Below are 70,411 nucleotides of genomic sequence, written 5' to 3' on the forward strand. Positions count from 1 at the left end.
GGTGAATACTTTCGCAAGCCACTGTACATGTACATATTACCTCAATTACCTCGATTAACATGTGCTCCCGCACATTGACTCTGTACCGTTACCCCCTGTATATAGCCTCGCTACTGTTATTTTACCACTGCTCTTTAATTATTTATTTATTTTAGATATTCAATTTTCCCTACATTTCCCCCCACGTGGGCCAGCCCCCTAGCAATTTGTGTTCCAGTCAATGAGATTCAGCCCCTCGCTACTTGAGTGACAGCTAGCAAGAATCACACAGAGAAGAGTGAGAGCAATGAGGTGGTGCACACATCTGCACATATGTGACATAGTATGCCATTTCCGGGGACAAATTTTGGCTTGTGAGCGCTACTTTCAGAATTACTGGCTAAAAAGTATACAAAAGTACCGGAATATCCCTTTAAACTATATGTACAGTGGCACCAAATGTTCCAATACAATAACATTCTAAATGTAGATACTTTCGGTGATTTTTAAAATACTAAATCTCAATCTAGGTTGCCAAACTCACACAGAAACGGAGACAAGCCTGGGCAGGATAACGAATAGCTTTAACACAGGAATAGTCTAAAACACAAAAACAAGTTGAATCTTACATCTAAATTGGTCTGGGTTTAGTTCAGCTGTCCTGTTGCACTTACCCAACATGACCACTAGAGGGTACCAAACATCCACAGGAGTGCCTGCTTTCACCACACACTGAATACAGAAAACACAATGTTTAGGTCTGAAAAATACAATTCTAACCCCCGGGGGGAGAACAGTTGGAAACACTTCGGGTTATGGTGAATATCGACATCTCTAAAGCACAGATATTGGGGCAGTCTGAAAGGAGATGCATGGCCTTAACATATACTGCTCAAAAAAATAAAGGGAACACTTAAACAACACAATGTAACTCCAAGTCAATCACACTTCTGTGAAATCAAACTGTCCACTTAGGAAGCAACACTGATTGACAATAAATTTCACATGCTGTTGTGCAAATGGAATAGACAACAGGTGGAAATTATAGGCAATTAGCAAGACACCCCCAATAAAGAAGTGGTTCTGCAGGTGGTGACCACATACCACTTCTCAAAGCCCTGCAAAATGACCTCCAGCAGGCCACAAATGTGCATGTGTCTGCTCAAACGGTCAGAAACAGACTCCATGAGGGTGGTATGAGGGCCCGACGTCCACAGGTGGGGGTTGTGCTTACAGCCCAACACCGTGCAGGACGTTTGGCATTTGCCAGAGAACACCAAGATTGGCAAATTCGCCACTAGCGCCCTGTGCTCTTCACAGATGAAAGCAGGTTCACACTGAGCACATGTGACAGACGTGACAGAGTCTGGAGACGCCGTGGAGAACGTTCTGCTGCCTGCAACATCCTCCAGCATGACCGGTTTGGCGGTGGGTCAGTCATGGTGTGGGGTGGCATTTCTTTGGGGGCCGCACAGCCCTCCATGTGCTCGCCAGAGGTAGCCTGACTGCCATTAGGTACCGAGATGAGATCCTCAGACCCCTTGTGAGACCATATGCTGGTGCGGTTGGCCCTGGGTTCCTCCTAATGCAAGACAATGCTAGACCTCATGTGGCTGGAGTGTGTCAGCAGTTCCTGCAAGAGGAAGGCATTGATGCTATTGACTGGCCCGCCCGTTCCCCAGACCTGAATCCAATTGAGCACATCTGGGACATCATGTCTCGCTCCATCCACCAACGCCACGTTGCATCACAGACTGTCCAGGAGTTGGCGGATGCTTTAGTCCAGGTCTGGGAGGAGATCCCTTAGGAGACCATCCGCCACCTCATCAGGAGCATGCCCAGGCGTTGTAGGGAGGTCATACAGGCACGTGGAGGCTACACACACTACTGAGCCTCATTTCGACTTGTTTTAAGGACATTACATCAAAGTTGGATCAGCCTGTAGTGTGGTTTTCCACTTTAATGTTGAGGGTGACTCCAAATCCAGACCTCCATGGGTTGATAAATTTGATTTCCATTGATAATTTTTGTGTGATTTTGTTGTCAGCACATTCAACTATGTAAAGAAAAAAGTATTTAATAAGATTATTTCATTCATTCAGATCTAGGATGTGTTGTTTAAGTGTTCCCTTTATTTTTTTGAGCAGTGTAGTTAACTTTGGCTTTTTCAACAGCAGTAGCTATAACTATAGCTATAATATATTCCAAAATCATGGGCATTAATATGGAGTTGGTCCCTCCCTTTGCTGCTATAACAGCCTCCATTCTTCTGGGAAGGCTTTCCACTAGATGTTGGAACATTGCTGCGGGGACTTGCTTCCATTCAGCCACAACAGCATTAGTGAGGTCAGGCACTGATGTTGGGCAATTAAGCCTGGCTCGCAGTTGGCGTTCCAATTCATCCAAAAGGTGTTCGATGGGGTTGAGGTCAGGGCTCTGTGCAGGCCAGTCAAGTTCTTCCACACAGATCTCAACAAATCATTTCTGTATGGACCTCGTTTGTGCACGGGGACATTGTCATGCTGAAACAGGAAAGGGCCTTCCCCAAACTGTTGCCGCAAAGTTGGAAGCACAGAATCGTCTAGAATGTCACTGGTCACTGCCAGACGGTGAAGTGTGATTCATCACTCCAGAGAACGTGTTTCCACTGCTCCAGAGTCCAATGGCGGCGAGCTTTACACCACTCCAGCGACGCTTGGCATTGCATATGATGATCTTGTGCTCCTGAGTGGCGCAGTGGTCTAAGACACTGCATCGCAGTGCTAACTGTGCCACTAGATCCTGGTTCGTATCCAGGCTCTGTCGCAGCCGGCCGCGACCGGGAGACTCATGGGCAGCGCACAATTGGCCCAGCGTCGTCCAGGGTAGGGTAGGGGAGGGTATGACCGGCAGGGATGTAGCTCAGTTGATAGAGCATGGCGTTTGCAACGCCAGGGTTGTGGGTTCGATTTCCATGGGGGGCCAGTATAAAAAAATGTATTCACTAACTGTAAGTCGCTCTGGATAAGAGCGTCTGCTAAATGACTAAAAAATCAAAAAAATCAAATCAAAAATCTTAGGCTTGTGTGTGGCTGCTCGGCCATGGAAACCCATTTCATTAAGCTCCCGACGAACAGTTCTTGTGCTGATGTTGCTTCCAGAGGCAGTTTGGAACTCGGTAGTAAGTGTTGCAACCGAAGACAGATGATCTCTACACGCTACGCACTTCAGCACCCTGCGATCCCGTTCTGTGAGGTTGTGTGGCCTACCACTTTGCGGCTGAGCCATTGCTGCTCCTAGACGTTTCCACTTCACAATAACAGCACTTACAGTTGACCATGGCCGCTCTAGCAGGGCAGAAATTTGACGAACTGACTTGTTGGAAAGGTGACATCCTATGAGCTCTTCAGTAAGGCCATTATACTGCCAATGTCTGTCTATGGAGATTGCATGCCTGTGTGCTCGATTTTATACACCTGTCAGCAACGGGTGTGGCTGAAATAGCCACACCCGTTGTTGCAGGGGTGTCCACGTACTTTTGTAGATATAGTGTATGTTTCTTGCTTTTGTTACAATGGGATGTCATGGGACGGATGATTGGCGGATTAATCTACGAAAAAGTACGAAAAAAGTACGAAAAAGTATACACTCATTACTGTAAGTCACTCTGGATAAGAGCGTCTTCTAAATAAGGGGGAGTTTTAACAGAGTAATTTTTTGACTTTTCTGACTCATCAACAGCTTTTACATTTGTAAATGTGGCATATAGGAAATTTCACATGAAAGTACAAAGTTTATTTTTTAGTGGTCTTGCAATTTGAGGTAAAACAATTAGCTGTTTTTTTTTGTTGCAAAAAAAGAGTGTTTTAACGTTTTGAGACTATGAAATGTGTTTCAAACATTTTCCTAAATCTCAATTGAGAGACGTAGCTAACACTTATTAACGGGCCGTTAACTGTGTATCTAATTCTATGGGTTCCGCGCACAGACATTAAAACCAGGTTCTGCAATTTTAAAAAAGACGACCTAAAGTGCCTTGAAACAAGAGGACCAATCGCAGCTTCATCCGAAAATCATGTGACACCGGTAGCTTTGATGACGTCATTTTCTTGCGACTGTTTCTGATAGCTCCATGTGAATGTCGCCTGCGTCTTCTACCACTAGCTATCGATCTTATTTATCAAGGTAAGAACAGTCCTTTAAAGATAGAAATTGCAGCTACATGTATTTATATCTCCATAAGACCCATCACAGGTGTAGTTGGTGAATGCAGAGAATGTTGCCAGTCTGTGAGTGTCATAATTGTAATAGCTAGCTAGAATGGCACATATTCTAGTCGGCAAGGTCAGAATAAGCTTGATGGCAGCTCAGCTTTTGAGACAGCAATATTGCTAGGAACGTTAATTCATTTCAGTCTACTATGAGTAGTTGCCACAACCATGTCTATTCATTGATTACCTGCAAAAGTTTTGCTTGTAGTAGTATAGGCTACACGATTGTTGACACAATTATGTTACACAACACACAATCACTGCGTTACTGTTGCTAATTGCTAAAGCATACAAGATAACTAGGCGAAACTTGTTGAAAGCAGCCCATAAACGGCAGATTACGGAGAATAAGAACATATCCTGATTATAAAGGCCTTATCATAAAGTTGCACATGAGGGGGTTGTTCGGGCATAGCAAAATGTGATTGTAGGTTCAGAAATCAAAAAAAGATGAGAACCACTGAGTGATATTCACTCTCTCTTGAATTCTCTCTCTCAGGTGTTAGCATGGTGACTCTGGCTGCTGTGTTGTGAATAGGTGTCTTGCTGCTCTCTGGTCTCGTGCTGCTCTCTATTCCTCCATGACCAGCCGTCTGCTGGGCCGATGTGCCCGTCTCCTCCCCAGGGCCTCCCCCCAGGCCTCAGCCACCGCCGCCCGCCTGCCTACCCCTGCAGCTGGACCAGCAGAGCCGCTGTGGGCCCAGGCCTGGTGGCAGCCTGTGGGAAGGGGGCTGTGTGAGGGCAGGAGTTTGGTCAAAGACGAGTACCCCATCGAGCCCAAACGCACCCAACTGGATGAGCTCTTAGAGAGGGCCCAGTCTCCACAGGATGTCCTGCAGGCGTGGGCGGCACAAGGAGGAAAAGCGAATCAGGCGGCTAAAACTCTGGTTCAGCTTGTCAGATTGGCTGGGAGAGAGAAAGGTGGGGCTAAAATGGATCAATTTGAGCTGCTGACTGATCCCAGACTGCTGGACATAATGGACACTGTTACTGCACAGGTAGGAGAGGGGGGTAGTAAGAAGGGGCAGGGGACAGGTAGGATGAGAAAAGGTGAGGGTAGATAAGGGGAGGGTAGGGAGGTTGAGAGGGGAGGAGGATGGAGATGGGTAAGGAGGGGAGAAAGCAAGAGACATGTGGCAGGTTACAGTAAGGGCAGAGGGCGGCTCAAAATATTCACAAAATCTTTCGGTGCTCTCTGAGAGTTTCTTTGAGTGTGTGTAAATTGACCGTGTGTGTGTATCTCTTCCCCCAGGTAGCGTCAGTGTGGAACGGTACGCTGGTCTCTCTGCTGCGCTCCCTCTCTGCTCTGGGTGTTCCTCCTACAGCTGCAGTACAACGCTCCATCCAGACAGAGGTGCTGTGGCGCGTACGCAGACTCTCCTACAAACAGCTGGCTTTCCTGGCAGATTGGGGAGCAGGGCGGAAGGGTCAGATGGAGGTGGCGCTGGTGAGCGCAGCGCTGAAACAGCTGGAGCTCCGCTGGACTGAGATCGCTGACGCCAGAACAGTCAGTATCCTGATGGCTAGGGCTGGACACCTCAGTCCTGGGCTGATGGACAGACTGGAGGATAAGGTAACAAGCAGCTATACTACTAACCCCACACTACACATACTAAGTTATCAAATAGACATACACTACCGTCCATATGTATTATGACAGTGAATAAAAATAAATAAAAATTGTCGCTATACTCCAGCATTTTAGATTTGAGACAGAATGTTTCATATTAAGAGACAGTATAGAATGTTAGCTTTTATTTGAGGGTATTTTCATACGTACAGTACCTAATCAAAAGTTTGGACACACTTACTCATTCAAGGGTTTTTCTTAATTTTTTATATTTTCTACATTGTAGAATAATAGCGAAGACATCAAAACTATGAAATAACACATATGGAATCATGTAGTAACCAAAAAAGTGTTAAACAAATCAAAATATATGTTATATTTAAGATTCTTCAAAGTAGCCACCCTTTGCCTTCATGACAGCTTTGCACACTCTTGGCATTCTCTCAACCAGCTTCATGAGGAATGCTTTTCCAACACTCTTGAAGGAGTTCCCACATATGCTGAGCACTTGTTGGCTGCTTTTCCTTCACTCTGCGGTCCAACTCATCCCAAACCATCTCAATTGGGTTGAGGTCGGGTGATTGTGGAGGCCAGGTCATCTGATGCAGCACTCCATCACTCTCCTTGGTCAAATAGCCCTTACACAGCCTGGAGGTGTGTTTTGGGTCATTGTCCTGTTGAAAAACAAATTATAGTCCCACTAAGCGCAAACCAGATGGGATGACGTATCGCTGCAGAATTCTGTGGTAGCCATGCTGGTTAAGCGTGCCTTGAATTTTAACTAAATCACAGATAGTGTCACCAGAAAAGCACCCCCACACCATCACAGCTTCCTCCATGTTTCACGGTGGGAACCACACATGCGGAGATCATCCATTCACCTACTCTGTGTCTCACAAAGACACAGCGGTTGGAACCAAAAATCTCAAATTTGGACTCATCAGACAAAAGGACAGATTTCCACCGGTCTAATGTCCATTGCTCGTGTTTCTTGGCCCAAGCAAGTCTCTTCTTCTTATTGGTGTCCTTTAGTAGTGGTTTCTTTGCAGCAATTTGACCATGAAGGCCTGATTCACGCAGTCTCCTCTGAACAGTTGATGTTGAGATGTGTCTGTTACTTGAACTCTGTGAATCATTTATTTGGGCTGCAATCTGAGGTGCAGTTAACTCTAATGAACTTATCATCTGCAGCAGAGGTAACTCTGGTTCTTCCTTTCCTGTGGCGGTCCTCATGAGAGCCAGTTTCATCACAGCACTTGATGTTTTTTGTGACTGCACTTGAAGAAACTTTCAAAGTTCTTGAAATGTTCTGTATTGACTGACCTTCATGTCTTAAAGTAATGATGGACTGTTGTTTGTCTTTGCTTATTTGAGCTGTTCTTGCCATAATATGGACTTAGTATTTTACCAAATAGGGCTATCTTCTGTATACCACCCCTACCTTGTCACAACACAACTGATTGGCTCAAACTCATTAAGAAGGAAATACATTTCACAAATTAACTTTTAAGGAGGCACACCTGTTAATTGAAATGCATTCCAGGTGCCTACCTCATGAAGCTGGTTGAGAGAATGTCAAGTGTGTGTTTAACTCTTCTTGGCTACAACATGATTCCATATGTGTTATTTCATAGTTTTGATGTCTTCACTATTCTACAATGTAAAAAAATTGAAAATAACCCTGGAATGAGTGGATGTGTCCAAACTTTTGACTGGTACTGTACTTGTTTGACTGTTTAGAAATGAAAGCACCTTATTTATCTAGTTCCTCCATTTGGAAAAGTCATAATTATTTGAACAAATGTACTTATAGTGTATTAAAGTAGTTAAGTTTAGTACTATTTGTCACCATATTCCTTGCACGCAATGATTATGGATGAGCATTTGACATTTTTTGACTGTTCGAATACTCAAATGAAAAAACAACAACATTTTTTTAGAACACAAGGCCCACACTGGAAAGAAATGTGCGCATTTATCTATAGGCCTATGCCAACAGCAGAGCATATGAGCGGAGTGGAGCGGTGAGAATCTCAGCTCCTCGCTCACGGAGCTGTTCACCCCTCCGCTCCCCCCGCTCAAAGCCACATCAGGCCAGTCCGCTCATTATCGCTCAGCGCTCAACGCAGTTTGCATCGCGCTCCACTCAAATCGCCCCCCGCTCACTCCAAAAAAGGAACAAAATCTGCATGTATTTCACTTTTAGCTTAAACCACAGCCTTACTTTATCTCCCGAATTTGTTGCATACAGACTCATCTCGGATTATCCATTCTGTCTTGAACGGGGATCTAACACTGACGCTAAAATGAGATGTTAATCAGTATAGTATATTCCATAGCGAATTGACACGTTGTTTGCCAATGTTTCTGCAAAAGCAGCGATGCCCATTGGAAGTGCAGCGTGAGTGTAATCGGTGAGCAGGGATTTGATTTCTGTGACAGCAGGGAGGATCATCCCCAGGTTCCCCAGCTCCTTCTGCATTTTGTCTGTGAGGTCTGTTAGTGGTGTCAGCACACTGACAAGGTGCGTCAGCTGCCGTACTTGATTCAGGGTGATGTTAGCAACATTAGACTTGAGTTTGTTTTACCATAACGGGTCTTTTTGGAACAACCGGATGAACGACTGAATCATCCGCAGCTGGCTGCTCCATCGAATGGCGCAGGCATTTGTGGGGCGGACACCTAATTGGTCGGTTTCCTCTGTGCTCTTGCGTACACTTTTCACCAGGTGCCCGACTTTCACTAACAGCCTATTAATGTTGTCGTGCTTGTTAACGGCGTTTTGATCGCCAGCTGAAGCATGTGAATGGGGCATCTCAGATGTAAATTTGACAAAGTAAAGTACTGATTTATCATAGTTTCTTGGGGGAGTGTAGCCGGTTGAGCTGCGCTGGCGAAGTGTTGCATCCCTTCGCGTTCTCCTTTACTCAGCGGTTCATAGTCCATGAAAATCATTTCAAAAATGCTACATCCAGCTCTCTTTTTCTCTCCCTTGTTATGGTTGGGCCTTTGCGTGCAGTGAATAAACTTTTGAATTCCTCAACCCTTTTCTCTTGTTGCTGCTGCTGCTCCTCTCGCTCTATAAAATACAAATTAGTGGACGACACAAATTAAATTAAACAGATGGATTCTGGGTCAGGCTTGAGCATGCTTCAGACTCGTGGTGTGAGCGAGCGAAATTGGAGCGGGACATAGGGCGACGCTCCGTCCTTTTAAAAATGCCGCTCTGCGCTCTGTTCAAAATCCGTCCGCTCACGCTCCACGCTCGCTCCCGCTCCACTCCGCTCATATGCTCTGGCCAGCAGTGCTCGACAATGCCACATTTATCATAACCATTACAGATAACAAATCCTAAATGCTAAATTGCCCCATATTCAGTCAATAAAAAAAGCAAATACCATTTAAGATGAATTTATTGAAACTTTAATATCAACTGGTTATATTGTGTCATGGAACATGATCTTCAAAAAGGCAGTAACCTCAGCAGTGGTGCTTGCTTGTAGAAGCATATGGCTGTGCAATGGCATAGGCTTCCTTTGTTAATTTAGCAGACAAGATGCTCTTATTTCCCGAGCCCTTATCACAGTCAAGACACCTATTTTATAGTTTAAAAAAACATGATGTAATATAACAGAATAAAATGGAACAGAATATTTTTCCAAATGAAAAAAGTTGCCACTGCGAGGTGATGCGCATCTTGGAACAGTTATTCTCAAAGCTTGATCATTTGAAGCAGGGCTCAATTTGGCAAGTTTAAATATTTGTTTCTAAATCTGTCTTTTCAATATACAGACGTTCTATTTAGTTTATTTTGCCTGTTCTTTGGAATTTTGTAATTGGATTAACAATTCCACATTGAACACTGCATGGTGATGATTTATGGCCACAACGTCTGTTTGGTGAGTAGGCCCGCGCTTTAACTTTATCAAACGGATGTTTTTGTGTATTTTCAGTGTGGAACCTGTCTATTTTTAGGGTGGTTATAGCCTAGGCTAAACAATTCTAAATGGCACTAGCAGTTCACAAAGTAGCCGCAGAGGAAAATAGATGGGACACAATTATTCCAAAACTCACATTTTCCAACATCAATCAACCAGTCCATTTAGAATTTGTGATAAAACTGTCGTCATTTGGCAAGGAATGTAGCTTGTGTATCCCATCAGTTAGAAAAGTTTTTTAAATAGAGATTTCTTTCTGTAGGCCTAACAGGAGCTTGTGCGCATACTCAGCACCCGTGTGTGTAGGGAGCGGTCGGAACGCAATTGAGGGAATGAGACACGGAGGAGAAAGGGAATTTAGGAAGAAGAACTTTAAAGATCGAGATTTTACGTCCGTTCGAGTACTCAATTACTCATGCCCAACGCTAGACTATATCAAGCTTTTGACTCTACAAACTTGTTGGATGCATTTGCGGTTTCTTTTGGTTGTGTTTTGGATTATGTTTTGCCCAATAGGAACTGAATGGAGAATAATGTCTTGTGCCATTTTGGAGTCACTTTTATTGTAAGTAAGAATAGATGTTTCTGAACACTTCTACATTCATATGGATTCTACCATGATTATGGATAGTCATGAATGAATCTTGAATAATGGTGAGTGAGGAGGTTAGAGGCACAAAGATCATACCCCCCCAAAAATGCTAACGTGAGAGGTTAGAGGTTACTGTTCTTCCATGCGTCAAAACTTTGTTCATTTGCACAATGTCTCTCGTTCACATCCCTTTGTAAATGTTCAAACTCACCAAAAATGAAATTTCAGTAGATCCTACCCATATATGTATAAGTTTATGAGCTGGATTGCCTGTCTTTGTAATTCATTTATTTTAGTTTGCGCTCGTTAGCATATTTAGCTAGCAGCCTCCATGGAAATGTGCTATTACTTGTGCTAATTGTGTTAGCATTCTGGTAATAGACGCTTCATTGTGAACTAAGCCGGTAATACCGTAAATCCCAGGGTGAGAGAAGGACGGTATGACGATATGAAAATCTGGATACTGCTCAACCCTACTTGAAACATGTAGGTTTTACATTTACATTTTAGTCATTTAGCAGACGCTCTTATCCAGAGCGACTTACAGTTAGTGAGTGCATACATTTTTCATACTGGCCCCCCGTGGGAATCGAACCCACAATCCTAGCGTTGCAAGTGCCATGCTCTACCAACTGAGCTACAGACTGGGTCAGGGAGAGTTTTAAAATGTCAGTGAAGATACTTGCCAGCTGGTCAGCACATGCTCTGAGTACACGTCCTGGTAATCTGTCTGGTCTTGTGAATGTTAACCTGTTTTAAAGGTCTTCATCACATCGGCTACGGAAAGCGTGATTACACTGTCATCCGGAACAGCTGGTGCTTTCACGCATGGTTCAGTTTTGCTTGCCTGGAAACGAGCGTAGAAGGCATTTAGCTCGTCTGGTAGGATCGCGTCACTGAGCAGCTCGCTGCTGGGTTTACCTTTGTATTCTGTGATAGTTTGCAAGCCCTGCCACATCCGACGAGCATCAGAGCCGTTGTAGTAGGATTCGATCTTAGTGCTGTATTGACGCTTTGCCTGTTTGATGGTTCGTTGAGGGGCGTAGCGGGATTTCTTATAAGCGTCCGGTTTAGTATCCTGCTCCTTGAAAGTGTCAGCTCTAGCCTTTAACTCAGTGGGATATGTACGTACGGTCACCGTAGGGACGACGTCGTCAATGCACTTATTAACGAAGCCGGTGACTGATGTGGTAAACTCCTCAATGCAATCGGATGAGTCCTGGAACATATTCCAGTCTGTGCTAGCGAAACATTCCTGTAGCTTATCATGAGCTTCATCGGACCACTTCCATATTGAGTGTGTCACTGGTTCTTCCGGTTTGAGTTTTTGCTTGTAAGCAGGAATCAGTTTCTGAGAAACATAGGATATTACAGTTCTTCAGATCCCGTTCATAGGATAATCTCGATCTCCAGTGATTGTACATTCGCCAATAGAACAGAGGGTAAAGGCGGATTATTTACTTGCCGCCGTAGTTTCGTCAGGGTGCCCACACGTCGGCCTCTATATCGCCGTCTCTTTCTCTTCCGAGTGTCGGGGATTAAGGCCTGGTCCAGAGTGAGCAGGATGTCCTGCGTGTCCGACTCATTGAAGTAGAAATCTTCATCCAAATCGAGGTTAGTGATTGCTGTTTTGATGTCCAGAAGCTCTTTTTGGTCATAGGAAACAATGACGGAAAATTATGTAAAAAACACACAGAATAGCAGAATTGGTCAGGAGCCAGTAAAAACGTCCGCTATGTATTCCAGCGCCATTCTCACATCTACATTTGTTGTAGCCTCTGAACGGCATCTCACTCATCATTATTCATGTTTCATTCATGATTTTTCTTAATCATGGCATTATCAGGATTAATTTAGAAGTGTTCAGAAACATCTTATCTACTCACTTAGACAGAAAATTACTCCAGTCATCATTTACCATTCAGTTACTATTGGGCATAACAAAACCCAAAACAGAAACAATACAAACCGCAAATGCATCCAACAAGTTTGTAGAGCCACAAGCTTGATGAAGTCATTGTGTTCAAGGAATTTGGGACCAAATGCTAAACTTTTTAATAGCTTTGATACACTACTGTTTAAGTGAATTTGTCGAAATACTTCTTCACATGGGCAGACTACATACATAGTGTTTTCATTTCTAAACGGTAAAACAGATCTGTATGAAAATAACCTAAAATAAAAGGTGACATTCTGTACTGTTGGCTCATATGAAACACTTATCTCAAAATCCAAAATGCTGGAGTATATAGCCAATTTTTGAAATGTTTGCTTCACTGTCCAAATACATATATAGCGGAGTGTAACTGTAACTGCCACCATCAACAAATCTCTCTCAACCCAATACTCCTTTTCTTTTCTCTCCGTCTCCCCTCTCTGTTCCTACCCCAGGCGTTAGAGCTAGCTGAAGGGTTTGGGGCAGAGGATATCCGCAGGGTGTGTGTGTCTCTGGCGTCTCAGGGACGCCGGTCAGTGCCTCTGCTCAGAGCTCTGTCCTACCACCTCCTACAGAAACCCTCAACAGACCTTACCACACCACTACTGTTGGACCTCGCCTACGCATATGGTAAACGCACACTTTACTAAAATATTTCAGTTGTGTATATTACATTTGTTTTATTTGATGACTTTATTATTTCATTTCAAGTCATCTCATCTCCATAGAGCTGCTGCCTATGATGTCTGACAAAATCACTAATGTGTAGTTCTTCAAAGTAATTAAGGCATGCTTTTTTTTCTCTAGAGAAACTGTGCAATGTGCGCATTGAGCTCACAGAAAAAAACTGAACGAAATGGAATTCAAATAATTGAATCGATGTAGGTGAATAAGTTGTTTAAAAACCAAACATAACCGAAATGTCTGTTAATTGTTCAGCAATAATACACACACACACAATAATCTGGAGATGTAAAAGGATGTGCCACAGGGTTGAATGCTGGTACCATTGTTATTATCCCGAGTGGCGCAGCGGTCTAAGGCACTGCATCTCAGTCCTTGAGGCGTCACTACAGACCCCCTGGTTCGATTCCAGGCTGTATCACAACCGGCCGTGATTGGGAGTCCCATAGGGCGGCGCACAGTTGGCCCAGCATCGTCCGGGTTTGGCCGGTGTAGGCCGTCATTGTAAATTAGAATTTGTTCTTAACTGACTTGCCTAGTTAAATAAAGGTAAAATAAAATATGAAAAAAATATGAAAAATTCTCAATCTTTGTTAACAATCTACCTAACAACAAACTACCTGCGGTCAACTGATTTTTCAGCTGTGAGTCTTTCTGTATTTCAACAGATTTAAAGGGGCAGTGCAGTTAAAAACGTGATTTTTGCTGTTTGTTAAAATGATATTTCCACACTGAGGTTCAAATAACACTCTGAAATTGTGAAAATGATGATATGCCCTTTTTGTGTAAGAGCTGTTTGAAAGAAATGCCTGTGGCCTCATTTATGAAGGTGCGTGCGCAAAAAAAGGACTAAACCTTGCGTGCGCCAGTTTTCCCACAAAGGTTGGTATTTATCCATTTTGAACTTGATGGGAAAGTGTGTGCATTTCCACGCAAATCTCAAACCATGCCTGCACACAACTTCTAGTGGTTGATCAACTGTATTGCAAGCAAATATTGTTATTTTGGGGGAAATGGAGGTGTTTGCTGCACAGGAATTATAATAATGGTTGGCAAAAAAAAAAAAAAACTTGGCCTAATGATAAAACGTATGCATTTGCCTTGGTAAGAAGATCACATAGCAGCATGTCAGCTAATATATTTATTTTACTTTTATTATATAGCCCTAAATCATAATCATAATCTCCTTTTCTGACATGACTGGTTTATTCCCGCTACATAACAAATGTTAGGCTACCATTTATCCATCGCTCATTCAATAGCCAACCATGCTCGAAAGTAAATAGGCCGGTAGCCTATGACAGTATGGGTGGGCTACAGTATTGATGTGCGATAGGGTTAGGAGCGCAACATCATAGCCAAGCCTATTTAAGGCAGGACATATAAACACAATCATGTATTGATAAACAAAATATTGAACAACAGTTTGTGTTTTGCACAGAAGTATGGGCTGTAGCATTTACTTTTAAATTATTCGAAAGGAAAATCAATCTTGCAGAATGTGTGGCCAGTGTTTGGCACTCCCTAGACGGCATGCATTTCTGTTTTGCCCACACCTCTACAGAAATTTGATCACATTTGCCATTGAGCTTTCTTTCAGGAACTATCATGGCCCAGTTCCAAAATCTCCAAATCATACAGCAAATGAGGGTGTTTTTGTTACCATAAAAGGTGAATGGAGGGTGTTTTCCAGGCGGGGTTTTGGCGCAAAATGGATCGCTCCTACAGACAGTCAAAACGTGTAACCTAAGGGACTTTGAGCGTGGTATGATCGTTGGTGACGGCAGCCCTCCTGGGCTTTTCACGCACGACAGTGTCTAGGGCAGGGGTCTCCCAACAGGTCGATCGCAGTAGCTCGCAGCCCACATATGAGTAGCTCAGCAAACAATTCTGTAAGTACATGCAATTTTCACATGTTCCACCGCAAATTTATTCTGATGTGATTCAAGTATTGACATGGACTCAGAACGTCAAATTTTGTTGGTTCTCTATGAACAATTGTAATTTTAAGAGTGAAAAATTAAACAGAGAACATCATTTGGGAAAATATCAAACATAATTTTTGGGGGAAATCTCAGATTTTATAGGGGAAGTGTTTGACGTAAGCATCATGAGTCCATGGAACCATCCCGCCTGGTGTCAACGGTACAGGTTGGTGGCGGTGGTGTACTGGTGTGGGGAATGTTTTTGTGGACACGTTAGGTCTCTTGATACTAATTGAGCAACAAATGAACGCCATGCCCCAAATAATTCAGATTGTTCTGGAGGCTAAGGGGGGTTCTGAACCCGTACTAGACGGGTGTACCTACAGTGCCTTGCAAAAGTATTGGACATACACAAAATAGTCCAAATTGGTGAAGTGAAATAAAAAAAAACATGACAAAAAAAATATCTAAAAAATAAATAACGGAAAAGTGGTGCGTGCATATGTATTCACCCCCTTTGCTATGAAGCCGCTAAATAAGATCTGGTGCAACCAATTACCTTCAGAAGTCACATAATTATTGTTAAGCACCTGTGTGCAATCTAAGTGTCACATGATCTGTCACTGTCACATGATCTCAGTATATGTTCTGAACGGCCCCAGAGTCTGCAACACCACTAAGCAAGGGGCACCACCAAGCAAGCGGCACCATGAAGACCAAGGAGCTCCCCAAACAGGTCAGGGACAAAGTTGTGGAGAAGTAAAGATCAGGGTTGGGTTAAAAAATATATCAGAAACTTTGAACATCCCACGGAGCGCCATTTAAATCCATTATTAAAAAATGGAAAGAATATGGCACCACAACAAACCTGCCAAGAGAGGGCCGCCGACCAAAACTCACGGACCAGGCAAGGAGGGTGTTAATCAGAGAGGCAACAAAGAGACCAAAGATAACCCTGAAGGAGCTGCAAAGCTCCACAGCGGAGATTGGAGTATCTGTCCATAGGACCACTTTAAGCCATACACTCCACAGAGTTGGGCTTTACGGAAGAGTAGTCAGAAAAAAGCCATTGCTTAAAGAAAAAAATAAGCAAACACGTTTGGTGTTTGCCAAAAGGCATGTGGGAGACTCCCCAAACATATGGAAGAAGGTACTCTGGTCAGATGAGACTAAAATTGAGCATTTTGGCCATCAAGGAAAACAGTATGTCTGGCGCCAGCCCAACACCTCTCATCACCCCGAGAACACCATCCCCACAGTGAAGCATGGTGGTGGCAGCATCATGCTGTGGGGATGTTTTTCATCGGCAGGGACTGGGAAACTGGTCAGAATTGAAGGAATGATGGATGGCGCTAAATACAGGGAAATTCTTGAGGGAAACCTGTTTCAGTTTTCCAGAGACTTGAGACTGGGACGGAGGTTCACCTTCCAGCAGGACAGTGACCCTAAGCATACTGCTAAAGCAACACTTGAGTGGTTTAAGGGGAAACATTTAAATGTCTTGGAATGGCCTAGTCAAAGCCCAGACCTCAATCCAATTGAGAATCTGTGGTATGACTTAAAGATTGCTGTACACCAGCGGGACCCATCCCACTTGAAGGACCTGGAGCAGTTTTGCCTTGAAGAATGGGCAAAATCCCAGTGGCAAGATTTGCCAAGCTTATAGAAACATACCCCAAGAGACTTGCAGCTGTAATTGCTGCAAAAGGTGGCTCTACAAAGTATTGACTTTGGGGGGGTGAATAGTTATGCAGCTCAAGTTTTCTGTTTTTTGTCATTTCTTGTTTGTTTCACAATAAAAGCATATTTTGCATCTTCAAAGTGGTAGGCATGTTGTGTAAATCAAATGATACAAACCCCCCAAAAAATCAATTTTAATTCCAGGTTGTAAGGCCAATGACTGTATAATATGGCTCTGATATATCAATGAAAACGTGTATATGTTGCTTGCCTGTGACAGTTTGATAAATCCCAATCATTTGAGGTGCACGCAAATCCTAGAATCTCCAAGTACGGCAGAATTTAGTAAGAAATGTACGCACGGTTGATAAATGAGGGCCCCTGGAATTTCAGCCTGTTCAGGTGGGATGGAACTTTTGGCCCACATCATGATGTCACAATGTGATCTAATTATAATAGACCAATGACTGTTCATCTGGGTAAGTGGTGTGCTCTAGACCATCCTATCAGCCAATCAGGGCTGTGTATGTAAATATCTTAACATTTCCTAATGCCCACACAATCGGACAGCATTTCAAGGGCCAAAGGATGTTCAGGGAAATAAATTATAATTTTCATTAAATGAACACACACAGTGATTTATTAGACATACAGTGATAATTTAAAAATACAATTACAAAGACTGCATGGGGGCTTTAAATGATCTCTCTCTCTCTCTCTCTCTCTCAGGGAAGTTGAATTTCCACCACTCCCAGGTCTTCCAGCGATTGGCAGCCGAGTTGTTACCCAGGATGCCAGAGATTAGTTCTGCCGATGTCACTCGCTGCGCCAAATCACTAGCCTTCCTCAAGTGGCTCCATTTCCCATTGTTTGAGGCATTCGCTGAGGTCCGCACACACTCAGACACCCCTAAACACGACTCAACTGATGGGATAATCTCTTAGCCCTCTTGATTAACCAATATTGCTTTAAATTATCCACTCTTATTTTCTTCCTTTGTTTGTTTGATTAAAAAACGATTCAGCACTACAGCGTGAACAGTCAGAAGTACAGCACAATGCAGCTCTGTAACCTGCTCATGTCATTGGCCAGGCTCAACTTCCAGCCCAGCAAGGGGGAGGAGTTCTACAAGAAGGTAAACAATGAGAGTAGCAATTTGTGTTTGTTTACATTTACATTTACGTCATTTAGCAGACGCTCTTATCCAGAGCGACTTACAAATTGGTGCATTCACCTTATAGCCAGTGGGATAACCAATTTACAAAGTTTATTTTTTGGGGGGTGGGGTAAGGGGGGGTAGAAGGATTACTTTATCCTATCCCAGGTATTCCTTAAAGAGGTGGGGTTTCAAGTGTCTCCGGAAGGTGGTGAGTGACTCCGCTGTCCTGGCGTCGTGAGGGAGCTTGTTCCACCATTGGGGTGCCAGAGCAGCGAACAGTTTTGACTGGGCTGAGCGGGAACTGTGCTTCCGCAGAGGTAGGGGGGCCAGCAGGCCAGAGGTGGATTAACGCAATGCCCTCGTTTGGGTGTAGGGACTAATCAGAGCCTGAAGGTACGGAGGTGCCGTTCCCCTTACTGCTCCGTAGGCAAGCACCATGGTCTTGTAGCAGATCAACTGGAAGCCAGTGGAGTGTGCGGAGGAGCGGGGTGACGTGAGAGAACTTGGGAAGGTTGAACACCAGACGGGCTGCGGCATTCTGGATGAGTTGTAGGGGTTTAATGGCACAGGCAGGGAGCCCAGCCAACAGCGAGTTGCAGTAATCCAGACGGGAGATGACAAGTGCCTGGATTAGGACCTGTGCGCTTCCTGTGTAAGGCAGGGTCGTACTCTCCGAATGTTGTAGAGCATGAACCTACAGGATCGGGTCACCGCCTTGATGTTAGCGGAGAACGACAGGGTGTTGTCCAGGGTCACACCAAGGCTCTTCGCACTCTGGGAGGAGGACACAACGGAGTTGTCAACCGTGATGGCGAGATCATGGAACGGGCAGTCCTTCCCCGGGAGGAAGAGCAGCTCCGTCTTGCCGAGGTTCAGCTTGAGGTGGTGATCCGTCATCCACACTGATATGTCTGCCAGACATGCATAGATGCGATTCGCCACCTGGTTATCAGAAGGGGGAAAGGAGAAGATTAGTTGTGTGTCGTCTGCGTAGCAATGATAGGAGAGGCCATGTGAGGATATGACAGAGCCAAGTGACTTGGTGTATAGCGAGAATAGGAGAGGGCCTAGAACTGAGCCCTGGGGAAAACCAGTGGTGAGAGCACGTGGTGCGGAGATAGATTCTCGCCACGCCACTTGGTAGGAGCGACCGGTCAGGTAGGACGCAATCCAAGAGTGAGCTGCGCCGGAGATGCCCAGCTCAGAGAGGGTGGAGAGGAGGATCTGATGGTTCACAGTATCAAAGGCAGCAGACAGGTCTAGAAGGGCAAGAGCAGAGGAGAGAGAGTTAGCTTTAGCAGGGAGGAGAAGGTGGCAAAGAGCTTCCTAGGGTTAGAGGCAGATGCTTGGAATTTAGAGTGGTAGAAAGTGGCTTTAGCAGCAGAAACAGATGAAGAAAATGTAGAGAGGGGGGAGTGAAAAGATGCCAGGTCCGCAGGGAGTCTAGTTTTCCTCCATTTCCGGCTGCCCGGAGCCCTGTTCTGTGAGCTCGCGATGAGTCATCAAGCCACGGAGCAGGAGGGGAGGACCGAGCCGGCCGGGAGGATAGGGGACATAGAGCGTCAAAGGATGCAGAAAGGGAGGAGAGGAGGGTTGAGGAGGCAGAATCAGGAGATTGGAGGGAGAAGGATTGAGCAGAGGGAAGAGATGATAGGATGGAAGAGGAGAGAGTAGCAGGAGAGAGAGAGCGAAGGTTGCGACGGCGCATTACCATCTGAGAAGGGTCAGAGTGAGTAGTGTTGGAGGAGAGCGAGAGAGAAAAGGATACAAAGTAGTGGTCGGAGACATGGAGGGGAGTTGCAGTGAGATTAGTAGAAGAACAGCATCTAGTAAAGATGAGGTCAAGCGTATTGCCTGCCTTGTGAGTAGGGGGGGACGGTTAGAGGGTGAGGTCAAAAGAGGAGAGGAGTGGAAAGAAGGAGGCAGAGAGAAATGAGTCAAAGGTAGACGTAGGGAGGTTGAAGTCACCCAGAACTGTGAGGGGTGAGCCATCCTCAGGAAAGGAACTTATCAAGGCGTCAAGCTCATTGATGAACTCTCCAAGGGAACCTGGAGGGCGATAAATGACAAGGATGTTAAGCTTGAATGGGCTAGTGACTGTGACAGCATGGAATTCCAATGAGGAGATAGACGGATGGGTCAGGGGAAAAAGAGAGAATGTCCACTTGGGAGAGATGAGGATTCCTGTGCCACCACCCCGCTGACCAGATGCTCTCGGGGTATGCGAGAACACATGGTCAGACGAGGAGAGAGCAGTAGGAGTAGCAGTGTTTTCAGTGGTAATCCATGTTTCCGTCAGCGCCAAGAAGTCGAGGGACTGGAGGGTAGCATAGGCTGAGATGAACTCTGCCTTGTTGGCAGCAGAACGGCAGTTCCAGAGGCTGCCTGAGACCTGGAACTCCACGTGGGTGGAGTAGCCTGTGCGTAGAGGAGAGAACAGGGATAGACAGAGGCATAGTTGACAGGCTACAGAAAATGGCTACAATAATGCAAATGAGATCGGAATGAAATGAACTAAACATCTGGGAAAGGAGAGAACGGGGCCTCCCTCACTTACGTTTCACCGAAACACCCAAATATAACTCTCCCAACTTCCACCTCAGAAACTATAATTGTTGTAAACTACAGCGGTTCAATGTTTTCTAGGAATAGACTAACTTAGTTTATTCAGCCAGCTAACTTGGTACAGTATTCTTCTGTGAAAATCGTCCAGGGCACCTAGTCATATGACGCCACAGCCAACTAGCATGCCGGACTCCAACAACACGGTTTAGCACCAATACTCGGCCACAACAAACCACCAGTGTGTCAACACGCCAAGCAGATCATTTGTGTCTGTGTCTAACGTTGTGGGTTAGTCCGTCGTCAACTTATTCAGCCAGTTAGTTAGCTAGAATAGTTAGCATACTAGCTAGCCATTGCTTTCAGACAAAGAAGAAACCCCTCCTCCCACGGCACGAACACACAGAGAGAGCCAAGCTAACGTTAACTAGTCACCCATGTCCCGAATTCCCTTGAACGACTCTGGCTACCAGTATGTAAAAACAAAACACAAATGTAGGTTATAACTTACCCCTAGCAGCTACTGGTAGCTAGCCAAGTGCAAAGCTAGCCACTGAATTGACTCAGCCAGTTCGCGTCTGTTCGCTAGGTCGTTCCAGCTATTGTTTACTAGTAGCTATCCAGGTAGCAACAAGCTACAGTAGCCACTTACTAACTAACGTTAACGCTTCAGACAAAGAGGATTTTTTTATTTACCTTATGCTATACTCAAGGAGAAATAGTGTGTAGAACAGATGGGTTTCTCAGTCATGTAGAGTCATGTCAGTGCTGCACATAACATTTCTATCAACGTTGGCTGATGAGGAGAAGAGGCTTTTGGCTAGAATACCTTCCCAGAATGTAGTCTGTGTTTATCAACTGTCTCCTGTGTGTGTGTGTAGGTCCACTCTGCCCTGGAGGGCGTTCTCCCCAGCCTGGAGGCGTTCCTGCAGACAGACGTGGTGTGGTCTCTGTGTGTGTTACAGCAGGCTAAGACCCAGCACATCACAGCCCTCACTCAACACACACATATTGCCAAACTCTCAGGTAAACACACACACACACACTCTAGTACTGATCCACCTCAGGAGATGGCAGCAGAGGACTGATCCACTGATGTTAATGTGGTCTCTGTGTTCATAGCCCTGTGCTTTCTCAGCTGTACAGACTTGAGTGATTCTGCTGATTTTATGTTGCGTTGGTATATTTCTGTTTTTCAGAAGGCAGTCTGTCTCGAGTGGAGAACTATCGCCTGAAGCTCCTCCACATCATTGCTACCCTCCAGTTAGAAAACCCAGAGTCTCCGTCCTCCACCCTGCCTACAGAGGCCATGTTGCTTCCCTCTACCCTAGGCCGGGACTCCCCTCTCTCCCCTCTACAGACTGGGCTGAAGGGGGCCCTGGATAATCTGGTGGGGGGGAAAGCAGAGGCCCTACGTACCGGGGTCAACACTATATACGGCTGGACCATAGGTGAGTACACGCACACACACATAAACACTGCATGGCTGGAACAACAGGTGACTGACGTGTTGTGTCCAATCAGATGGCGAGCTGGTGGTGGACAGTGAGAATAAGCCAATGGACCTGGTGACCCTGACGGCCCCTCACCTGCCTGGAGGAGGTGGAGCCAAGCCCTTACCTGAGGGGGCACGCAGGTGAGGGATAAATGACCACCCAGACTATTTACATTGACAACCCCCCTCCCCCTTTTGTTTTTACACTGCTGCTACTCGTTGTTTATTATCTATGCATAGTCACTTTACCCCTTCCTACATATACAAATTACCTCAACTAACCTGTACCCCCGCACATTGACTCGGTACCGGTACCCCATGTATATAGCCTTGTTATTGTAATTTTATTGTGTTACTTTTTATTAAATTTTTTACTTTAGTTTATTTAGTAAATATTTTCTTAACTCTATTTCTTGAACTACATTGTTGTATTCGGCGCATGTGACAAATAACATTTGATTTGATTTGAAGTGTGTGTGTTCTGACAGTCTCTCTCTCTCTCTCTCTCTCCGCAGATTAGCTTTCCTGACCTGGGAGTTTCCTAACTATGGCTCCAGGAGTAAAGATCTGCTGGGACGATTCACCATGATGAGACGGCACCTCCAACTGGCTGGTTTTATCCTTGTAGAGGTATGGAGGGATGACAAGGAGAGAGGGAGTGATGGAGGTGGACTGAAAGACACATTCTGGCAGTCATTATGACAGTCACTGTCCATCGCACACACACAAACCCCAACCACAGCATACACACCACTCTCCACCCCAGGCCAGACACTCTGGGGTGGAATCACCAGAACAAGCCTCTTTCCTGGGGGAGATCAGGTGGACTTAGGCTTCTCTCTCCCTGGACCGGGATGGACACAGCATTACTGCATTACACTGCCTGAAGCTCATTGCCTCACAGCAACACACACACAGCACAGCAGTCTTCTGAAGTTAAAACGCCTCAGAACAGCCTCAATTCGTCGTGACATGGACTCTACAAGGTGTCAAAAGTGTTCCACAGGGAAAGTGCCAATGTTGACTCCAATGCGTCCCACAGTTGTGTCAAGTTGGCTGGATGTCCTTTGGGTGGTGGACCATTCTTGATACACACAGGAAACTGTTGAGCGTAACAAACCCAGCAGCATTGCAGTTGTTGACACACAAATCGGTGCACCTACTACTATACCCCGTTCTGGGTGACAACATAATGATGTTTGTTTCCTACTTTAGGAAACAGTTTTCCTCAAGAAATTAACTCTGCCTCATGTTTCGTTTCCTTGCCACGATACTTCAAAGTATAGTGATACTGGTATCGTGACAACCCTAGTGGCTAATGCTGGCTAGCGGTGTGCCTTATGACGCTAAAGTTGGCTAGCTAATGCTATAGAAAGTGATCTAATGCTGCATCATGCGGGGCCAGGCTGGTCTGTCTCCCTGAAGGATGCCAGTTATAAAAAGGCCTGATAGTCAGTCAGGAGCCAGGAGAATAGCAGCAGCAGCTCTGTCTCATGTAGGCCAAGCTCCTTAGCCAATCCCAGCTCTCTCTCTCTCTCTCTCATCTAGGACAATCACGTTAGCCAATCTTACTGCTCTCTCTCATCTAGGCCAATTGCGTTAGCCTGAGAGCTCTGTGGTGCATGCTGGGTAAACTAGGCCACAGAGCTTACCTGAGACAGACTTTCAGACTTAGGCCTTTTATCAATTTGATTTGTTCACCTCCCGTGTCCTCTCTCCTCCCTCCCCTTTCGCCTTCTTTTGAAAAAGGTCAAAGTTAATCGAGAAGAGTCGGCGAGGAGAGGGAACGTGGAAGGAAATGCACTTGCTTGAAATGAGATTGTCCTTCTCCACTCGCGCGTCATTAGGGAAATGACGTTTACAGTGGTGGATCCCAAAATATGTGTAAAGTGATCAAAACAAATTAGGTAGTTGTGCAATACTTTTTATATATAAAACAACAAGTAGCATATCGTTCATTTTATTTCATTTATATATATATACTGTATATACAATACCAGTCAAAAGTTTGGAAACACCTACTCATTCAAGGGTTTTTCTTTATTTTTACTATTTTCTACATTGTAGAATAATAGTGAAGACATCAAAACTATGAAGTGGAATCATGTAGTAACCCAAAAAGTGTTAAACAAATCAAAATATATTTTATATTTGAGATTCTTCAAATAGCCACCCTTTGCCTTGATGACAGCTTTGCACACTCTTGGCATTCTCTCAACCAGCTTCACCTGGAATGCTTTTCCAACAGTCATGAAGGAGTTCCCACATGTCGAGCACTTGTTGGCTGCTTTTCCTTCACTCTGCGGTCCGACTCATCCCAAACCATTCAATTTGGTTGAGGTCGGGGGATTGTGGAAGCCAGGTCATCTGATGCCGCACTCCATCACTATCATTCTTGGTAAAATAGCCCTTAAACTGCCTGGAGGTGTGTTGGGTCAATGTCCTGTTGAAAAACAAATGATAGTCCCACTAAGCCCAAACCAGATGGGATGGCGTATCGCTGCAGAATGCTGTGGTAGCCATGCTGGTTAAGTGTGCCTTGAATTCTAAATAAATCACAGACAGTTTCACCAGCAAAGCATCCCCACACCATAACACCACCTCCTCCATGCTTTACGGTGGGAAATACGCATGAGGAGATCATCCGTTCACCCACACTGCGTCTCACAAAGACACAGCGGTTGGAACCAAAAATCTCCAATTTGAAGGACAGATTCCCACTAGTCGAATGTCCATTGCTTGTGTTTCTTGGCCCAAGCAAGTCTCTTCTTATTATTGATGTCCTTTAGTAGTGGCTCCTTTGCAGCAATTTGATCATGAAGGCCTGATTCATGCAGTCTCCTCTGAACAGTTGATGTTGAGATGTGTCTGTTACTTTTTTATTTGGGCTGCAATTTCTGAGGATGGTAACTTTAATGAACTTATCCTCTGCAGCAGAGGTAACTCTCGGTCTTCCATTCCGGTGGCGGTCCTCATGAGAGCCAGTTTTATCATAGCGCTTGATGTTGTTTTTGCGACTGCACATGAAGAAACTTTCAAAGTTCTTGAAATGTTCCATATTGACTGACCTTCATGTCTTAAAGTAATGATGGACTGTCGTTTCTCTTTGCTTATTTGAGCTGTTCTTGCTATAATATGGACTTGCTCTTTGACCAAATAGGGCTATCTTCTGTATACCCCCCGCCTTGTCACAACACAATTGATTGTCTCAAACTCATTAAGAAGGAAATAAATTCCACATATTAACTTTTAAGGAGGCACACCTGTTAATTGAAATGCATGAAGCTGGTTGAGAGAATGCCAAGTGTATAAATATAAAATATATTTAGTTTTGTTCAACACTTTTTGGTTACTACATGATTCCATGTGTTATTTCATAGTTTTGATGTCTTCACTATTATTCTACAATGTAGAAAATAGTAAAAATAAAGAAAAACCCTTGAATGAGTAGGTGTTCAAAAGAAAAGCAATTTGTTTTGTCCATTAAAATAACATCAAGTTGATCAGAAATACGGTGTAGACATTGTTAATGTTGTAAATGGCTATTGTAGCTGGAAACTGATGATTTTTAATGGAATATCTCCATAGGCATACAGAGGCAATTATCAGCAACCATCAGTCCTGTGTTCCAATGGCACGTTGTGTTTGCTAATCCAAGTTTATCATTTTAAAAGGCTAATTGATCATTAGAAAACCCTTTTGCTGTTATGTTAGCACAGCTGAAAACTGTTGTGCTGATTAAAGAAGCAATAAAACTGGCCTTCTTGAGACTAGTTGGAGCATCAGCAATTGTGGGTTCGATTACAGACTCAAAATGGCCAGAAACAAAAAACTTTCTTCTGAAACTCGTCAGTCTATTCTTGTTCTGAGAAAGGAAGGCTATTCCATGCGAGAAATTGCCAAGAAACTGAAGATCTCGTACAACGCTGTGTACTACTCCCTTCACAGAACAGCGCAAACTGGCTCTAACCAAAATAGAAAGAGGAGTGGGAGGCCCCGGTGCACAACTGAGCAAGAGGACAAATACATTAGTGTCTAGTTTGAGAAACAGACGCCTCACAGGTCCTCAACTGGCAGCTTCATTAAATAGTACTCGCAAAACACCAGTCTCAACGTCAACAGTGAAGATGCGACTCCGGGATGCTGACCTTCTAGGCAGAGTTGCAAAGAAAAAGCCATATCTCAGACTGGCCAATAAAAATAAAAGATTAAGATGGGCAAAAGAACACAGACACTGGACTTTTTCCTTTGCAACTCTGCCTAGAAGATCAGCATCCCGGAGTCGCCTCTTCACTGTTGACATTGAGACTGGTGTTTACAACCATTTACAACATGAACAATGTCTACACTGTATTTCTGATCAATTTGATGTTATTTTAATGTACCAAAAAATTGCTTTTCTTTCAAAACAAGGAAATGTCTATGTGACCCCAAACTTTTGAACGGTAGTGTGTATATATAAATATATATATTTTTGTTGTTGTTGTACTTTTACCCAATTTTCGTGATATCTAATTGGTAGTTAGTCTTGTTCCATCGCTGCAACTCCCGTATGGACTCAGAAGAGGCGAAGGTCGAGAGCCATGCGTCCTCCGAAACACGACCCTGCTCGCTTAACCCAGAAGTCAGCTGCACCAATGTGTCGGAGGAAACACCATACAACTGGCGACTGAAGTCAGCTTGCAGGCGCCCGGCCCGCCACAAGGAGTCGCTAGAGCGCAATGGGACAAGGAAAAACCCTCCCCTAACCCGGACGACGCTGGGCCAATTGTGCGCCGCTTCATGGGTCTCCCGGTCATGGCCGGCTGTGACACAGCCTGGGATCAAACCCGGGTCTATAGTGACGCCTCAAGCACTGCGATGCAGTACCTTAGACAGCTGCGCCACTCTGGAGGCCCTAGCACATCGTTTTTAAACATGTGCATGTTTTTCTCCACTGACAAAACAAAAGCTGATTCAAAGGGTGTGTGGCAGATTTCAAAACTTTTCTGTGGTATGATACACATGAGTATCCTTAATGAAAGGTGTCTATCGAGGAGGGGAGAACACTCTTCCGTTTGCCTACTAATGAATTGACACACTCCTCGACCACTTATCATATTCCGGGTCATGGAGGAGAGAAGACGGAGGACGGACTTTTGCCCAAATGAGGAAAAAACCCTAGATTGTCTCCAAAAATTATTTGCATAAAAACACTACTGGGTGTATGTCAGTTATAGTATTGCAAGGTAAAGAGTGTTATTGATAGACAATTCCCTGAATCTGTACTTTCTGTCCCTCCCTAGGTGCCATACTATGAGTGGCTGGAGCTGAAGTCTGATTGGCAGAAAGGGGCGTATGTGAAGGATAAGATGGGGAAGGCCATTGCTGAAGGAATGGTGAAGTGAACTGGGCCAAACAGCAGAAGTTTAGAACTGAACCAGACTCAACTGGACTGGAAAGAGGAGAGCCAGGATGCCAAGGACGGCTCACCAGATCCACTCTGGTCTCAAACAACTCTGAACACCAACCACACACACACACACACACACTAATTAACCCACTCTAAAACAAGCCGCTTGGTGGAAAATCTCTTTGTCGTTTTATCTTTGGTTGCCTTGCCGATGCGTGGAGCTTTCCTTGTTACCATGGAGATGTCCCCTGAGAGTTCTGTATGCTGAAGAGCGCAACAGAGAGGGAGAAAGACCTCTGTTGCTAAGGAGATGTGTCCCTAAATGACACTCAGTCAAAGAGAATGGAGAGCAGCATCATATAATTAATGCCCCGATGAATGTTAAAAGCTGTGTATCACCTGTGAATAGATTGGTCTAATTAAATTATCAATATGAGCTTTGTTGAGTGATGTTATGATTGAATAAACTATTTTATGCTTTAATTTCGATATACGTGTTCCACACACTGTCCTCCACGTTGGCACCAATGTTCCATGACTGTAACATTGGCTGTGTTTGAGAGCATCATATCCGTGATCCATTGTGGGCAAATTGTGACTGACTGACTGATCTACAAATAATAATAAGTAGTTCTATATGATGCAAGGTGATTTGTAGATCAGTCAGACATCATCCGCTTGCAATGTGGAACAAGCCCATTATCTATGGCTCTGGTAGGCCTTGACTTCCCTCACGGTGTGTTAAGAGAGGACATTGGGTTGGATGAGCTTCTATGGTATCATTGGCATCCTGATGGTGGTGTGATATTCAGCCTGAGGATGCTTCTCTTCACAAGATACAGCTAATAACATATTTATTATCAAACGTCATGGGTCAGTGGTGTGTTGTGTGGGGTGCTGAATGTATCCCAGAGCGATCGGCTCACACACACAACTGTTGTTGTTGTGTCCGTGCCTTACAGTGCTTTCAGAAAGTATTCATACCCCTTGACTTATCACATTTTGTTGTTAGAGCCTGAAATCATTTTTTTTATATATTCTTTACTCATCTACACACACTACCCCATAATGACAAATTGAAAACCGGTTTTTACAATTTCTTGTAAATGAAATACAGAAATATCTAATTTACGTAAGTATCCACACCCCTGAGTCAATACTTTGTAGAAGCACCTTTGGCAGCAATTACAGCTGTGAGTCTTTCTGGGTAAGTCTCTAAAGCCTTGTTCATACTACAGGTCTTAATGCTCAAATCAGTTTTGGGATACTGACTGTTCAAACCGCAAGTTACAAGTGACCAAATCTGATTTTTGTGTGTTCAGACAGCAGTCATTTGATGACATGGCTACGCTAGTTGTCATTAGTAATGATGGGTGTGTGTGCAGTAGTGTTTGGTTGGTGGTGCTCATTCTTCCTATCACTCAGAAGTTATGTAGCAAGCTAAGGTGACAACAATGCCTGCCATGGACGTTTCCCAGTAGCTTTGAATGTTCAAAATCATAGTGTATGAATACTTTTAAAGCCTCAAAGGATAAGATTATCCAACTAGCTGGGTAGCTCTTTAGCTTTCTAGCACATTCACTAATTTGTTTGTAAACAATTAACACGCTAATTAACTACCACATGTTCCTGTCAAACTGTCAACAGAGTAGCTAGCAAGCAACAAGATATGCCAAATGACAGTCTAAAAAGCAACTTGAGGGCAAATAAATCAGATTTGACCATTCAGACACAAGTCACATGGCCAGGAATCAGATTTGTAAAGGACTTCAAACCACCTACGAAGGTGTGGCTTGAAATATCCGATTCCATGTGCTTTTTTTGGCTGTTCAGGCTGCAGGAAAAATAACAGATTCAAATCAGATATGCCAAAACATTTGATTTGAGTCACTTCAAACAGCTAATGTGAGCACGGCTTAAGAGCTTTCCACACCTGGATTGTGAAACATTTGCCCATTATTCTTTTTTAAATTCTTCAAGCTCTGTCAAATTGGTTGTTGATCATTGCTAGACAACCATTTTCAGGTCTTGCCATAGATTGTAAAGTAGATTTAAGTAAAAACTAACTCAGCCACTCAGGAACATTCACTGTCTTCTTGGTAAGCAACCCTAGTGTAGATATGGTCTTATGTTTTAGGTTATTGTCCTGCTGAACGATTAATTAATCTCCCAGTGTCTGGTGGAAAGCAGACTGAACCAGGTTTTCCTCTAGAGTTTTGCCTGTGCTTAACTCATTCCGTTTATTTTTATCCCAAAAACACTCCCTAGTACTTACTGATGACAAGCAAACCCATAACATGATGCAGCCACCACCATGCTTGAAAATATGAAGAGTGGTACTCAGTGATATGTTGTGTTGGATTTGCCACAAACATAACACTTTGTATTCAGGACTTAACGTTTATTTCTTTGCCACATTTTCTGATGTTTTACTTTAGTGCCTTATTGCAAACAGGAGGCATGTTTTGGAGTAATTTTTATTCTGTACAGGCTTCTTTATTTTCAATATCATTTAGGTTGTGCTACAATGTTGTTGATCCATCCTCAGTTTTCTCCTATCACAGCCATTAAACTCTGTAACTGTTTTAAAGTCACCATTGGCCTCATGGTGAAATCCATGAGCAGTTTCCTTCCTCTCTGGTAACTGAGTTAAGAAGGAGTGACTGGGTGTATTGATACACCATCCAAAGTGTAATTAATAACTCAAAGGAATATTCAATGTCTGCCTTCTACCAATATATGCCCTTCTTTGTGAGGCATTGGAAAACCTCCCTGGTCTTTGTGGTTGAATCTGTGTTTGAAATTCACTGATCGACTGCAGGACCTTACAGATAAAAATATGTGTGGGGTACAGAGATGAGGTAGTCATTCAAATATCATGTCCATGCAACTTATTGTGTGACTTGTTAAGCACATTTTTACTCCTGAACTTATTTAGGCTTGCCATAACAAAGGGGTTACTATTTATTGACTTAATACATTTCAGCTTTTCATTTTTAATTAATTTGTAAAAATGTCAAAAAAATATAATTGTGTGTAGGTCAGTGACATAACATCTCAATGTAACACAACAAAATGTGAAAAAAGTCAAGGGGGGTGTGAACTTTTTGAAGGCACTGTATGTTGTTGAGTTGCTAAGCGCTGATTTGGAGCATGTGTACTCACAGCTATAATGATAAAGCAGGATGTTTAAGATGATGTTTCCATTTATTGTCTCACCTAGAATCAGTGGTGGAAAAAGTACCCAATTGTCATACTTGAGTAAAAGTAAACACCCTAATAGAAAATGACTAAAGTGAAAGTCACCCAGTAAAATACTAATTGAGTAAAAGTCTAAGAGTATTTGGTTTAAAATATACTTAAGTATCAAAAGTAAATGTAATTGCTAAAATATAAGTAAAAGTATAAATCATTTCAAATTCCTTTATATTAAGCTAACCAAATGGCACCTTTTTCGTGTTTTTTAAATTTACGGATAGCCAGGGGCACATTGTTTACAAACAAAGCATGTGTGTTTAGTGAGTCGCCAGATCAGAGGCCGTAGGGATGACCAGGGATGTTCTCTTGATAAGTGTGTGTATTGGACCATATTCCTGTCTTGCTAAGCATTCAAAATGTAACAAACTTTTGGGTGTCAGGGAAAATGTATGGAGTAAAAAGTACATTATTTTCTTTGGGAATGTAGTGAGTAAAAGTTGTCAAAAATATAAAAAGCAAAGTAAAAATACCCCAAAAAACAGTAGTACTAAGTAGTACTTTAAAGTATTTTTACTTAAGTACTTTACACCACTGCCTAGAATGTAACACATGACGGTAATTAGCTGTAGAACTGAGATGAAAGAGAGAATCATGACTGATCTACATATTATATTTCTGTAGCAATTACAGCATATACGTAAAGTACGTAAATATGTTCTAATGAAAAAGGCTCAGATGGTTCCTTTCGAGCTCTGGACGGATGAGTGTTGAAATCATGTTGCGGTATAGAGTGTGTGCTGCTAAGTAACACCATTGATTGATTGGTTGGTTGATTGACTGATTGATTTCATCATCATGCCACCTCTGAGCCCAGCCTGCCAGCTGTCCCAGTATTGACTGTTGTCATAGAGACCAGGTCCTGTCTGAGGGGAGTGTGTTTCTGTGTGTTGCTGACCTCAGGTCAGCGAAGAGCAGGGAAATATGAGTAAGCAGATGAGAGAGGAGGATATTACCGCTGATGTATGAACGCCAGCCAGGCTGAAATTGGCAGAGAGAGTCGACGGGGGATTCTGTCGAGCTGGCAAAGCAGAGGCAGAAACCCCCTGATACACACACACACACACACACACACACAGCGTGGGAAGCTTGGGGGTTGCCATGGAAACTGCTAGGATGTGGGCTGTGGGATTTGGGGTGGGGGGGGCAAATGGAAAGGGGGAGGAGGAGGAGACTGAAAGTCTCACTTTCTCTTTACTTTCTTTGTAATGCTCTCCTTCAATCTCCCTTTCACAACCGTTATTTCCTCCATCTGTCTTTCTGCAATAGCCCATCTTCTCCGCACACCCTCTCTCTAGCCCTCTTTCTCTGCAGTACCTTCCTGATGGGGGCAGCACTCAGACATCAGCAGGAATCTGCTGACATCATCGCTGAGTATCAAGTCAACGCCAGAGAGAGAGGGAGGGAGGGATGGGAAGGAAAGCGGGAGGGGAGGAGGGAGGCAGTGCTGCTCAGCCGGGTAATGAGAGAGAATACTGCAGCTCCCTCTCAGATTCCACACAAACATATGTGCCCATACACACACCGGCAGCATCGCGAGACCCACACACACACTCTCACTCATAGCATCATCGCGGCTCTGCTCTGCTGCACCACAGAGAGAGGCACGCTCTCTCTCTCGCTCTCGCTCTCGCTCTCTAACACACACACACACGTGTGCTGCAGGAGATCTGAGTGCTAGGTCGCTGAGCATTCAGCCTCTTTCTCTCTCTCTCTCTCTCTCTCTCTCTGCCCCTCCCTCTACTGCGCACTCGCTCTCTCTCTCTGTTCACCTTGGCTGCTGGGTGGTGTGGAGTTATTGTTGCGTCAGAGCCAGAGAGATCCAGAGACAGCCATGCCGGGGGAGAGCTCTCACAGATCTGTCCCCAAAGAAAAACATCCGGAGCGGGGAGCAGAACAGACAGGCCTGCCTGAACCAGGTAGGACCACCTGGGAGGAGAGAGGGGAAAGGGGGTAGAGAGGAAAAAGAGAAAGGGGAAGGGGAAGGAGGACAAGGGAGAGTGCTGGTGGCGGAGGAGAGAGGGGGAGGGTGAGGAGCATGCAAGGCAGTAGGGAGAGGAGGAGATGTTAGTTACAGAGAGGCTGGTAGAGTAGGGAAATAGATACCTGCTATAATGCCATGTGGGAAGCAGACAGACCGACAGACCGACGGATTAGAGAGGTAGAGCTGGGTCATGTCTGTCTGTGTCTGTCTAGCTGTGATCCCCACTCCAGTCCTAGTTCCAGCTCCAGCCCCCTAGCCTTCACCCCAAGCCCCCCATCCACAACACTTACCCTACTTAACCCCACAAACATCCCCTTCCCCCTACCTGACCCCCAGCTCCATATTCCCTCTTCCCCTCACTAACCCCATACCCCCACCCCCTTCCCCCACTCTCTCCCCAGCCCCATCTCACTGCCCAGTGGCAGTGTGTTTTCTCAGGGCAGAGTGGAGCAGCACCTCCCTCCCTCTCTCGTCCTTTACTTCCCTTCCCCCAGTCTCAGCATGCAGGGCCATGACACAGCACCGCACTCAGCAGCAGCATTCACACAGTAACAGCAGGGCCAGATACTGAAGGAACAGATTCAGACAGGGACTGATGTAGGGGGAAATCAGAGCATTTGAGAAATAGTTATTCTTGTTAGATAAGACACCGACTACTGGAACTGTATGTGTACATGTCACTGTATGCTACTTACTGCAAACATAGCTATTGATGAGATGATGTAGTCGATATGGTTATTATGGTATTGTTGTTATGTTGCATCTGGTAGGTTTGTATCTAGCAGACAATAGATGTATTCTGTGTTAGGTTCTGTACTTGACAGTAAAGTTAGATTATAGGAGTTGCATCTCCCAGACTGTGTATTTACCTGTGTATTATGTTTGTGAGTTCATTGTGTTGAAGTGAAGGGGGATAAGTACACTGGGGGGATAACGTGTATGTCTCAGACAGTAGAAGTACAGTGTAAGGGTTAGGGCAGGGTTCCCCAACTGGTGGCCCGTGGGCCGTTTTTGGCCCACGGTTGGTTTTATTTGGCCCCCAAAGATTTCTGAGCAAATATTATATACATATATTTTGGGTGGGTTCATTGTTGTCCCGTGTAGCTCAGTTGGTAGAGCATGGCGTTTGCAACGCCAGGGTTGTGGGTTCGATTCCCACGGGGGGCCAGTATGAAAAATGTATGCACTCACTAACTGTAAGTCGCTCTGGATAAGAGCGTCTGCTAAATGACTAAAATGTAAAAAAATAAAAAGACTGTAAAAAAACACCAGGAATGCAGCTCCAAGTGATTTTAATTTAAGAAATCACGCATAATAGAGAGACACGACGTGGTCTTATACAAATGTAAGCAAGGTTTGAAATGATTATGTTTTAGTCAAACATTATATATTTTTGGGTCAATTTGCAGTCTACATAATATTTGTAATTATGTTCCGGCCCCCCGACCATTACATTTACATTTACATTTAAGTCATTTAGCAGACGCTCTTATCCAGAGCGACTTACAGGAGCAATTAGGGTTAAGTGCCTTGCTCAAGGGCACATTTACGTCATTTAGCAGACGCTCTAGTCCAGAGCGACTCACAAATTGATGCATTCACCCTATAGCCAGTGGGATAACCACTTTACAATTTTTTTTGGGGGGGGGTAGAAGGATTACTTTATCCTATCCCAGGTATTCCTTAAAGAGGTGGGGTTTCAAATGTCTCCGGAAGGTGGTGAGCGACTCCGCTGTGTGTATGGGGGGGGTAGAAGGATTGCTTTATCCTATCCCAGGTATTCCTTAAAGAGGTGGGGTTTCAAATGTCTCCGGAAGGTGGTGAGTGACTCCGCTGTCCTGGCGTCGTGAGGGAGCTTGTTCCACCATTGGGGTGCCAGAGCAGCGAACAGTTTTGACTGGGCTGAGCGGGAACTATGCTTCCGCAGAGGAAGGGGAGCCAGCAGGCCAGAGGTGGATGAACGCAATGCCCTCGTTTGGGTGTAGGGACTGATCAGAGCCCGAAGGTACAGAGGTGCCGTTCCCCTCGCTGCTCCAAAGGCAAGCACCATGGTCTTGACCATCCGCTCAAGAAAAAGTTGGCCCGTGGCTGAATGTAGTTGATGATCCCTGGGTTAAGGTATTATCTCTCCGACAGTAGAGGTAGTTGGGGTATAAGGTACAGTAGCCTAGAGGTTAGAAGAGGCGGGCCAGCAGCCGAAAGGTTTCTGGTTCAAGCCCCAGGCAGGGAGACTCAAAAATGGCAATGGAACTGGAAGGCTGCTGGTCTCTGATCTTGAGCAAAGCCCCCCACAATTTCTCTCCATCAAGGGTTCTGTATAGCCACAGTGGAGACATTTGTGGTGCTGTATTGGTACAGACCGTACAGTAGAGGAACATGTGGTATAGGTAGGGCCAGGAGTTTTTCCAGCATTGACCACTAGTGTTGCTGCAGGTAGGAAATGTTCAGTAATTGACACAAGCTGTCTCCTCCAATCAATCAATGTCTGGATGTGCGTAGCTCTGCAAATCTTAATCGCACAAAACCTATTATTTGGCAGGGAATACTATTTGTAGATGAGTGATTCTACACCTCAATTTGCTCAAGCTGATCCTCTCGAATGGAATCGGAAGTTGTAGCTAAAAATAGGTCAATTAGGGGCAGTTAAAGGGGAGAGTCAATGAAACCAACCTTGGAAGTAAAGTTGAAGTCGGAAGTTTTCATACACCTTAGCCAAATACATTTAAACTCAGTTTTTCACAATTCCTGACATTTAATCCTAGAAAAATTCCCAGTTAGGATCACCACTTTATTTTAAGAATGTGAAATGTCAGAATAATAGTAGAGAGAATGATTTATTTAAGCTTTTCTTTATTTCATCACATTCCCAGCGGGTCAGAAGTATTTGGTAGCATTCCCTTTAAATTGTTTAACTTGGGTCAAATGTTTCGGGTAGCCTTCCACAAGCTTCCCACAATAAATTGGGTGAATTTTGGCCCATTCCTCCTGGCAGAGCTGGTGTAAGTGAGTCAGGTTTGTAGGCCTCCTTGCTCGCACACACTTTTTCAGTTCTGATCCACAAACTTTCTATAGGATTGAGGTCAGGGCTTTGTGATGGCCACGCCAATACCTTGACTTTGTTGTCCTTAAGCCATTTTGCCACAGCTTTGGAAGTATGCTTGGGGTCATTGTCCATTTGGAAGACCCATTTGCGACCAAGCTTTAACTTCCTGACTGATGTCTTGAGATGTTGCTTCAATATATCCACCTAATTTTCCTTCCTCATGATGCCATCTATTTTGTGAAGTGCACCAGTTCCTTCTGCAGCAAAGCACCCCCACATCATGATGCTGCCACCCCCGTGCTTCACGGTTTAGATGGTGTTCTTCGGCTTGCAAGTACCCCCTTTTTCCTCCAAACATAACGATGGTCATTATGGCCAAACAGTTCTATTTTTGTTTCATCAGACCAGAGGATATTTCTCCAAAAAGTACGATCTTTGTCCCCATGTGCAGTTGCAAACCGTAGTCTGGCTTTTTTATGGCGGTTTTGGAGCAGTGGCTTCTTCCTTGCTGAGCAGCATTTCAGGTTATGTCGATATAGGACTCGTTTAACTGTGGATATAGATACTTTTGTACCTGTTTCCTCCAGCATCTTCACAAGGTCCTTTGCTGTTGTTCTGGGATTAATTTGCACTTTTCGCACCAAAGTACGTTCATCTCTAGGAGACAGAACACATCTCCTTCCTGAGCGGTATGACGGCTGCGTGGTCCCATGGTGTTTATACTTGCGTACTATTGTTTGTACAGATGAACGTGGTACCTTCAGGCGTTTGGAAATTGCTCCCAAGGATGAACCAGACTTGTGGAGGTCTACAATTTTTTTTCTGAGGTCTTGGCTGATTTCTTTTGATTTTCCGATGATGTTAGGCAAAGAGGCACTGAGTTTGAAGGTAGGTCTTGAAATACATCCACAGGTACAACTCCAATTGATTCAAATGATGTCAAGTAGCCTAAGAAGCTTCTAAAGTCATGACATCATTTTCTGGAATTTTCCAAGCTGTTTAAAGGCACAGTCAACTTAGTGTATGTAAACTGACCCACTGGAATTGTGATACAGTGAATTATAAGTGAAATAATCTGTCTGTAAACAATTGTTGGAAAAATTACTTGTGTCATGCACAAAGTAGATGTCCTAACCGACTTGCCAAAACTATAGTTTGTTAACAAGAAATGTGTAGAGTGGTTGAAAAACAAGTTTTAATGACTCCAACCTAAGTGTATGTAAACTTCCGACTTCAACTGCAGGTTCTATAGTGTATATGTATAGTAAAGGGATTTATGGTATAAGGTGCCGTACAGGTACAGCAAAGGGATTAGGTGTACTTCTCAGACAGCACGTATCTGCTCTGCTGGTCTGGCACTAATGCTGTGATGTAATCCAGACGGCTATTTGGAGTAAGACGTCTAGTCTACGTATTATTGCACTGCCACTATTTTTTCGTAAAATACCCATCCTACTAGTTTAGGTTTTGTGTAAATCATATCGTTACATTGTGTTGTCTGTTCCTGGAGTGTTCTGATGAAGGCCTTTTAATCCGAAATGGTTAGATGAGAAGAGAAGGCAGCAGAATAGGATGATGGCGGGAGAGAGAGAGCGGGTGGGAGGGAGGAAGGGGAGAGGCAGAGAGCTGGAGAGCGGTATTGTGAGGCAGTAGGCTCCTGGGGCTTGTCTCAAGGCCTGGGACTGTCTTGGAGTGAAGGCTGAAATAGAAGCTCCCTCTGGGGCCTGACAGGCCGTGGAAGCAGCCTCTGTGACGCAGTTCCAGCCTGCTCCAGCCTGCTGCGGCCTGTACACTCCAAGCAGGTGTGTGTAGGCAGAGACACACACATACACACACACACACACACACACACACACAAACAAAGAAACCTTAGAGCAGCACACGTCTTATTGTGTCCTTGTATGCATCTCTGTTACAAATGTGTGTGTGTGTCTGTCTGTATGTGTGTCTGTCTGTGTGTGTGTGTGTGTGTGTGTGTGTGTGTGTGTGTGTGTGTGTGTGTGTGTGTGTGTGTGTGTGTGTGTGCGTGCGTGTGCGTGCGTGTGCGTGCGCGTGACAGACGGGCTTAGCTTCTGTGACATGACTCAGCATAACAATCCAGTGATAAACATCCCCACCCTGGGCCTGGGCAGGGATGGAGACAGTGCTGCTAAGTGCTGATGCAGAGAGGGAAAAGAGAGAGGGAAAAGAAAGGAGGGAGGGAAAGAGGATAAAGAGAAATGCAGCAAGAAGAGGAGGAAAGGCTATCGGAGATAAACAAAGAGGGAGGGAAAGAGAGAGTCTGCATACTCAATCAGTAAGTGGTATCTGGGTTCCTGGTAGAGCAAGTGTGTGTGTGCATGTGCGCGCGTGCAGTGGTGGCGCAGTGGTCTAAGGCACTGCATCGCAGTGCTAGCTGTGCCACTAGAGATCCTGGTTCGAATCCAGGCTCTGTCGCAGCCGGCCGCGACCGGGAGACTCATGGGCGGCGCACAATTGGCCCAGCGTCGTCCAGGGTAGGGGAGGGAATGGCCGGCAGGGATGTAGCTCAGTTGATATAGCATGGCGTTTGCAATGCCAGGGTTGTGGGTTCGATTCCCACGGGGGGCCAGTATAAAAAAATATCTATTCACTAACTGTAAGTCGCTCTGGATAAGAGCGTCTGCAAAATGACTAAAATGTAAAATGTGTGTGTCTGAGGTCACTGTGCATGGCGATGGCCCAGTTGAGAGAAGAGAATAAAGTTATCTGGTCAATGTTTGTGTGTGTGTGTGCATGCATGTGTATCCCTAAGTCTGTACCAAGGTTATCATAGTTTTATGCTTTTATATTCCTTTTTATTTCTATTAGTTTTTCGAATTGTATTTGCAATTCAGTTTAGTTTCAGCTCGTTTTCAGACCTGATTTGCTAGTTTTTATTTAGTATTAGTTTTATAAAAATATTTATATTTCATTTTAATATTATTTAGTTTCATTTTTCAGGGAGGTTTCAGGGAGGCTGGAGCCGTTTGTATTCTATGTTTTTATTTGTATTTTTATGTTGTATCGGAGATGTGCCCATTCTTCACATGCAAATCTACTCTCTTATTGGCTAGAATGTTCCAGCCTGCTCCCGCCTCCTCCCGCCTGCCTTCTGCCTTTTCGGACATTTATTCCCATTATTAGAGCATTGAGTCCCATCTCAGTATATAGTTAATCTTTGGTAATACATTAGGTGATGGGTCAGGTCATAGGTTAGGTTAGGTTGAAATTATAAAGTCAATCTCAAAGTGACTTGGATTTAAAAGAAATAGTGCCGAGACTGGTGCAAAACATATGGGAGAAGGAAACTCTCTCTTGCCCATTTTTACACCAATCCAAGTACATGTTTAGTAGTAAGTTTAGAAGAAAAACTAAAACTGAACATAATTCATGATGGTTTTTATTTTATTTTAGTTAGTTTTGGAATCAAAGATAGTTTCAGTATAGTTTTTGTTTTTCAAACGGATTTGTTAATTATTTATTTGTTACAAAATTGTTTTCTTTTGATTCGTTTTCGTTTCAGTTTTTGTTTACTATAATGACCTTGGTCTGCACACTCAAAGTACATGACAGGACTCAGGGTTTTTCAGGGAAATCTCATAAGGAGTCTAGTGTGTTGTTGATTTTATTGAAATCCTGCAGAACCGTAACATCAGTAAGGAGCAGCAGAGCTGAACTTAATAGAATGGAAAATACCCCCTTTGTCGATCCCTCTCTCTCTTTCTCTCTCTCTGACTGATCCAGACTCCCTCCTCCACTCGCAGTCTTGCCCTAGTTCCTCTCCTCCATTCTGTCATTTTCTCTGAAAATGATCCTTCGTTCCTGTTGAAGGTTATGGAGACGATGGCGTAGTCACTGGAGTGGAGTGTGTGTGTCGAGGGAGAGGCGGTAATGTAATAATGGCTCCATTTAGCCTCTGGCTAATCAGAGAGAGAGAGAGAGAGAGAGAGAGAGAGAGAGAGAGAGAGAGAGAGAGAGAGAGAGAGAGAGAGGAGAGAGAGAGAGAGAGAGAGAGAGAGAGAGAGAGAGAGAGAGAGAGAGAGAGAGAGAGAGAGAGAGAGAGAGAGAGAGAGAGAGAGAGAGAGAGAGAGAGAGAGAGAGAGAGAGAGAGAGAGAGAGAGAGAGAGAGAGAGAGAGAGAGAGAGAGAGAGAGAGAGAGAGAGAGAGAGAAAAGAGAGAGAGAGAGAGAGAGAGAGAGAGAGAGAGAGAGAGAGAGAGAGAGAGAGAGAGAGAGAGAGAGAGAGAGAGAGAGAGAGAGAGAGAGAGAGAGAGAGAGAGAGAGAGAGAGAGAGAGAGAGAGAGAGAGAGAGAGAGAGAGAGAGAGAGAGAGAGAGAGAGAGAGAGAGAGAGAGAGAGAGAGAGAGAGAGAGAGAGAGAGAGAGAGAGAGAGAGAGAGAGAGAGAGAGAGAGAGAGAGAGAGAGAGATGAAGTAGCTAGTGAACTTATCTAACTGTGCTACACACAATACCCCATAATGTCAAAGTGGATTATGTTTTTAGAAATGTTTACAAATTAATAAAAAATGAAAAGCTGAAATGGCTTGAGTCAATACGTATTCAACCTCTTTGTTATAGCATGCCTAAATAAGTTCAGCACATAATAAGTTGCATGGACTCACTTTGTGAGCAATTATTGTTTTTAACATGATTTTTGAATGACTACCTCATCTCTGTACCCCACACATACAATTATCTGTAAGGTCCCTCAGTCGAGCAGTGAATTTCAAACACAGATTCGAACACAAAGGCCAGGGAGGTTTTCCAATGCCTCACAAATAATTGTTAGATGGGTAAAATAAAAAGCAGACGTTGATTATCCCTTTGAGCATGGTGAAGTTATGAATTACACTGGATTGTGTATCAATACACCCAGTCACTACAAAGATACAGGTGGCCTTCCTAACTCAGTTGCCAGAGAGGAAGGAAACCGCTCAGGGATTTCACCATGAGGCCAATGGTGACTTTAAAACAGTTACAGAGTTTAATGGCTGTGATAGGAGAAAACTGACATTGTAGTTACTCCACAATACTAAGCTAAATGACAGAGTGAAAAGAAGGAAGCCTGTACAGAATAAAAATATTCCAAAAGTACCAGTCTTCATACTTTGAAGCATGGTTGTGGCTGCATCATGTTATGGGTATGCTTGTCATCGGCAAGAACAAGGGATTTTTTTGTTGTTGAAGAATAATGTGCTGATATTGTACAATCCAGGTGTGCAAAGCTCTTAGAGACTTACCCAGAAAGACTCACAGCTGTAATCGCCGCCAAAGGTGATTATAACATGTATTGACTCAGGGGTGTGAATACTTATGTACATTAGATATTTCTGTATTTCATTTTCAATAAATTTGCTAACATTTCTATTCAAACTTGTTTTCATTTTGTCATTATGGGGTATTGTGTGTATATGGGTGAGATACAAATATATATTTAATCAATTTTGAATTCAAGCTGTAACACAACAAAATGTGGAATAAGTCAAGGGGTATGAATACTTTCTGAAGGCACTGTATATACTGTATATTTTAGTCTATGTTCTCTGCTTATTTTAATCTATGTTCTATGCTCTGCTGTGTGTGTGTGTGTGTGTGTGTGTGTGTGTGTGTGTGTGTGTGTGTGTGTGTGTGTGTGTCTCTGTTCTGCTGACTTTGCCCTGTGGCTCCAGAGCTGTCAGTCTGACTTTGCTGATGGGATAAGAGAGGGGAGAGGAAAGATGAGAGGAGGGGTAGAGGAGAGGGGTAAAACACCAACATGCACAAGCTTACACATGCTTATGCACAGTGCGGGCTCTACTGCCCTAGCAGCAGGTACCACAGCCAGATATGCAGACTTCAGCAAACTCAGGGTGTGTTCCATTCCCTTGGGGTCAGGGGTCACTACTGTGGAATGGAACGAGCCTGAGTAAAGAACTACCCTGGGCAGTGAGCCCTGTAAATGGAAGGAGCACACATTTCATTCATTCAGAACTCACTGCCAGTAAATGGGCTCCATTCACCCAGCCGTAGTTGATGGACTGCAAGTGACGACAGTAGGGGCCTTATATTTTGATATGTTGATGGCACTTGATGTGTACCCTTAGCTGCTGTGAGCGTGGTCTTTTCAGTCACCTGTTTTCTCTGACATTTAGGTGACATTCTAGACCCGCTAGGTATGGCTGTGTGTGTAACGGTAATGGAGGGAGAACAAGCTTCAAAGGGAGAGCTGAAAGGACTGTTTCTATTCAACAAAGGCAAAGAGACTACAGCATCCATTACAGTTATTTAGTTTTTTTATTGTATTATTTTTAATAAATTCAGGAGGTAAACTGAAATTCCAGTTGCCTTTTCTCGATTACAGTTACTGTTGCCACGTCATAAAGCAGCTAGTGATTCTGACCTCATGGACATAACATTACCTTACAGAAACTGTTTCTTCTCTTTCGCTCCTCTTTCAGACATGATCATACATGCCTCCACTGACTCCACCCCTAGTGACAGTGGCTCCACCCCTAGTGACAGTGGCTCTAGTCCCTCCCCCAGCACCCCTCAGAAGCTGCTCCCATCATGCACCTCTCTGTTTGGGCCGCGATTGGTCCGGGCCACGCCCAGCTCATCCGCGACCCCGCGACCCCAGCCTGAAGGTTCCGACCGTCGTCACAGTAACACGGTCCGGCTTAGCGGGAAGTTTGGAGGTCACGGACCCTGTGGACGCCGCAGCGGACCCGTGAAGATGGAGAGAATCAAGGTATGTGTGTGTGTATGTTTACCAATGGTCTCCTCTTCTCTTTATGTTTTTCCAATGTTCATCCAACGTTTTCATTATGTTCTCCAGGTCCTGATGGGCTCAGAGGTGGAGAGTGACTACAAGCAGCCAGAGAACATGGACACACGGGTGGTGATGGGCCAGGAGGCCCTGCTCAAGACCAAGGAGACCCTGACAGGGAAGTGCCCAGGCAGACAGAGCAGCCAGGCGGTACCCCTGCCCGGAGGCCCAGTCTTGGAGGTCCCTAAGCCTCCCTCAGAGCCCCAGGCCGAGGCTGGGGAAAAGGCCCAACTGGACACAGGGCAGGAGAGAGACAACTCACCTCTGACCCCAAAGATGGAGCAAGAGCAGGAGAGAAGCCCTGTCCTGCCCATTAGCCCTCTCCTCACCTCTCTCCTAACCCCCCTCATCCCTGCCTCCCCTCCCTCCTCAGAGCCAGTCACAGTGGATGTTAGTTTGACGGGCAGCTTAAGCCCATTGGAGGCAGGGCTGTCTCCCTATGGTGAAATGTCTTTTGTATGTGCCATGTATGCCAAGCCTTCCCTGTCCGAGCCAGCCTATCCCCCTGCTATCCTATCCTTCACTGAGCCCGCCTATGCCGTGGACCCTCTGAGAGTGGGCGTTCCCTCATCCCTGGATCCTGACCTGTACTACACCGCCCCCTCCACCCCCATCAAGATGGCTGCTCGCCCCTCACACCTCAAACACCGCTCTTACCCCGGCTCCCCAGCCTCTCCTCTCTCACCAAACTCCCCCTCGGACAGCGAGGACCTGTGCTCCCCCCTCACCTCCCCCTCTGGCTCCTACGTCACTGCGGAGGGGGGCAGCTGGACTTCTTCCACCTCCCCCTGCACCTCCCCCAATCTGCTCCTGGCAGAGGAGGTGCAGGAGGCACCTGCATGCTTTGTCAGCTCGCTGTCTGAAATCGGAGATGAGGTGGGGGAGGATAGGGGAGCAGTAGGGGAGAGGGCAGAGGAGAGGGAAGGAGGAGCAGCAGAGTGGCGGTTCTGCCTCTATAAGGGTCTAGCAGAGACTGTGATCCTGGAGGAGGAGGAGATGCTGAGAGGGGAGGTGAGAGGGAGGAGGAGTGAGGAAGCGACAGTCTCAAGGGGTAGCTGTCGCCCTCGCTGGGTGACAGAGGACACTTCCCCATTGAGGAGCAGCAGCGGCAGAAGCACCGACTCCCAGGAAGAGGGAGGGGAGTCGGAGGGCTCGCTCTGCCCAGCAGAGAATGCTCTGGCTGGGGGACAGCAGTACTCTAGTCCACTGCTGCAAAGAGGCCTGGAGCTGGAGCTGCAGGCCTGTGTGTCTGAGGAGCTTTACCCTCCCATTACCAACTCCCCACGGCTGACCTCCATCTCCTCCCCCTTTGCCCCAGACATGGGGAACCTAAGCCCTCACACCTCCAGCGTCAACCCTGCTTCCCCCAACCTCACCCTGGACACCTGCTCTCCAGATGTGTCAGACGGGGATAACTCCAGTCCGTACGGAGAGATGGGTCCCTTCCTGCTGTTCCCAGGCTCCTACAGTGATGATGGAGAAATGGAGGAGGAGGAGGAGGAGGAGGAGGAGGAGGAGAGGATGATCCCAGCCTCTCTGCTTAACTTCCCCCTCCACACCAGCCTCCTCTTCCAGGCAGACTCCATGGAGATCACTCTCTTCCCCACAGAGGAGGGGAATGAAGGGAATGATGTGGATGCGTACGCGGCCGGAGAGGAGGAGGGGGACGTGGAGGATGATGATGAAGATGATGATGATGATGATGATGATGATGATGATGAGGAAGAAGTGGAGGCTAAGGTAGAGATAGAGGAGGCTAAGGTAGAGGTAGAGATAGGGGAAGAGGTGGATGAAGAGGAGGGTGAGGATGTTGAGGAGGAGGGTGAGGGTAAGGCTGTAAATGACCCAGCTGAAGAGGACACCTCGGCCTCCTTCCTTCATTCACTGTCGGAGACTTCCATCAACGAGGGGCTGGATGAATCCTTCTGTTTCCATGACGACACTGACGACTCACTAGACTCTGCCTCTTATAATGGCGAGGAGGATGAGCGGCTGTATAGCACAGAGAGACATGCTGAACCACCCACAGAACCACCCACAGGACCACCCACAGAACCACCCACAGAACCACCTACAGAACCACCCACAGAACCACACAAAGCCAAACCTCAGCCTGAAACCAGACCAGAGGCCCACTGCACTGAACCGTCCCAGTCCCAGAGGAGACCTAGCCTAAACAATCCCCCAGGAGCCAAAGAGCCCAGGCCTGATGATCCTCCAGGACCTAGACCACCACAACCTGCACTTGCACCTGCCCAACCTGCGGAATCAGCCCACCCCGAGTCCTCCAACAGCGGCAGTGAGAGTGAAATGGAGATCTCCTCAGAGTCCTCTGACCCTCCTGTCCCTGCTCCTTCTCAGGAGAGCCCTTCTGTCTCTACCCTTACCCCTAAACCTGCTACAACCCCTTACCCTGCTACCCCTACCCTAAAGACTATCCCTAAGACTACCCCTGCTACCGTGTCAACCCCTAAAACCAAGCCTGCAACTCTCTCTAACCCCAACACTAACCGTGCAACTGCCCCTAACGCTAAATCTGCTACTGTCTGTACCACTAACACTAACCCTGCTACAGCCTCAACACCACAAAATAACCCTGCTACTTCCTCCACCCCCAAAACTAACCCTGCTACCGTCTGTCCACCTGAAATTAACCCTGCTATGGTCTCTACCCCTAACACTAACAGTGCTCCTGCCCCTAACGCTAAATCTGCTACAGCCTGTACCACTAACACTAACCCTGCTACAGCCTCAACTCCAAAAACTACCCCAGCTACATGCTCTACCCCAAACCCTGCTGCTACTCCTAACACTAACCCTGCTGCTACAATCGAGGAGACAGCGTCCCACAGCAATCCTGTCACCCTGGCAACGCAGCCATCCCATAACAGCCCTGTGACCATGGCAACAGAAACAGGGCGAGCCAAAGCAGCTGCAGAGGAAGTACGGGCTGGTACGGTGAGAGAGGAGGACAAAAGGAGTGGTGCAAAGAGAGAGAAAGACAAACAGAGCGGTGGGGAGAGAGAGAAGGACAAAAAGAGCAGTGGGGAGAGAGAGGACAAAAAGAGCGGTGCGGAGAGAAAGAAATACAAACAGAGCGGTGGGGATAGAGAGAAGGACAAACAGAGCGGTGGGGAGAGAGAGAAGGACAAAAAGAGCGGTGCGGAGAGAGAGAAGGACAAACAGAGCGGTGCGGAGAGAGAGAATGACAAACAGAGCGGTGCGGAGAGAGAGAAGTACAAACAGAGCAGTGCGGAGAGAGAGAAGGACAAACAGAGTTGTGCAGAGAGAGAGAAGGATGAACAGAGCACAGAGACTTCAGAAGAGGACCACACAGAGCAGACAGACAGAGACTCGTTCAAACTACTCATTAAGCCACGCCCCTCTAAGTCAGACACACCCCGGCCTAAACAGAAGACCTCTGAGCCCTGTAAGCCCCTCCCACGTGTGTTTGGGGTGGCAGCGGCATCAGTCCGGTCCAACCCGCTTCTGGTGTCAGTGCTGGAACTGGACCAGAAGAACGGGAACAGCGGCGCTGAAGGTGTGGACTCCCATCTGGTCCTTGAAGGGACCACTGCCACCAACGACCTGAACAAGGGGGTCCCTCTGCTCTCGTACCCCAAAGAACCTAACCCCAGCAACATCCCTGTCTCTTCCTGCCCTGAGAGCTCACCTGACCTGGCTAACAACCTGTCCCTGACCCCTGACCTCTGCCCATGTGACCCCGCCCAGGAGAACCTGAGGGAGAACACCTTGAGCACTGAGGATGGGGGCCCTGGGGCCCTCGGCTCCCCTCACACACCCCTGGCTGTCTCTCCCAAGAGGGAGAACTCAGAGACAGACACAGGGGGGAGGAGGGGAGCTGGGGGCTGGAGAGCTGATAGGAGGGAGTTAGGAGCAGGGGCTGGGGCCTGGGGGGCAGGGGAGGCCCTATCTCTCTCTCTGGGGCAGGGCTGTGGGTTGGAGGCACAGAGCCTGTTACTGTGTGAGGTGGAGGGACATACGGTTGGACAGACAATTGGACAGACGATTGGACAGACACTCTCCGGGCTGCCCAATGTCGGCACAGATGAGGATGAGGTGGGTGATATAATGGGGGACGAAGACGACAACAACAGCCTGTGTGGTCGGCCGGACAAGATGGCAGATGTCGAGCTCGTGGGAGAGGGTGTGCCAGAGTCCAACCTGTCCAGCTGGAGGTCCATTGAGGAGATCTCAGAGGCAGGGGGAGGAGAGGACGGAAGCTCCCGATTCCCAGAGGATGATGTCAGCAACCTGCAGAGTCACCTGGAAAACAAGGAGGAGCAGGAAAACAACAACGAGTCAGTGTTCCTATCCTCTGGAATGCCAACCTGTGTGACTCTGAATGCCCTGTCGGAAGAGGTGAGACACCAGAGCCAGAGTGTGAGTCTGAGGGCGTCCCTCTCAAACATACCACTCACAGAGGTGAGACCACAGGCTGCTGTAGCCTCCGATAGGCCAACAACATCAACGGACAGCTCAACACACCAATCAGACACAAGACTGGCTTCCTTGTCCATGGAAAGCCCTGGGCGTGTCTCACCACCAGGAGGTAAACCACAGACTGTCTCAGACCAGAGCCCTGGTTCAGTAGAGGCAGCCATTTCCAGACCCAACAGTAACACAGATCTTAACCCAGCAGTCAAACAGGCAGACCCTGCTCTGTCTCTGCTGGGGGGGGCGTTTGGATCCTTCAGCCCTAAAATCAGACCAAGCAACTCCAAGTCAGCCAGACTGTCCCAAGAAACTTCGCCATCAGTGAGGAAAGACACAGTAGAGAATGTCCAAGTCTCCCAAAAAACGTCTCTCTCAGTGGGCAAAGACAAAGTAGAGAAGGTCCAAGTTTCCCAAGAAATGTCCCCATCAGTGGGCAAAGACACAGTAGAGAAGGTCCAAGTCTCCCAAGAATGTTCTCTATCAGTGGGCAAAGACACAGTAGAGAAGGTCCTAGTTTCCCAAGAAATGTATCCATCAGTGAGCAAAGACACAGTAGAAAAGGTCAATGTCTCCCAAGAATCTTCCCTATCAGTGGGCAAAGACACGGTAGAGAAGGTCCAAGTTTCCCAAGAATCTTCCCTATCAGTGGGCAAAGACACAGTAGAGAAAGTCCAAGTTTCCAAAGAATCTTCCCTATCAGTGGGCAAAGACACAGTAGAGAAGGTCCAAGTTTTTCACAAAACTTCCCCATCAGTGAGCATAGACATAGTAGAGAATATCCAAGTCTCCCAAGAAATGTCCCTATCAGTGGACAAAGACACAGTAGAGAAGGTCCACGTTTCCCAAGAAATGTCCCCATCAGTGAGCAAAGACACAGTAGAGAAGGTCAATGTCTCCCAAGAATCTTCCCTATCAGTGGGCAAAGACACAGTAGAGAAGGTCCAAGTTTCCCAAGAATATTCCCTATCACTGGGCAAAGACACAGTAGAGAAAGTCCAAGTTTCCAAAGAATCTTCCCTATCAGTGGGCAAAGACACAGTAGAGAAGGTCCAAGTTTTACACAAAACTTCCCCATCAGTGAGCAAAGACACAGAAGAGAAGTTCCAAGTTTCCCAAGAAACTTCCCCATCAGTGAGCAAAGACACAGTAGAGAAGGTCCAAGTATTCAGAGAATCTTCCCTATCAGTGGGCAAAGACACAGTAGAGAAGGTCCAAGTTTCCCAAGAAATGTCCCCATCAGTGAGCAAAGACACAGTAGAGAAGGTCCAAGTCTCCCAAGAATATTCCCTATCAGTGAGAAAAGACACAGTAGAGAAGGTCCAAGTTTCCCAAGAAACTTCCCCATCAGTGAGCAAAGACACAGTGGAGAAGGTCCAAGTATTCCAAGAATCTTCTCTATCAGTGGGCAAAGACACAGTAGAGAAGGTCCAAGTTTCCAAAGAAAGTTCCCCATCAGTGAGCAAATACACAGTAGAGAAAGGCCAAGTCTCCCAAGAATCTTCCCTATCAGTTGGCAAAGACACAGTAGAGAAAATCCAGGTTTCCCAAGAAACTTCCCCATCAGTGGGCAAAGACACAGTAGAGAAGGTCCAAGTTTCCCAAGAAACTTCCCCATCAGTGAGCAAAGACACAGTAGAGAAGGTCCAAGTCTCCCAAGAATGTTCCCTATCAGTGGGAAAAGACACAGTAGAAAAGGTCAAAATTTCCCAAGGATCTTCACTATCGGTGTGCAAAAACACAGTAGAGAAGGTCCAAGTTTCCCAAGATATTTCCCTATCAGTGGGCAACGACACAGTAGAGAAGGTCCAGGTTTCCCAAGAAATGTCCCCATCAGTGAGCAAAGACACAGTAGAGAAAGTCCAAGTTTCCCAAGAATCTTCCCCATCAGTGAGCAAAGACATAGTAGAGAAGGTCCAAGTATTCCAAGAATCTTCTCTATCAGTGGGCAAAGACACAGTAGAGAAGGTCCAAGTTTCCAAAGAAAGTTCCCCATCAGTGAGCAAATACACAGTAGAGAAAGGCCAAGTCTCCCAAGAATCTTCCCTATCAGTTGGCAAAGACACAGTAGAGAAAATCCAGGTTTCCCAAGAAACTTCCCCATCAGTGAGCAAAGACACAGTAGAGAAGGTCCAAGTTTCCCAAGAAACTTCCCCATCAGTGAGCAAAGACACAGTAGAGAAGGTCCAAGTCTCCCAAGAATGTTCCCTATCAGTGGGAAAAGACACAGTAGAAAAGGTCAAAATTTCCCAAGGATCTTCACTATCGGTGTGCAAAAACACAGTAGAGAAGGTCCAAGTTTCCCAAGATATTTCCCTATCAGTGGGCAACGACACAGTAGAGAAGGTCCAGGTTTCCCAAGAAATGTCCCCATCAGTGAGCAAAGACACAGTAGAGAAAGTCCAAGTTTCCCAAGAATCTTCCCCATCAGTGAGCAAAGACATAGTAGAGAAGGTCCAAGTTTCCCAAGAATCTTGCCTATCAGTGGGCAAAGACACGGTAGAAAGCATGATAAAACTCTGCTCCCAGCCTCAGCAAGAGGAGACGGTGAGCCAAAGAGAGGGTGGTGGCGGTCAGACGACTGACAGGCACATTGACCAACCAAAGACGAGCTTGGCCTTAGAAGGGCAGGAGAGCAGTGTTTGTATCTCAGGGGAAAGAGAGGTGAAGGAGAGAGCAGAGGAGAGATTCTCTCCAACAGAGAGTGTTCCAGAACCTGCACAGCATCACATACCTGAGGGAGAGCTGAGCACAGAGAAAGCCATCACTCCTCCTCAGCCAAGGAGGAGAGGGAAGCAGAGGAAGCAGAGCAGAGACAGACCCAGTCAGCCGCGCAGACAGGCTCCGTCAGGCTCTGGGTCTACTGATCAACTTCAGGAACCAGCTCTCCCTGCCAAGACCCCAGCAGACGCCTCCCCACCAGGGAAACAAAAGAATAAGAACACAAGGGTCCAAAAATCTGCTGCAGACACCAGACAGAGGACACCTGTGAAAGGCAAACCTGAGGCAGAGTCCGAGAGGAGAGGGGAAAACAGAAACGTCTCTGGTGCCCTGACTCCCCCTAGTCCTACCAACCTCAGCCCCATCACTCCCGCTCTCCTAGTCAATCAGGAAGTGAACCCGGAAGTGCACCAGGAAATGCTTGATAACAGGCCGCTGCCTGGTTGCCAGGCAGAAAGCAGGAAGGACATAAATGATAACAATGTGGGGAGTGGCCATGCCTCCCCTACAGAACAGAATAGGTCCTCTTCTCCTCCACCTCTTCCCTCCTCCTCTCCTCCCCCACTTTCCTCCTCTCCTCTTTCCTCATCTCCCCCACCTCTTCCCTCCTCCTCTCCTCCCCCCCTCTTCCCCTCTCCTCTCTCCTCCTCTCCTACCCCCAGTACTTTCACGGTGCCAGCAGATGAGGACCTCCCCACCCCCATACAGGAGTCCCAGCCTCTCCTCACCACAGCCCAGCCTGTCACCCCACTCCTAGACACCCAGCCTCAATCAACCAATCTTCAGGCAGCCTCCGCAACCCTTTCTACTACCCATATCGCCCTTCTTAAGCACCCCACTATACCCACCAAAAGTGTCCCTATGTCCCCTACCCCCTCCTCATTCTCATCTCCACCCACGTCAGCCCTGCCCTCGACCCCCAGCCTTACCCAGCCCACCCAGGAGTCTCTGCCACGGCTGGAGGCTCCAACCACAGTGCCTGTCCTAGACAACCGCAGGCAGGCCCAGCCCCAGCCAAACCTCCTCACCGAGCCCAACAGACAGATCAAGCCAGGTCAGTCACAAAGCCCACAGGACAGAGGTGATTTACACTCAAGAGAGATAGGGGTGTGGGGTGATATGATTTTCTCTTTTTGGTAATCAAGAATCAGTGAATCATGAATCAGTCCTACCTGTGTGAACTTGTATTTTGTTGCAGATGGGATGGACATAGACAGTGATGCCGATGACACTGCTGTTCCTCTACGACATCACATGACTCAGCCCAGGGGGATTGTGGGAAAATCTTCTCATAAAGAGTCTGGCTCCTCCAATCAGCGAGAGATACTGCTTCACTCCTCCCACCATCCAACTGACAGACAGACAGACTGTCCAATCAGCCATAAGGATTCACAGGAGCAGGACCTGTCCTTCAAATACAACGGTACGTGCTCTCCAAATCCATCTCTCTCTCTCTCTCTCTCTCTCTCTCTCTCTCTCTCTCTCTGTCTGTTTCTCTCTGTCTCCTTGAGAAAGTGATTCTGAGTAGTGACCTATGACCTTCCTCACACACACAGATGGCTCTGAATAAGTCTAGTGGTCCTGCTGTGGTCCTGATGAAGGACATACTTTAGATTCTAGGAAGGCTTCTCAATACTACCCTGTCGACCACAGAACACTGCTGCAGCTACTGAATAATGGAGGAGAAATACTCAGAGAGAGGATCATTTTATTCAGGAGGAATACTGTTATTGCACATCTTTCAATAGAGGTTATTTCAGGGCAACCTGAAACCTCTGAGTCAATCTAGCTAAAACTGACCTCCCGGTAGATGATACGTACATAGAATCATGGATGGGGATTTATGTGTACCGTATGTGTGGTAGCACTGCAGAATAAGGAACACTGCTACTTGCATTGAAACACAGTAGTACTGAATGTAATTATGCATCATATAACATGCATGTTCCATAACATAGAGATGAAATAACATTGCTATTTAATGAGGTGATCTATTTCTCCTCTAAGATCGGTGACTAGGTTAGCCATAGAGCTTTATGATGGACTGTCCCATTACCAGAGTGCTAACGATCTACACCATGTCCTCATCATCTACATCTCAGTCATTAGTTACCATAGCAATGAGGATGAGATGCAGTCCTCTGAGAGTAACAGTGTGTGTGTGTTCCACAGTGGGCTCCTGCAATGAGTCGGAGAGTGAGGGATCAGTGCCAGAGTTGGAAGAACCAGAGCGGGTGCCACTGAGATCCTCAGAACCCCAGGTGAGTCTACCGTGTGTGGGCAGAGAACACTCTAGAAGTCCCCTCACCTCCAAGGGTGGAAACCTTGCTTTCACTGTGTGTTATGTAATAACATATTGATAAGTCATTAACTTTAGGTAGTGGGGTAAGAAGGATGTGTGTTGTGGGGCCTGTATTTTCTGAATGGGTCGCAGCCTCAGAGATCTGTTCTATATTATCAGTCTTGATATGGGTAAACTACTGTAGAATGTTCTCAGGTTTGATGTGTTGAATTGATTTTGTTGTCCTCCCTTCCCTCTCAGCCTATTTCTCCTGCTGATGAGGGGATAAACAGACCTAAGCAGAGCCGCAGTGAGAAGAAGGCCCGCAAGGTGAGATGTGAACACAGAGCTGCTCCATGCGGCAGACTCAGCTAATCAAACACAGAGCAAATGTGTGTGTATTCTGTGTGTTTGGCCGCGTCATGGTGAAATCAGTGTGTGTGTGTGTGTGTGTGTGTGTGTGTGTGTGTGTGTGTGTGTGTGTGTGTGTGTGTGTGTGTGTGTGTGTGTGTGTGTGTGTGTGTGTGTGTGTGTGTGTGTGTGTGTGTGTGTGTGTGTGTGTGTGTGTGTGTGTGTGTGTGTGTAGTCTCCCGAGTGGCGCAGTGGTCTAAGGCACTATATTGCAGTGCAAGCTGTGCCACTAGAGATCCTGGTTCCAATCCAGGCTCTGTCGTAGCTGGCCGTGACCGGGAGACCCATGGGGCGGCGCACAATTGGCCCAGCGTCGTCCAGGATAGGGGAGGGAATGGCCGGCAGGGATGTAGCTCAGTTGGTTGAGCATGGCGTTTGCAACGCCAGGGTTGTGGGTTCAATTCCCACGGGGGGCCAGTAAAAAAAATTATATATATATTTAAAAAAGAGAATGATGTATGCACTCACTAACTGTAAGTCGCTCTGGATAAGAGCGTCTGCTAAATTACTAAAATGTAAATGTAAGTGTGTGTGTGTGTGTGTGTGTGTGTGTGTGTGTGTGTGTGTGTGTGTGTGTAGGCCATGGGTAAGCTGGGCTTGCGGCCGGTCCACGGTGTGACCAGGATCACTATAAGGAAGTCGAAGAGCATCTTGTTTGTCATCAGCAAACCTGACGTCTTCAAGAGCCCCGCGTCAGACATCTACATCGTGTTCGGAGAGGCCAAGGTGACCTCCTAACCTTCTCTCGCTCACTCTCTCTCTCTCTCTCTCTCTCTCTCTTTTTACCCCCTCTCTCTTTAACCCCTCTCTCTCTTTTCTCTCATCTACAATGTGTTCAGAGGCCAAGGTGACCTCTCTCTCTCTTTCTTCTCCCTCTGTCCTTCTTGCTGTACTCTCTCTCATCCCTCTCTCTCATCTCCTCTGCTCCCCAGATAGAGGACTTGTCTCAGCAGGTGCACAAGGCAGCAGCAGAGAAGTTTAAGGTTCCGGTGGAGCCGTCCCCCCTGGCGCCCCCTGCACCACCCAGCCTCACCATCAAGGAGGAGAGCGAAGAGGAGGAGGTACGGATATGAAGCTCACTCATTACGTCAAGGAAAAACACCAATCTTTACACTATTCTCACTCTTTCATGTGCAGTAGTTATTTTAGATCTTAATATGAAACAATTATGTCTAGTGTTGCTATATTGCAGTCCTCTCTACTGCAGTAGTGGAAAAAGTACCCAATTGTCATACTTGAATAAAAGTAAAGATACTTTAATAGGAAATGACTCAAGTAAAAGTCACCCAGTAAAATCCTACTTGAGTAAAAGTCTAAAAGTATTTGGTTTTAAATATAAAGTATCAAAAGTAAATGTAATTGCTAAAATATACTTAAGTATCAAAAGTAAAAGTAATAATCACTTCAAATTCCTTATATTAAGCAAACCAGACGGCACCATTTTCTTGTTTAATTTATGGATAGCCAGGGGAGAAGCATGTGTTTAGTGACTCTGCCAGATCAGAGGCAGTAGGGATGACCAGGGATTTTCTCTTGATAAGTGTGTGAATTAGACCATTTTCCTGCCCTGCTAAGCATTCAAAATGTAACGACTACTTTTGGTTGTCAGGGAAAATGTATGGAGTAAAAAGTACATCATTTTCTTTAGGAATGTAGTGAAGTAAAGTACAGATACCCAAAAAAACGACTTTAGTACATTCAAGTATTTTTTACCACTGCTCTACTGTAATTAGCCTGATGGCTAATAAGAACTGTAGCATTGTGTTCCATGTTCAGAAGTGTTCCATAGTGCAACTGACCTTGACCTCTGTCAGGTGGACGAGGGAGGTCTGGAGCAGAGGGATATAGAGCTGGTGATGGCCCAGGCTAACGTGTCCCGTTCTAAAGCTGTCCGCGCACTCAGACACAACACGAACGACATCGTCAACGCTATCATGGTGAGGAGGGAGGGATGAAGGAATCTGTAGTTACTCACTATGTCCACTAAATGTCACTGTTGGGCCTACAGTTGCGGTTATGATCTGCTGATGATTGCAACGGTGCTTTTTCAACAGGTCTTGAAAAAAATAAGAAAAGCTTAACAATGTACGTTCTTCACGCATCCAACCCCAAGTTATTCTCTCCTTCTCACTTTCTCATTCTTCTCTCCCCAGGAGCTGACCATGTGAGAGGACCCCCCCCCTTCCCTGTCAAGCATAAATGCCACAGTCATCTGTATCGCTGTTATGTTGCATCCTCATTACCTGCTAATAAAAATGTCTGTTATAACCACACTAGTGGACGATACTGTTAACCACCCTAATACTGCACATGTCATGTATGTGTAGTGAAAATGGGACATTTTACAGACAGTCGCTTTTATTACTGGTTAAAATATAAAACATACACAGTCAAACAAAGTGTTCAGTTCAGAGAAGATGTCAGTTTAAATCAAGCTCACAAATACATGCCCACATTGAGTAAAACATTTTTATTATTCTTTACCAGGAATGATTTTACTATTTATCCTACAGCATTAGAAATGAATTGTTTGTATGTGCTTTCTCAACTCGACTGTTTCCTTACAAATACAACCCAGTCACTAAAGGTTTTAGCATTTATGAAATGTCTAGATGAGTATATTACTGTAGCAACATCACAGGTGAATCTCTACCCCCACTAACACTGGAATGAGTAGGTCTACACCCAGTTGGGTGGCTGGTACTCCAGAAGCCACAGCTGGGGTGGTCTGGGTTTGGTCAATGTTGTGCATATATATTTGTTCATGCATTTGTTAGTCACAGTGGTTTTGTCTTTATAAAAAAAAAATATATATTTTTATTTATTTATTTATCTCAAGTTACAAGTCAAGTCAAAGTGCAAATGTCTTTTGGATGGTCAGTTCCTGGGGGATGGGGGTGACGGGTCAGTATGTTCCTCAGTCCTTGGGCGGCAGGACGTTGTTGTCAAAGTGTCCCTGGTTGGTGATGTTCCCTGCCGGGAAGTACCTGGCCACCACGAAAGACGAGCCGTCTGACGCACTGGCCTTCCCCACACCCAGCTTCTTACTGCCCTTCCACACCATCGCTGTGAAATGACCTGGGGGGGGGGGAAGAGAAAGAAAAAGAGAGAGAGCCAAGCTAAACACATTCACTGAAAGAAGCCGTCTGCAGCACTGCTCCTCTAAATATTTACAGCTACAGAACCCTATATTCATATCCTCCCCCCTCTATCGTCCCCCACCCCCATATACACTATTTTCCCTCTATTGCACACTCCCATTTCTCCCTCTCTGTCTTTCCTCTCCTCCTTTCTGTCAGCAGCACATGAGTCAGGGGAGTTGATACGCGTGATCCTGACGCTGCAGGTCAGTCACACTGAGCAGGAGGCTTCAGGAAGGGAACAGGAATGCTATAAAGAACTGTGATTTTCCCACAGGCAGCAGTGATCCATGCATGCTTGTGAGCTGAGTCAGAGAACTACACGGTCACAGAACGGTAACATCACGGTCATAGAACAGACACCACACGGTCTAACCCTGAACCTAGCCTGGGTGAACACAACATTGTGGCATGCAGCACTACACCGAGTCAGAGTGTGTGTGTGTGTGTGTGTGTCTGTGCATGCATGTGTGTGTCTCACCTGTGCCAGAGGAGAAGCCAGGGCGGTTGAAGTTGTATTGTTTGACCTCGTCATACCAGCGGTCAGCCACATCCTTCCCTATACACAGAGAGGGCAAAGGTTACAGGTTATCACATAACATTATACTTGTTTGTTGCCTTTGTCACTATTGTTTAACAGCAACTCGGGCCTAAACCCCCAGAGTGCAAGCGGAGATGACAGCGGCAAGGAAATATTATCCAAGATGGCAGCTGTCCAAGGCAACAGTGCTAACCCTCTTCAAGCTGCCAAAGCTTTAGGAGGGGCAGAAGGTTTGGGAACCACAGTTTCAGAGGAGCAGTCCAGGGAGAGATGAACTGAGCATGACCCAGTGATAGAGTATGTATCTATAGGAGACTTTATGAATCACAGCAGACTGTCGGTCAGTGCACAGACATAGTTGTGCTCTGAGTCATGGTCTCGTTGCTGAAACACACTCCGAACACAGAGCAGGGAAATTGACCCCAGCTGTTCCTGCCTGGGTCGCCACTGGACAGGATAGTCTATAGTTTAGACCTAACTAAACCCTAACCCTACAGAGACTCTGGATCTCTCTCTTTAATGTTACTATCTGTACCGTACACAGTGAATAATGTATCTGTCCCCATTTCCATAACTACACATATGCAGGCTATGTCAATGATTGTGGTTGGTCATAGGGTTAGGAGTCATAGGGTTAGAGTGTGTGTGTACCTGGTTGGTCGTAGGAGGCCCAGGCCAGGTTCTCGCCACAGCTCCCCCTACTGGACTCAACACTGTGCTTCAGGATCCTTGTGCTGGCCAGCGACTCAGCATACCTACAGGGTGGAGATAGGGGAGATAGTTGTGGTAATAGTTAGATAAAGACAGCTAATAGATGGGAGATTGGTGAGGTTAGGTGAAGTGGAAGGAAGTAAGGGTTTGGATGTGGTTGGCCATGCCTCTGATAAAGGAGGTGGTGGGTGGAGGAGATAGATAAGTGGGGGGGGCAGTGTGTGGGTGTGTGGGTGACCCACCGAGTGGCATCTCTACTCAGCTTGCTGCACAGCTTCAGAGGGGGTGCCTGGTGCTTCCTACGATACTCATTATGACTCTGCAACACCTCCTCCGAAAACTGCTTAGAAGCTGAGAGAGAGATAGAATCATAACACAAGATGCCATGAAAAAACTGAAAGGCTAAATGTCTATTGTTTCCCTCATTTTCACTGTAATATACAATCAAACTTTCAAATCATTAATACAACTCAATAAAACGGTAGGCTGCAGATAATCAGAGAGTAACTTAGGCAGTAGTAAATCTCGAGTAAACCCCATACATATGGCTGTTCCCAGGCTTGACTGAGTCTATATACTACTAGACAGACAGTACCAGGGTATGTATGAATGGGGGACACATCCTCCCTCTCCCCAGCCTGGTGCCAATCACAGCCATACTCACACATCTCCATTCTCTCTGGCATTCACACAATGAGGCGATTCACACACACACACACACACACACACACACACAAAATACAATTGTATTGGTCGCATACACATATTTAGCAGATGTTATTGCAGTTGTAGCGAAATACACATTCAGCCTTATTCCTAAACTAAATACCACTTTCAATGGAGGATAATGTGGTTCTGGGAAACTGGCCCCTCAAATGTTCTGTCAATCAATATCAAAACACACAAATACACGCTGACATAACCACAGACACACAGCTTGTAAATAGGGAATTCCCCTACTAGCACAACTACTCCTGATACACTCACTAGTGGTTTCATCTATACCACAGAAGGGAAGAAACTGACCTAGCACATAGGCGTTACAAGACTATGTCAAATAGATTTACAGCTTTTTAAAATCCACCCCTTTTTCCTGTTGCATGATAACAGACCATTGGCACAGACTGAGAGCTAAGCCTCTTTGTAATTACTCATACACACCACACACACACGTTTCACTTTGATAAACTTTTTCACTTTCACACAGTCATATTCCAGTACAATTAAATCTCATGTAGTCTTACCTGATTTGCCCATGGCGCAGAAACTCTCGCCTGTTCCCTTTGGCTCAGTCCTCTCTCCTCTGATGGCCTGAAACAGCTGCTATGATTTCTGTCCCTCTCTCCCCCTCCCTTTCTCTATTCCTATTTTTCTCTGTAACCTTTGTTCCTCTTGCTCACACTTCTCGCTCTAGTAAACTAGTCTTTCTCAAACCTTTTGCTTCTGTCCTCTCCACTCTTACACACCCTGCCTTTTCCTTGCCCAAACACACATTATCTTCCTTCTCTGTATCCCACCGGCGCGCTCTCTCTCTCTCTCTCTCTCTCTCTCTCTCTCTCTCTCTCTCTCTCTCTCTCTCTCTCTCTCTCTCTCTCTCTCTCTCTCTCTCTCTCTCTCTCTCTCTCTCTCTCTCTCTCTCTGAAAGGGGAGACCCAGCACGCATGGCTGTTCTAATGACATCATCTCTATGAGACACATGCCCTTTTATGGCCTGAGATTCCTGCTTGAAACAGTGAGCTGGACATTATACAGTATGAAATATGTATGCACTCACTAACTGTAAGTCGCTCTGGATAAGAGCGTCTGCTAAATGACTAAAATGTAAATTTATACCCTAACTGAAATAAGGGCAACTGTTTAGAAGCGGTTTTACTATGGTGAGCCTATGTGGCATCGATATTAGTCAGAAACATTTATTCTAGTGTCAAAATGGACTACAAAGTGTAAATAGTAGGATCATTCTGGTCTTAAAGTCAGTCTCGTCCAAAACTCAGATTTGTGAGAAAATGTGGGAAAATTGTATTTCACAGAATGAAGGGTACCATAACAGTTTTCTTTGGGTTGGGTTTATTTCAATCCTGCCCACATGCCCACAGCTGGCAGCACCCAAGTAATCATCAATTCGGAGTGCAGCTGCATGTGACCCAATTGTAATACCCATTAGGGTATAGTTATGGACATCAATAAAATTACACAATGTACATGTAATTATTGACAATATTTAAAAAAATCAATAGCTCCAAATTTCAATGACTTGAAAACCTCAAACCAACTATAAATTGTAATATTGAAAGCAGTTAATGAGACAACTAAAAGGTGTGCCACAGGAAAATATTGTCCTATTTACATTGTCTAATTTATTGACGGTCCCTAACTAGCCCAGGAGATAGGCTATCCAAAGTCTGACTTTGCCACGTGGGCACAACAGCCGGCTAAAGCTAATTGGCGAAAGAATCCAAAGCCAACTTCTCATGAGTGACTAAATGTTTTGGTAGAGTGAATATACAAACCCTTGTCAACGTGCGAACACACACACAAGAGACACCGACATTAAACCACACCCCAAAGACAAATGTTGTTTGGCTTTAGTCATGGCCGCTGCATTTCTTATTGATGTTGGTGAAACCATACAGGAGAGGAAGTACAAAACCAACGACGCTAGACGGAGAGGAATATGTTTAAGCAAAAGGCAGTTTATTAAACAACAGAGATAGCTGGTACTGCTCAAGCTACATGCATGGACCCATTCAGTTGCCTCTTATGGAGACAGTTGAAAAGGGATCAAAAACAGAGTTTTCAGCATTACTTTATACAATGCAACATAAAGAAAGGGTCTTTCTTCTAGTCCCTTGATTGGTTCCCGAGGCGTAGGAGGCGGGTCTGCTCTGTCCAGAGCAGAAGCCCCATTGGTGCACGGCAGAGTCCTCTGCCCTTGGCACCCGACCAGTAGAAAGAAGTGCAGTTGTGTGTGTGTGCGTATGCATTTTTGTGTGTGTGCGTCCTCAGAGCAAGAACTCGTGAGTTGGAAGAACTGAGAGGCCTATGGCGTGGGTGTTGTCCTTGGCCACCTGCTGACAAGGCTGACAAGATAGGACCCTTTTGTCCATTGTTATTGGATAGGAACAGAACTTATAACCAGCTCCTGACCTAAATAGATCTTAGCACAACATTTTACTCAACATATCATATTCCATATTCACTATAACAAATATATTTACTACGACATTGAGCATGCAAAAAAAAAACGAGGCCAAATCAGTAAGTTCAGCCCCCCCGTTAAGTGTACATTTCCTCAAAAAATTACTTCCCTGAAGACTTGCTCCAGGACACAGGAAGATATTCTACCTGCGAAGGGCAACTGAGTTGCAATGATTCCAAAGCCTGAACTCTCTCAGGAGAATCAGTTTGACACATTTAGAATTACATTTACATTTAAGTCATTTAGCAGACGCTCTTATCCAGAGCGACTTACAGTTAGTGAGTACATACATTATTATTATAAAAAAATAAAAATAATAATAATATTATTTTTTAAATATTTTAATATATATATATTTTTTCATACTGGCCCCCCATGGGAATCGAAACCACAACCCTGGCATTGCAAACGCCATCCCTGCCGGCCATTCCCTCCCCTACCCTGGAAGACGCTGGGCCAATTGTGCGCCGCCCCATGGGTCTCCCGATCGTGGCCGGCTACGACTGAGCCTGGATTCGAACCAGGATCTCTAGTGGCACAGTTAGCACTGCGATGCAGTGCCTTAGACCACTGCGCCACTCGGGAGGTAAAGGGCTGGTCTTTTGTTTTGGTGGATTGATCAGAGTAGTAGCGCTGCAATTCGACTGAAAGGGAATAAGCAAACAATCAAACTTTACTCGGTGTGGCGGCGGTTCGGCACAGCTGTGCTGTGACTGGGTCAGAGACAGTAGGAGATCGTGATGGAGAAGAAAGTGAAGCATAGCGGTACAAAGTATGGAGCATAGCGGTACAAATAAAGGAGGGAATAGGAAAGAGAAAAAGAAAGCTGGAGAGAAAGAGAGTAGGGGTTTGAAGGGGAGCGATAGGTCTATTGTGGAGGTGAAGAAGAAAATGAAGTTTGAGGAGAGCAACAGTTTCTAACGCCAGCGGCTGTTCGGAGGTAGAGCGTGCCGAGAAGGAAGGGCAAGCTAAGTCGCGAGGGGATCATGGAGGTGAGGAGGAGCATAAAGTGATTCTGAAGTTTAGGGAGGAAGGGGGAGTTGGGGCGATGAGTCCGATAAGGTTGACGGCTGTGATAAAATAGTTGATTGGGGAAGTTGTCTTTGCTAAAGTGTTAAGAGATGGGAGCTTGCTGGTGTTCAGTAAGGACATGGCGCAGAGGGAAACAACTCTGAGTGAAGCAAATAGGGAAGTAAGTGTAAGGTGGTGTCGAGCAGCTGGACTGATTAAAGGGGTGATAACAGGAGTGCTGACCAGACCTCAGGGGTGATAACAGGAGTGCCTGTGAGTGCTGACCAGACCTCACGCGTGCGTGCGCCATTGCGCGCATGTTGATTTTTTCCTCCCACACCAGATCAGGACACGCAGGTTGAAATATCAAAACGAACTCTGAACCAACTATATTAACTTGGGGACAGGTTGAAAAGCATTAAACATTTATGCCAATTTAGCTAGCTAGCTTGCTGTTGATAGCTAATTTGTCCTGGGACATAAACAGTGGGTTGTTATTTGACCTGAAATGCACAAGGTCCTCTACTCCAACAATTAATCCACAGATGAAACGGTAAACCAAATTCAGGCATCCTTCAGGGTTCTTCTTCTTTCGACTTTATGTCGGTTGGCAACCAACTTTAAGATGCATTACCACCACCAACTGGACTGGAGTGTGGACCTCAGTTCATTTTTCAATCACCCACGTGGGTATATGGTCCTAAAAACCAATGAGGAGATGGGAGAGGCAGGACTTGCAGCGCGTCGAGCGTCAAAAATAGAACCAAGTTCTATTTTAGCGCCTGGCAACACAGACGCTCGCTTACACGCAGTGTGGGTGCAATGATTGAATAACATGTATGTCTATTCTGTTACACTTCAAGGACAGGATACTGCCAAATAAAGTAACCATAGGATATATGACTTATTATGTGAGGGCTTTTACCTACCGAAGCATTTAAGATGTTATAACTGCCAGAGGTTTGGGCATGTGGCAACAGCCTGTAAAGAGAAAAAGAGGTGTGCCAGTTGTGGAGGGGAGCATGAGTATGGGAAGTGTGGGGATGGTGTACAACCAAAGTGCTGTGGGGGTGCTCATAGTGTGGCATATGGTGGGTGTGAGGAAATGAAACAGGCAGTGGAGGTGCAACAAGTGAGAATGGAGAGAAGGGTGTCATATGCTGAGACATTGAGGGTGGTCCAGGTTCAAGGGAGAGATGGGTAGGAGCATCTAGATCGGGGACTATGGGGCAGGTGGGTAGAGATATGGTATACATAGATAAGAGAAAGCAGGTGACGTTCATAGCAGGAGCTATCAATAGTAGTGTCTAAAACAGAGAGGATTCAGCTAATAGTGAAAGCGGCTGGGAGACATCTGAGTATGACAGGGCTGACATGGGAAGAGGTTCGAGATTACCTCAATCAGCCGAGGCTGGAGTCATGTATTACTGGATCTTAGTTATAGTGGTAATGCTACAATGGAATGCTCGAAGCCTGTTGGCCAATGGGCAGGATATGCCAGCTAAGCCTGATGTGATTTGTGTGCAGGAAACATGTCTCAAACCGACTTTGGAGTTTATCATACAGGGATATGTAGTGGTTCATAGGGACAGAGATGTAGGGGGATGGGGGGGGGGTGTGCCACCTTCATAAAGCAAGGACTTACTTACAGGATGCTAGGCAAAGGCATTGAACTGGAATATGTGGTGATGGAGGTATGGTTGAGAGGAGGGGTGCTAGTGGTAGTGAACTACTATAATCCCTGCCAGATATTGGACCTGAAAGTGCTGGAGAGGATGGAGGGCCAGAATAGAAATAAGGTAATGTGGTGTGGTGATTTTAATGCCCACAACACACTCTGGGAGGGAGGAGGAGGAGTGTGGGGCAGCGGTGAGAGTAGGAACAGGGCATTTAGAGTACTGAAAAAGAACTATACATCAGGCAAAGAGATCATGTTGGCATCAGTTCTGTGACACCATTGGAAGGGCGACACCTGTAGGAGAAGTGTGGGGGATGATTAAGAGGATGAGTGGGATCAGAAGGGAGTGGGATTATCCAGTGTTGATGAGTGGGGAGGATATGGCAGTAACAGATGAGGAGAAGGCAGAGATGATGGCCAAAGTGTTTGTCCCAAGTGCATAGCTCAGCTAATCTGTCAGAGGAGGGACAAACAGGGGGAGAGAGAGAACGAGAGAGGAGCACCCTTGAGTGCTGGATAGGGAGGATGTAAATGATGCGTTGAATACACCATTTACCATGGCAGAGATGAAGAGGGCAATAGGCAAGGCTGGGTAAACTTCACCTGGGAAAGATGAGGTGTGTTACATCATGTTGACCTGTCTTAGTGATGAGGCACTGGATAAGGTATTGGTGTGGGAGGAGGGTAAACTGCCAGGCAGCTGGAAAGAGGCAGTAGTGGCACCGATCTGGAAGCCAGGGAAGGACCCAACGAGGCCAACAAGCTATCGGCCAATAGCTTTAACATCACACGTATAGAAGATGATGGAAACTATGATTACGGAGAGGCTAACTTACTTCCTGGGGGCTAGTATCGCAACATCAGAGTGGGTTCAGGAAGGGGAGGGGAAATATGGACCCAGTGCTCTGCTTAGAAGCAGAGGTCAGGTAGGCTCAGGTGAACAAGGAGACTGTTGTGGCTGTCTTTTTTTGATGTAGAGAAGAAGTATGATATGATCTGGAAGGGGGGGTTGCTAATCAAGCTTGATTTTATGGGGGTAGGAGGAAGAACGTACAACTGGATAAAGGACTTCCTGTTTGGAAGGTCTATCCAGGTGAGGGTGGGGTAGTCTCTATCTGGCAGCTACCTGGTGGATAACGGTACACCGCAGGGGAGTGTGATTAGTCTTCTGTTGTTGTCAATCATGATCAATGATGTTTACTTTCAGGTATGGCCGGATATTGGGAGGTTGTTATTTGCAGATGATGAAGCCTTATGGAACAGGGGATGAAATGTGCCATACATAGTCTGGAAGGTACAGGAAGCAATTGATGAGGTAGAGTGGTGGGCGTTAATGTGGGGATTCAGGTTCTCTGTAGAGAATACTCAGTGTTCTTTACCAGGAGGAAGGTGGGAGATGAGGTACGATTGAGGTTATATGGGAGAAACTTGGAGAGGGTGGGGACCTTCAGGTTCCTTGGGGTGTACTTTGACAGTAGGCTGACCTGGGCAGAACACATTAAGAGAGTGGTGGGAAAGTGTAAGAAGGTGCTAAATGTGATGGGGGGCGTTCCTCATTGAGGACCATGTATGTTGCATTGATCCGATCTGTAATAGACTATGGCAGTATAGCGTATGAATCGGCAGCCCAGACCTCACTGGAAAGGTTTGATGTCATACAAGGGCAAGGACTCAGAATATGTAGTGGGGCTTTTCGGACCTCCCCAGTGTCCGCACTACAGGTGGAGCTGGGGTATATGTCGTTGCAGATTATGAGACAGCGGATGGCAATTAATTATTGGGTCAACCTACAGGGACATGGGGTGTCTCATCCTGTGAAAGGGATTCTACAGGCATGTCTTATCCAGTGTCCTGTGTGAATTTTAAGTATGCTCCCTCTAATTCTCTCTCTCTCCCTCTCTCCCTCCCATCCCGGAGGACCTAAGCCCTAGGACCATGCCTCAGGATGCCTCAGGACTACCTGGCCTGATGACTCCTTGCTGTCCCCAGTCCACCTGGTTGTGCTGCTGCTCCAGTTTCCACTCTTCTGCCTGCAGCTATGGAACCCTGACCTGTTCACCGGACGTGCTACCTTGTCCCAGACCTGCTGTTTTCAACTCTCTCTCTCTACCGCACCTGCTATTTCAACCTCTAAATGCCCGGCTATGAAAAGCCAAGTGACATTTACTCCTGATGTACTGACCTGTTGCAACCTCTACAGCCCCTGTGATTATTATTTGACCCTGCTGGTCATCTATGAACGTTTTAACATCTTGGAGAAAAATCTGGCCTTAATGGCCATGTACTGTTATAATCTCCCACGGCACAGCCAGAAGGGGACCGGCCACCCCTCAGAGCCTGGTTCCTCTCTAGGTTTCTTCCTAGGTTTCTGCCTTTCTAGGGAGTTTTTCCTAGCCACCGTGCTTCTACATCTGCATTGCTTGCTGTTTGGGGTTTTAGGCTGGGTTTCTGTATAGCACTTTGTGACATCTGCTGATGTAATAAGGGCTTTATAAATACAATTTGATTGATTGATTGACAGAACACAAGCTGTGGGTGGGTAATACCCAGGCGAGGGAGATGGGACTGTATGGAAGGGAGTTTAATCCCACGATAGCTATTCCTGTGAACCCACCATGGCTACTCCCGCCTCCAGTAGTTGATCTAGAAGTGTTGGAGAGACTACAGAAAGATATAGAGGGTGTTGATCCATCTGATTTGTTTAATAGATGTCTGGATACTGTACATCAGGACTTTGTGGCCATTTACACAGATGGTTCAAAAGATCAAAGGACAGGACGTAATGGGTCAGCATTTGTAGTGCAAAAATGTGTGGTGGCAGTCAGGAAATGTATTACAGATCACCTGGCTGTATATACGGCGGAGCTGATGGCCATACTGTTGGCCTTGCAGTGGGTGGAGGAAGTCAATCCGAACAGAGTAGTTATTTGCTCTGACTCACGTGCAGTGTTGATTAGTCTGCAGTCCTTAAGCTCACGTAGCAGACAAGACCTCTTGTGTGAGGTACTACAAACCCATGGCAGGGTTAGACAGATGGCTATACAGAAAATATTTACTTTGGTCCAGCCCATGTGGCTAAACAAGCACTTGGTAGTGGGGATGTTGTTGTAATTTCAATGAGCAAGGCAGAGGCAAAAAGCCTGATATGGACAGTGGTGGTGCAGAGATGGCAGGAGCAGTGGAATAGAGATAATAAGGGAAGGCATCTATTCCAAGTACAGAGGAAGGGGAGGACGGCAGGAAGGGACAGAAGAGAGGAGGCTATTTTTACAAGACTAAGGGTGGGACATAGCCAGTCGAATAAGACTTTAAATGTGATAGGAAAGCATCCTACAGGAAAGTGTGATTATTGCCAGGAAACAGAGACAGTGGAGGATGTAGTGATACATTATGAGAGGGAAAGAGAGAGGCTGAGATCCAGTATGAGGGAGATGGGGATACAGGAAATTAGTTTAGAGAGCATACTAAGTAGAACGTCATTAAATACAGTCTCAAATATTTTAATTTTTTAAGAGAAACGCGGCTGGCAGGTAGGATATATTTCCTCCCTGTCTCTGGCCCACACTACAGTACAGTAGGTAGCAGTAATGCACCATAACGCTGAATGCCAACCGCCGATAAACCCCACCGAATAAGAATAAAAAGATTCCAAAGCATAAACCCTGGGAAGAGGGGCTCAGTGAATGTTTTGGAAGGTGTGAATGTGGGTCAAGGTGTCAGGAGACGCTGTAGAAGGACAAAATGCCGGCCGGCCAGTCCAGATACACTCCTACTCTGTAGGAGCCAGAGGAGGAAGCAGGTATGGCAGTGCTGCTAGTATTATGATAGGCAACAAAAGTGTTATCAGAGTAGCGCAGACTCCTGGGGCCTCATTTATCAATATCGTGTAGAAACTATACTAAAACACTACTTACGAACGTTCGTAAGCCTAGAAAAAGTGTGATTTATCAAACCAATCAATCAATCAATCAATTTTATTTTATATAGCCCTTCTTACATCAGCTAATATCTCGAAGTGCTGTACAGAAACCCAGCCTAAAACCCCAAACAGCTAGTAATGCAGGTGTAGAAGCACGGTGGCTAGGAAAAACTCCCTAGAAAGGCAAAACCTAGGAAGAAACCTAGAGAGGAACCAGGCTATGAGGGGTGGCCAGTCCTCTTCTGGCTGTGCCGGGTGGAGGTTATAACAGAACCATGCCAAGATGTTCAAAAATGTTCATAAGTGACAAGCATGGTCAAATAATAATCAGGAATAAATCTCAGTTGGCTTTTCATAGCCGATCATTAGAGTTTAAAACAGCAGGTCTGGGACAGGTAGGGGTTCCATAACCGCAGGCAGAACAGTTTAAACTGGAATAGCAGCAAGGCCAGGCGGACTGGGGACAGCAAGGAGTCACCACGGCCGGTAGTCCCGACGTATGGTCCTAGGGCTCAGGTCTCTCAGTTGGCTTTTCATAGCCGATCATTTAGAGTTGAAAACAGCAGGTCTGGGACAGGTAGGGGGTTTCGTGAGCCGCAGGCAGAACAGTTGAAACTGGAATAGCAGCAAGGCCAGGCGGACTGGGGACAGCAAGGTGTCATCATGCCCGGTAGTCCTGACGTATGGTCCTAGGGCTCAGGTTCTCAGAGAGAAAGAGAGAACGAGAGAATTAGAGAGAGCATACTTAAATTCACACAGGACACTGGATAAGACAGGAGAAGTACTCCAGGTATAACCAACTAACCCCAGCCCCCCGACACATAAACTACTGCAGCATAAATACTGGAGGCTGAGACAGGAGCGGTCCGGAGACACTGTGGCCCCATCCGAAGAAACCCCGGACAGGGCCAAACAGGAAGGATATAACCCCACCCACTCCGCCCAAAGCACAGCCCCCGCACCACTAGAGGGATATCCCCAACCACCAACTTACAATCCTGAGACAAGGCCGAGTATAGCCCACAGAGGTCTCCACCACAGCACAAACCAAGGGGGGGCGCCAGCCGAACAGGAAGATCACGTCAGTAACTCAACCCACTCAAGTGACGCACCCCTCCCAGGGACGGCATGAAAGAGCACCAGCAAGCCAGTGACTCAGCCCCTGCAACAGGGTTAGAGGCAGAGAACCCCAGTGGAGAGGGGAACCGGCCCGGCAGAGACAGCAAGGGCTGTTCGTTGCTCCAGCCTTTCCGTTCACCTTCACACTCCTGGGCCAGACTACACTCAATCATATGACCTACTGAAGAGATAAGTCTTCAGTAAAGACTTAAAGGTTGAGACCGAGTCTGCGTCTCTCACATGGGTAGGCAGACTGTTCCATAAAAATGGAGATCTATAGGAGAAAGCCCTGCCTCCCGCTGTTTGCTTAGAAATTCTAGGGACAATTAGGAGGCCTGCGTCTTGTGACCGTAGCGTACGTATTGGTATGTACGGCAGGACCAACTCGGAAAGATAGGTAGGAGCAAGCCCATGTAACGCTTTATAGGTTAACAGTAAAACCTTGAAATCAGCCCTTGCCTTAACAGGAAGCCAGTGTAGGGAAGCTAGCACTGGAGTAATATGATCAAATTTCTTGGTTCTAGTCAGGATTCTAGCAGCCGTATTTAGCACTAACTGAAGTTTATTTAGTGCTTTATCCGGTAGCTGGAAAATAGAGCATTGCAGTAGTCTAATCTAGAAGTAACAAATGCATGGATTAATTTTTCTGCATCATTTTTGGACAGAAAATTTCTGATTTTTGCAATGTTACGTAGATGGAAAAAAGCTGTCCTTGAAACAGTCTTGATATGTTCGTCAAAAGAGAGATCAGGGTCAAGAGTAACGCCTAGGTCCTTCACAGTTTTATTTGAGACGACTTTACAACCATCAAGATGAATTGTCAGATTTAACAGAAGATCTCTTTGTTTCTTGGGACCTAGTACAAGCATCTCTGTTTTGTCCGAGTTTAAAAGTAAAAAGTTTTCAGCCATCCACTTCCTTATGTCTGAAACACAGGCTTCTAGCGAGGGCAATTTTGGGGCTTCACCATGCTTCATTGAAATGTACAGCTGTGTGTCATCCGCATAGCAGTGAAAGTTAACATTATGTTTTTGAATAACATCCCCAAGAGGTAAAATATATAGTGAAAACAATAGTGGTCCTAAAACGGAACCTTGAGGAACACCGAAATGTACAGTTGATTTGTCGGAGGACAGACCATTCACAGAGACAAACTGATATCTTTCCGACAGGTAGGATCTAAACCAGGCCAGAACTTGTCCGTGTAGACCAATTTGGGTTTCCAGTCTCTCCAAAAGAATGTGGTGATCGATGGTGTCAAAGGCAGCACTAAGGTCTAGTAGCACGAGGACAGATGCAGAGCCTCGGTCTGACGCCATTAAAAGGTCATTTACCACCTTCACAAGTGCAGTCTCAGTGCTATGATGGGGTCTAAAACCAGACTGAAGCATTTCGTATACATTGTTTGTCTTCAGAAAGGCAGTGAGTTGCTGCGCAACAGCTTTTTCTAAAATTTTTGAGAGGAATGGAAGATTCGATATAGGCCGATAGTTTTTTATATTTTTCGGGTCAAGGTTTGGCTTTTTCAAGAGAGGCTTTATCACTGCCACTTTTAGTGAGTTTGGTACACATCCGGTGGATAGAGAGCTGTTTATTATGTTCAACATAGGAGGGCCAAGCACAGGAAGCAGCTCCTTCAGCAGTTTAGTAGGAATAGGATCCAGTATGCAGCTTGAAGGTTTAGAGGCCATGATTATTTTCATCATTGTGTCAAGAGATATAGTACTAAAACACTTAAGTGTCTCTCCCGATCCCAGGCCCTCGCAGAGCAAACAATCCTACGAGCGTCATACGCACACCGGTAGGAGGTAATCATTTGATAAATACCAATTGTTCTCAGTGCTCATGCACAACCTTAGCTATTTGTATTTCAAAACGCCCCTAATTAACCTTATAGTCAAAATCATCCATTTAAAGCCGTGAGGAATATACAATGCCATACCATGAAATACAAAGGCGAAACAAAAAAAGCTATGAAAAAATGTATTTTCCGAGACTGAAATAGAGGTGCAAGTGTCAGGGATTGAGTACAACGAAAAAGGTTATATTTGCTTTTATTGCTCTGTTCATATTTGGGAACCCATTGATAGCATCATGGCAAAGAAACCCCTCTTGAAAAATTACTGAACTTTAGGCTATATGGATTAGTATCGTAACAAATGCACTGATGTGGTCAAATTATATGATATAGCCTGGTAGGTAGGTCTGGCTGGCCAGCCAGATGGGCAGTTAGGTAGGTCCAGCCAGTTAGGTAGAAACGGCTGGACGGCCAGTTAGGTAGGTCCGGCCGACCAGGCAGGTAAGGCCGGTCGGCCAGGTAGGTAGGTCTGGCGGGCCGGTCGTCCAGGTAGGTAGGTCTGGCAGGCCAGCCGGCCAGGAAGGTTGGTCCGGCCGGCCATCCAGGTAGGTAGGTCCGGCTGGCTGGCCAGACCTACCTACTTACCAGATTAGACCGGCAGGTCAGGCAGGTTCAGCCGACCGGCCAGGTAAGTCCTGACCGGCTGGCCCAACCTACCTGGCCGGCCGGCTCTACCTATCAGGCCGGTGAAAGCTAATGAAACAGGATTTTATTGAGCTGATCAACACCCTAAAAGGCGCTGAAAAGCATCCAATTATCTCTGGTCCCGTGCCGTCGCTGGGTCGCGGCTGCGAAAGTTTCAGCAGGCTCTTAGCACTTCATATCTGGCTTAAAGACTACTGCCTGTCACGACCGTCTTGAAAGGGAGCAGACCAATACGCAGCGCGTTGAGTGAACATGATGACTTTAATGAGTAAAGCACGTAAATACAAAACAAAAGACGATAGTGAAGTCCAACAGTGACAAAGACTGAACCTGGAACAAAAACCCACAACACCCACAGGAAAACATACAGATAAATATGGCTCCCAATCAGAGATAACGAGCCGACAGCTGACACTCGTTACCTCCGATTGGGAGTCATTGAACCCAACAAAGAAATACAACACATAGAACCACCCA

General features: G+C 45.8%; 4 protein-coding genes across 5 annotated transcripts; 3 read left to right on the forward strand and 1 right to left on the reverse strand.

The window, feature by feature from the left end:
* Nucleotides 1–4,062: 4,062 nt before the first annotated feature.
* LOC121585392 (FAST kinase domain-containing protein 4-like) lies at nt 4,063–27,651 on the forward strand. The gene is made up of 11 exons (XM_041901750.2): nt 4,063–4,143; nt 4,729–5,227; nt 5,482–5,802; nt 12,721–12,895; nt 17,284–17,441; nt 17,579–17,689; nt 21,157–21,301; nt 21,475–21,726; nt 21,800–21,911; nt 22,286–22,400; nt 27,056–27,651. The coding sequence occupies exons 2-11, from the start codon at nt 4,811–4,813 to the stop codon at nt 27,155–27,157; spliced, it is 1,908 nt and encodes a 635-aa protein (XP_041757684.2). The 5' UTR covers nt 4,063–4,143; nt 4,729–4,810; the 3' UTR covers nt 27,158–27,651.
* Nucleotides 27,652–32,020: 4,369 nt separating this feature from the next.
* LOC121586248 lies at nt 32,021–46,318 on the forward strand. Its single transcript, XM_041902795.2, has 4 exons — nt 32,021–32,336; nt 41,878–42,167; nt 42,255–46,135; nt 46,315–46,318. The coding sequence occupies exons 1-4, from the start codon at nt 32,252–32,254 to the stop codon at nt 46,316–46,318; spliced, it is 4,260 nt and encodes a 1,419-aa protein (XP_041758729.2). The 5' UTR covers nt 32,021–32,251.
* Nucleotides 46,167–54,386, forward strand: LOC121586249 (nascent polypeptide-associated complex subunit alpha, muscle-specific form). Of its 2 annotated transcripts, none has more exons than XM_045226276.1 (8): nt 46,167–50,502; nt 50,620–50,844; nt 51,594–51,682; nt 51,964–52,032; nt 52,693–52,839; nt 53,046–53,174; nt 53,928–54,050; nt 54,267–54,386. In XM_045226276.1, exons 1-8 carry the CDS (start codon nt 46,338–46,340, stop codon nt 54,279–54,281), a joined length of 4,962 nt encoding a protein of 1,653 aa, XP_045082211.1. In that variant the 5' UTR covers nt 46,167–46,337; the 3' UTR covers nt 54,282–54,386. The 2 variants fall into 2 exon arrangements, with proteins under 2 accessions (XP_045082211.1, XP_041758730.2); XM_041902796.2 differs by having other exon boundaries at nt 46,167–50,475.
* Nucleotides 54,387–54,568: 182 nt separating this feature from the next.
* Nucleotides 54,569–58,076, reverse strand: LOC121586250 (Golgi-associated plant pathogenesis-related protein 1). Its single transcript, XM_041902797.1, has 5 exons — nt 57,750–58,076; nt 56,748–56,856; nt 56,446–56,549; nt 55,735–55,812; nt 54,569–55,191 (listed from the first exon to the last, which is right to left on the reverse strand). The coding sequence occupies exons 1-5, from the start codon at nt 57,760–57,762 to the stop codon at nt 55,031–55,033; spliced, it is 465 nt and encodes a 154-aa protein (XP_041758731.1). The 5' UTR covers nt 57,763–58,076; the 3' UTR covers nt 54,569–55,030.
* Between the last annotated feature and the right edge of the window lie 12,335 nt (nt 58,077–70,411).

The sequence above is a fragment of the Coregonus clupeaformis genome, chromosome 17 (genome assembly GCF_020615455.1).
Source record: "Coregonus clupeaformis isolate EN_2021a chromosome 17, ASM2061545v1, whole genome shotgun sequence".
Classification (NCBI taxonomy): domain Eukaryota; kingdom Metazoa; phylum Chordata; class Actinopteri; order Salmoniformes; family Salmonidae; genus Coregonus; species Coregonus clupeaformis.

What these genes read in the sequence shown, in the direction of transcription:
- LOC121585392 (XM_041901750.2), top strand. Translation starts at nt 4,811, where the DNA reads ATGACCAGCCGTCTGCTGGGCCGATGTGCCCGTCTCCTCCCCAGGGCC. An exon ending in GGACCTCGCCTACGCATATG is followed by an intron (nt 12,896 to 17,283) that starts GTAAACGCACAC and finishes TCTCTCTCTCAG; the next exon opens with GGAAGTTGAATTTCCACCAC. An exon ending in TTACCTGAGGGGGCACGCAG is followed by an intron (nt 21,912 to 22,285) that starts GTGAGGGATAAA and finishes CTCTCTCCGCAG; the next exon opens with ATTAGCTTTCCTGACCTGGG.
- LOC121586248 (XM_041902795.2), top strand. Translation starts at nt 32,252, where the DNA reads ATGCCGGGGGAGAGCTCTCACAGATCTGTCCCCAAAGAAAAACATCCG. An exon ending in GACAGGCCTGCCTGAACCAG is followed by an intron (nt 32,337 to 41,877) that starts GTAGGACCACCT and finishes CTCCTCTTTCAG; the next exon opens with ACATGATCATACATGCCTCC. An exon ending in TGAAGATGGAGAGAATCAAG is followed by an intron (nt 42,168 to 42,254) that starts GTATGTGTGTGT and finishes TATGTTCTCCAG; the next exon opens with GTCCTGATGGGCTCAGAGGT.
- LOC121586249 (XM_045226276.1), top strand. Translation starts at nt 46,338, where the DNA reads ATGGGGGACGAAGACGACAACAACAGCCTGTGTGGTCGGCCGGACAAG. An exon ending in CCTGTCCTTCAAATACAACG is followed by an intron (nt 50,845 to 51,593) that starts GTACGTGCTCTC and finishes TGTGTTCCACAG; the next exon opens with TGGGCTCCTGCAATGAGTCG. An exon ending in GTGAGAAGAAGGCCCGCAAG is followed by an intron (nt 52,033 to 52,692) that starts GTGAGATGTGAA and finishes GTGTGTGTGTAG; the next exon opens with GCCATGGGTAAGCTGGGCTT.
- LOC121586250 (XM_041902797.1), bottom strand. An exon ending in CTGAGTAGAGATGCCACTCG is followed by an intron (nt 56,550 to 56,747) that starts GTGGGTCACCCA and finishes TCCACCCTGTAG; the next exon opens with GTATGCTGAGTCGCTGGCCA. An exon ending in TGGCTTCTCCTCTGGCACAG is followed by an intron (nt 55,192 to 55,734) that starts GTGAGACACACA and finishes CCCCCCCCCCAG; the next exon opens with GTCATTTCACAGCGATGGTG.